The 70,737-nt window shown below is 52.4% G+C and overlaps 1 protein-coding gene across 1 annotated transcript; it reads left to right on the forward strand.

Moving 5' to 3' along the window:
* The first annotated feature begins 7,934 nt into the window (after positions 1-7,934).
* WSCD1 (WSC domain containing 1) lies at positions 7,935-49,404 on the forward strand. Its single transcript, XM_060081017.1, has 9 exons — positions 7,935-8,017; positions 17,141-17,844; positions 24,404-24,518; positions 24,852-25,036; positions 29,234-29,355; positions 42,818-42,977; positions 43,674-43,838; positions 46,660-46,860; positions 48,275-49,404. Exons 2-9 carry the CDS (start codon positions 17,418-17,420, stop codon positions 48,625-48,627), a joined length of 1,728 nt encoding a protein of 575 aa, XP_059937000.1. The 5' UTR covers positions 7,935-8,017; positions 17,141-17,417; the 3' UTR covers positions 48,628-49,404.
* The last annotated feature ends 21,333 nt before the right edge of the window (positions 49,405-70,737 follow it).

Consider the following 70,737-nt stretch of genomic DNA (forward strand, 5'->3'; position numbering starts at 1 on the left):
AGTCTTCTCAATCTCTACTCCTGTTCCTCCAAAGCATATTCCTTGCTCTCCTGAGCTGCCCAAACTGGTGAAAGCAGGGTTGGCAGGGCCCATCTGAATTAGACAGACAGTCTCCGAATCCCCAGGTCCCCACCAGCACCCAGCCCTCACTCACCATCTTCCAGCACTCTACCCCACCCCCAGGCACCAGTGCATGCCCCAGCCTCAGGCACAATCCCTGCAGGGGTGGACAAAGCAAGAATGGAGAGGGAGATCGCAGCATCATTCACTGTTCTCATCTTTCCCAAGCCCCGCCCCATGACAGCCGCTGTCCTACTCCTGGGGAAGCAGCCTTCATGAACTTGAGAATGACCTCTGCCTTCGGGTTTCAAAGTCTAGTCTCAGAAGCAGACATTAACCCAATAGGTACCCAAAAGAAAATATAACTGCAAATTGTGAGAACACATCGGGAGGAAAAGAAGTAATTAAGTTTGTGCATGTAAGGTGGGAAGCACAGTCCTGAGGCCCCTCCAACACCTTATCTCCTCTCATTCTCATTCTCTCCATTTTTCAGATGAGAAAACTGAGGCTCCGAGAGGTGAAAGGTGCTGCTCAAGGACACACAGTCACGTGATTAGTGAATGGCAGAGTCTGTCTGCTCTGATGAACTTCCAGAGAATAGTGAGTTTCTTGATCCAGTGCATTTCCGGTCCTTCTTAGCACCTCTATCCCTCGGCTCCCCTCAGGGAACACACATAAAAGGAAGCAGAGGGAACTCGATGAAACATGGGGGAACACTTTACTCATCCAAGTGACTTTGCTTCTCTCCCTTGTGTGTCCTGTAATAGAATAGATTTCTCTTGAGGATGAGCCCACATGCTTGGGGCACCTGGCACTGGGGTACATGCAGGGTTGGGCTGAGAATTCCTTTCCTCTGCAGCTCTTTTCTCTCCTTCTCCCGAGAGGATCCCTTGATACAGCTCAAGAACCTCTAAGAGAATAACATTTCTCCCTCCCTCCCTCCCTCCCATGATCCCCTGGGCTCTGGCAATGACATTGGCCATGTCCTCTGTCAGTAACAACTCAGCAAGCATCCTTTCCATAGAATTCCTTCAGAATCTGAGATGGAGGACAAGCATGTGTGTGTTGGCCTTGGGATGACTGTGCAAGGGAAGGAGGCCAGAGGCTCTCCCTGTGTGCCTCATGGGTGGCATGGGGGGGATGGACAGGTGGGTGGACATGAGTGACCAAGTTAGAGCCCACTGGAACGGGTCCCTTTGAGGCCAACCAGATCTGAGCTCCAGCTCAGGTTTTCCACTTTCTGGGTGTGTGATTTTGGCTCAGTCACTTCACTCTTCTGAGCCTCAGTTTTCTTGTCTGTAAAATGGAACTAAAACAGTACAGACTTCATAGGGTTGTGAGGAGGATTCTTTAAATTAACAAACGTAAAATGCTTAGCGTAGGACCCAGCAAACCACGGATTCTTCCTAAGTGACAGCACCTTCTCCTGCCATGCTCCCCTGGGGCAGACAGGTGGTGACATAAGTACTTTCTCGGGCAGTAAAGCCCTGAACAGTTCTACACCCCCCCCCCAACACACATATATACACACACGCTCTTTCCTCCTACCTGGCTCCTGTGTTTCCCCATCCTGGCTTTTATCCCAAGCACAAAACTGTGGGAACCCTGATGGGGGTAGGAGATTAAATTTGGACATGAAATCTGGGAAGACTTCAGGGAGGAGGGAGAGTTTGTCCCAGGTCCTGAAAGAGTGACAGATTGTGAGGCGAGGGGCATTCCAGGCAAAGGAAACAGAATGGGCCAACTCCAGAGATGGAGTGACACAGGCTGATGGGAGTAGATGACAGAGAGCACGGGAACACCCAGAGGGAGACCTATAGGGGGAGGGGCCAGGCAGTGGGAGAGGAGGATGTGAAGAGGGGTGGATGGGAACCTGGGCAAGGTAGGGGAGGGGCTGCCGTGCGACTGGGCTTCTAGGAGGTACGGCTGTTCAGGGCAGGGGAGAGGAGAGTGCTGGTGACAGCCGTGACCTTGAAGACAAACAAGCTCCCTGCTCTCGTGGAGCTAACCATCTATCCATTCAAACCTTCCTACTGAGCATCTGCCCTCTGTCTGCCCGCAACTCCTTCTGTCCAGCTGCACACCCACAGCCCTTCCATTCACTTTCCACTCATCCGCTTGCTTGTACACCCAACCTTCCAGAAGGCAGAAACTCAAACTATGCAGGACTTGTAGAGTTCCACTCACTTGGTTAGCAGACTTGTTATTAGGACTTTGCTGATCCTATGCTGGATACTGAGGGATCACAACTGGGAGGAAAGAAACCACATAAAAGGGCATAAGTGAGCAGGATTTGTTTCTGTACAAGTAGATCTTAGTTTTCTAACATGAGTCCAGAGGAAAGGGGGTTCAGACCCAGGCCTCTTCTGTCTTTGTTCTCTGTCCCACATAGAGGGCTGGCTTGTCATCTCATGGTTCGAAAGTGGTCACTCCACTTTCCAGCACAGCAGCACAGCTGTGTTTAAGGCGCTATAGTAGAAATCCCTACAAAGGGGAGGGAGAGGAAAGGGATCAGAAAGAACCAAACATGTTTCTCTTTCTTAAAAATACTTCCAAACAAAGGATTAATGTCCCCTGATGAAGATGATACTTATGGGGACTTTATTGTGCCCACCGCCATCGGTGTGCTGTTTTCTATCAGGCTGAGGTGAGGGGAGAGGGCCAACTGTGTGAGTGGATGAATCTGGGACTCCACACAGGGTGGGGGACGGAAGGGGTAGGGCTGGAGGTGGGAGTGCCGGGGGAGCAGCACTCCTTCCCCAGTGACCCTTCCTGTGTGGCCAGGACACCTGGGATGAGGAGGAACGCAGGTAATGGGCAGACCCTGCATATCAGGTGCGCCTCCGGGAGTCGGCCATTATTACATTTGGAGCTTGGAACTTGACATTATGTTTCCTCCAGAATTTCATTTCAGCCACTAGCCATCTGACAACCCCTGTGCTGTTGGAATTTCTTCCATGGTGGCCTATCTTTCTTGTTTCCTTTCCTTAGGATGCTGACCAGGTCTCTCTCTTTTTTTTTTTTTTTTTGGCGGTACGCGGGCCTCTCACTGTTGTGGCCTCTCCCGTTGCCGAGCACAGGCTCCGGACGTGCAGATCCAGCGGCCATGGCTCACGGGCCCAGCCGCTCCGCGTCATGTGGGATCTTCCCAGACCGGGGCACAAACCCGCGTCCCCTGCATCGGTAGGCGGACTCTCAACCACTGCGCCAGGGAAGCCCCCAGGTCTCTCTTAATGGATCTTGGTCAGTAGGCTCACACACAGAGACAGCATCATTAGTCACGTGATGTCACCGGGTTTAAAAACTCTAGACTGAGACGTCTAGTTGTTTGAAATGAGCCGCCTGGACGTTCCACAGGATACCTGGCCAGTACTTCTCAGGAAAGGCAAGGAAAGAATGAGTAACTGTCACAGAGCGGAAGAGACTGGGGAGGTGGGATAACTAAACGCAATGTGGTAACCTGGACCCTGGAGTGGATCCTGGAACAGAAGGAGGACATGCATGGGAAAACTGGTGAAATACAAATGAAGTCTGGAATCTGGTCAAGAGCAGTGTGCCTATGTGAGTTTCTCAGCTTTGACAAAGGTACCCTGGTCATATAAGATGTTAACACCGGGGAACACTGGGTCCACACAAATGCTCTGCTATCTTTGCAACTTTTCTGGAAATCTAAAGTTATTCCAAAATAAGGAGTTTATTAAAGGGAACCCATCTCCTCTTTAATCACTGCCATCTGCTTGAGGTGCTCCAGCAGCTTCACTGAAATGACAACTTGCAAGTTCAAGTCTTTGATGAATGACTTCCAGGGAAGTTCGTAAAAATGGAACAAAGATGAGGTGTTTCTTCTGCTAAGCACACACGTGCACACGGGGCAGACAGGAGGAGCAGGGCAGGGGTCCACTCTGCCACCCTCTCCTCCAGAGCCTACTTGCAGCCCCTGCACCCCTCCACCTTCCAGCTGATGACTGAGCCCAGAAGCTCTGTGTCTAACCCAACATACTTCTGCACTCGGCTGGCAGGGCCTCAGTGCTTTCTGTTCCTCAGCCCCAGCTCGTTGCTGCCTCTGTGCAGATAGGAGGGGTGGCGGGGTCAGGTAGTTCTCAACTGAATCCCACAAACTTTGCCAGCACCTGCCACATCAGACCCCCACACCAGAGCCAGTTAGAGTTGTCATCATAACTACCACCAGCTGGAAGAATCATCCTTGCGGTCACTTCCTGAATATATACCGTGTGCCAGGAACGCTGCACTGGAAGGAAGACCCTTTCCCCATTTTTCAGATTAAAAAAACTACATCTGGGGAAAATGATTTAATTTGCCCAACTAGAGAAGCAGAATTGACCTCAAAGCACCCTCATTTCGTTCCCCTGCCTCTCTTAAAGAAAGGCCCTTGAATATCAATTAGACAACCTGCCCATTTTACAGAAAGGCAAACACAGAAAGGCAGGTTTTGCATGAGGCCACACAGCCTATTCTGGTCTAGTCAGAAAAGAAACTCAGCCTTCCTCCACATTCTAATCCCAGTCTCTCTCCGCTACCTCTGAATTCCTGAAACTTTCAGGGCACCTCTGGTCCATGCCTAGGAAGTCCAGATGCTCCCAGACCAGACCAGTCCTCCCTCCCAGGAAGGTACAGATTTCTGCCTTCCCCCCGCCTGGTCTGGTATCTGCAGGCACAGCTCAGCAGGGGGTACAATTACCATCTGTGTGGCTGGAGTCTTCACAAAGGCATATTTAAGTCTCTGCAGTACTCATGGGAGAGAGCAACTAAATAGGCAGCACAGCAAAGTGTCGAAGCCAGCTGCAGGTCTGAGTGCACGGAGGGGCACCAGTAAGTCGCAGCACTACTACAGGGGAAGAAAGCAAAGGAAGAAAGAAGAAACTGCACACCCTTCTTTTCAGATGTTGCCAGAGGTTCTCTCGGTCTCTGAACGATGCTTGCTCCAATGATGCAGGGTTCCACCAGGAGTGAAAGGCAACCTTCACAGGCTCCTCTGGGACAGTCAAGTCCGTGTCACCCTGCCAGGGTATTGATAGAGCAGCAGCCAAGAGCTAGGTAGTCAAAGGAGGAGGATGCTCGGATGCAGGCGCTCGTGGGTATCGGAGGGGCACCTGCTTCCGTATCCCACCACAGGCCCCTGGCAGGGGGACGTGGTTCCATGAGCCCTCCACACTCTCCCTCCTGGTCTCCCTGATGGTCAGTAGAACCCGCTGGGCCATTGTAAGATGGCCAGACACAAACATGGATCTGTCTGTGGACCCAAGCAGGAGGAAGCAGTCTCTGAGTCCTTGGGAAGACACATGGTGACCATTGGGAAACTGCTTGAGTTCATTAAAAATATGTCATGCTAGACACATTGCATTTTTTTAAAAAAACCATTTAATTATTTATTTAATACATATTTAGTGGGCATGCCGATGTGCCCAGAATAAGCTAGGCACGAAGGAAACAGTTCTGAATGAGATAGAAATTCGCGTGGCTTTGTGGGGGCTGAGAGGGGGCTGGGAAGAGAAGACAGACAATAAATAAATAAATCCACAAGGTGAGGATGGGGCAGTATGCTTTATGCAGCCTGGGGCCTGGACAGAGAGGTGGGTGCTTCAGCTGGGACGTCTGGGCAGGCCTCTGGGGGGGTGACATTTGGAGGACAAGAAATCACCACAAGCCTGTGGATCAAGAGAGCCTTGCACAGGTGGTATTTCTGGACTGTAGCAAAGCCTTGGGAGAAAGCTCTTCGTATCATGTTTACTAAAAGGCATTACTTGTGTACCCTGCGGCAGACAGTGTGCTATGAACTCACCAGGCATTTTATTTGATTGTCACAAAAGCCCAAGAATGGGTGTATTTTCTCTAATTTGCAGATAAAGATGGTGAAGGCACACACCTCTCACTTATTGTGAGTTTTAAGTGAGACCACGGGCATGAAAGAGTTTAGGGCCAGCTTCACCAGCACAAGAACTGTGCAGGGCATGGGGCCCGTGCTCAGAAGGGTTCCGCACTGGGTTTAATGTTCTGTTCTTGTTTCTTGAAGCTCTTACTCATTCTTGATCAAAGGGCCCACATTTTCGTTTTGCATTGGGTCCCACAAATTATGTAGCTGGTCCTGGAGAGGACTTCAAAAATCAAAAATGTACAGTGGGTTATTGTTGTTGGTAATAATAGCAACACAGCCATTCACACTCTGAAAGGGACGTGCATGGGGGCTTTTCTGCAAGCCAGTAACACTGTGCCCTCTCCCAGTTCCCCCAAGGACTCCAGAGCTCCCCACCGTCGTCCCAGGGAGGGGGGCTGATTCTCCTAATTCCAGCGCTTGGCCTGACAAACTTAAGCACGTCCCTTTCCCTTCTGGGTGCCACTTGACTGACCTACATAAAGCGGGGCTCCAACTGGTCTCCAGGCTAATCCTCTCCCGGCCCGCCTTCCACCTGTTGAAAATGGGCTCCTCTGAGCCTTGCCAAGCTGCGCTGCCCCTAGCGGGAGTCGGAGGCATGAAACTCCCTTTCAGGAAGACCGGTTTCGAGCCATGCCATCGCATCCTGCTCCGCAGCCTCTGCTGGTGCTCAGCCTCCGGAGCATCTCAGCAGCCAGCCCTGGGTGAGGACAGGGGCCACTGATGCACCTGGCAGGGCAGGGGTAGCACTGTGGCTTGGGAGCTTCCGAGGAGCAGGGGTGGGGCGTGGAGGGGAAATCCTCAAGGTTGGATCCAGCCCTTATTTTAAGAAGGGGATTGTGTACAGCAGTGTGGTTGTACACCTGTGTGTCTGTATCAGCGCCTGTCCGCCTCATTGTGTGTGTGTGTCTGTGTGTATGCCCGCAGGCCAATGCCCAGTATGACTCTCTGTACAACAGTGTGTCTGTCAGTGGACTCCGGTGCGTGGGCAGCTATACCTAGGTGTGGATTTGTCACCGTAGGTCTGCGTGGGGCAGTGTAGTAGCTGGCGGTAGAGTCCTGAGTGTGTAGGCATAGGAGATAGTGTCAGTGTATTTGTCTGTGGGGTAGTGATTCTGTGGGTGACTGTCTCAGACAGCGGTGTGTGTGTGCGTTTGTGTGTGCATGCATAAGGCTGTGGGTGTCAGTGTCTAGCTCTGCATGGGACAGTGATCCAATGTGTGTCTGCTTCTGTGAGTTGGTATCAGAGCGCTACAAACTGGGTGGCTGGAGGTACAGGTGTGCCTGTCACAGTGCCCCAGCAAGACAGAGCCCAGTGTGTGTGTGTGTGTGTGTGTGTGTGTGTGTGAGTGTAGGTGTCAGGGTGTCTGTGAAGCAGTGATTCAGTGTGTTTGAATTAGTGTGCGTGTGTCCCGGAGGGTTTGAGCGAGTGTGGCGGCGTGCTCCCCTGTGTGACAGTGCCCTGTGTGTTTGTGTAGACGCGTGTTGGTGTGAGCGCCAATGCATTCGCCCGGTGGGTGTGTGTATTTTACGGAGAGCGAGGCTCTGTGTGTGTGTGTGTGTGTGTGTGTGTGTGAGTGAGTGTCAGCGTCTCTGCTCCCCCGCAGCGCGAGTGGCAGTGCCAGGTGGGCTGGTCCCCAGGACCTGGGCTGGGGGTGGGCGCCGCCCCGCCCCGCCAACAGCGACCCCTCCCACGGGCGGCAGTAGGACGGCCGCCTCTAGGACCCGGCGGCGGCCGGCCGCTGTCCCCGGGCCGCGCGAGTGAGCATGTGCAGAGCCGGGCGCCCGCTCGCCCGCCGCCCGCCGCCCGCCGCCCGCCGCCCGCCGCCCGCCGCCCGCTCGGCGCCCGCTTGCTCCTCAGCCGCGGCTCAGCCCGGACGTCCGCAGCCCAGGGAGCCAGGTGGCGGCGCCCTGTGCCCGGGGCGCGTCGGGCCGCTCCTCGCCGCGGGCCGCCCGGGGGCGTGCGGGCGCCTAGGCTCCGGGCACTGCGGGGTTGCGGGCTCGGCGCCCCAGGGAGGCGGGCGCGTGGCCGCCGGAGCGGCCGCCCCAGCTGGCCGCGATCGCGGGGTGAGTGCGATCTCCGGGTGCCCCAGCCGGGACCCCCGCGCGGGCTGCGGGCAGGGTTCCCCCAGCGGCGGGCCAACAAGTTTGTGTAGACGCGGCCGGGAGCGCGGCGGGGCTGCACCTGCTCCGGCTCCGGGGCGCGCTAGCGGGGGGCGCCTCTCGCGGGGCCACGGCGGCTTCGCCCGGGAGTGTGTGCGCGTCGAGCCGGGCTTGGGGGGCCGCTTCGGCACGAGCGGGATGGGGCGGGGGTGCGCAAAGCAGTTTCCCAAGCCGCGTCCGCCTCCTGGAATCCTCAGAGACCCTCCGTTTCCCCGGAGGGAGCCGTGGATCCGGGGAGGGGGCGAGGACAGGCTTTGGGGTGCGCACTGCCTCTTCTAAGAGGAGACGTTTACCAGTGGCAGCTCCCTCTCGTTCCGCCACCACGCCAGGCTTCCGGTCAGCGGAGGGTTTTCTCTGTCTCTTGGTGAACTTGAGGCACACGGGCAAAGGCGAAACGCACGTATTTCGTCCAGAAAATTACTCCAAGTAGAGCTCTGCATTTTCCTAAGAGTAGACGGAAACTCACGACTGGAGGCTACTAATTGCGTTTTTCGTTTCTCATGGGAAGCCTTCAGGGGGGTCTTCTGCCTCAGGGTAACCAACCTCCCGGGTGTCTGTTTTCCCGAGCATCTGTGCCCACGGATGATGCCTGCTCGGTGCTGGCTCGCCCGTGGGGAGGCGGGGGCGGAGAGGGAGACCTCTGACCCTTCTCTGAGCAGTGGGAGGGCTGGTTGTAAGGGTTCCAGCCCCCCACCCCCCGTCCTGCCCTGGGATCCCGCTGCTGCCCACGCTCGCCTGCTCCCCACCTGCTCCCAGGATGGACAGACTCGGAACTCCTCTCTACTTTTCTAACAGCGTTAGACGCTACCCTCCCTCTTGCCGCTGGAAGGGCATGCTTCAGTTTATGGAGCACTCGGGTTATCCCATGTTGGGACGCCGTGGTTGGGATCAGGAGCTGGGGGGGCCTTTTCTTTTTCTCCTCTGAATAGCCTAGGTTATCGGGCACAGAGAGTGAGGGCTCGTGGCGAGTGGCATACAGGAGGCAGAAAGCTGGCCGGCTCCGCTCTGCCTGCAGCCGCCCCTGCCTGCTGGTTGCAAGGTCTGGAGAGAGGGCAGCGGGGGGGTTTCCCTCGAGTATTCCCCTCACCGCCCCCAGCCCCACGCCATACCCTTAGCTCTGGCCTCACCAGTCCCTTGGAGAAGATGCCCCGGTGGGCCATCAGAGCCCAGCAGTTCCATGGGGAGGAGCGGCCGTGTTCATCTCTGATGCACACTCGCTGAAGGAAGTGTGGCAGGCAGCTGGGCTGGTGCGCTGAGCCCGGCAGCCTCATCTTCCCCCAGGAGAAGCCCCCTGGCCCTCACCTACAGCTGCATCCCCCTGTCTTCAGCAGGACCATTGCCACAGCTCCTCTGGAAGAATGCCTTATTTTGGGGGGAGGGGATCCCTTATTCAGTGGGCGTTGAAGCCCTGTGGGGCACTGTCCTGTGGCCTACAGCATGTCTGGCTAGGAGTGAAGAGACGCTAGGATTAGGCAGAAGGCCAGACCCCTGCCCCTTGCCTCCTGTCTGCCTAACCAGGCAGAAGTGGATATTGTGGGCCACCAGTTGGTCGCCTGCTAAAGCCTGAGCCTCTGAGCACTGGGCAGTGAGTTGCAGAGCTGCTTCCCTGTAGAGTCTGCCTGAACAGGCAACCCAGAGCCTCTAGACCAGAACTGAACCATGTCTGAGCAGCGCCTCTCAGGAGGGCGTGTTTCTCTTTGTAGACACGCCCAGCTTGCGATCCTTTTCGGCCTTAGTGAGACCAGTGCCCCTGGACTCTCCCTCCGGAGCTACACTGAGGCCCGGGCAAAGCTCGGTGTTTAGACCTTCGGGGTCTTTATCCATAGTATGTGAGTGATGATCAGACCCACCAGCAGGGGCAGAACTGAGTTGGAGGCAAGCCCTGCTCATCTGAGGAGTGAGTGCTTGAACGTGGCTTTGGACTACCTTCTCCCTGGGCCTCTTTTCACACTGCGGCTTTTAATCTCTCTTCCTCGTGGTTTTAATAAACAGCATGTTGACGTATCACCTGGAAAGTTGTTGGAAGGGTGGCACTTTTGGAGAACGTATTTAGGGAGGAACCCTATCTCCCAATGCGGACGTGAGAGTAGTTGGAAGAATGGAGTGAATTCATTGTGTACATCATAAAACACTGTGTGCCTCTGGTAGCTGTTAAGGCTTTCCTCCTCCACTTTGATTCTCTTTTTCTTGCTCCTGGAAACTCATGAGGGGGCCAGGAGGGTGCTGAGGACAGGAAGGCCCAAGGTGTCTTGGCCTCCCCCACCGCCGGCATAAGTCCCCCATCCCAGTGACCTGAGGCACGGCAGGCACAGAGCCAGAGAAGGGCGAGGTTCACTTTGGCTGGGTACTCCACCCACTTGCCCAGATTTATCCAAATCACTCAGTGGGGTTTGGACAAACCTCGAGAGGTTGCCACTCAGTGGGAGAAACATACGAACACATGAACAAAATCGGGTTCTACTAAAGAGGTGGCCCAGAGATAGCCTAAAAGTGTCTGTGATTGGCTCTTGCAAGAGCGGGTTGGGCTCCAGATCAACCAACTAAAAAGGCGAAATGCCTTTTAGTGCATTTGGTGGTATTCTGTCTTTCTTTGCAGCCCTGGCCCCTAGAGGGGTGCCTGGAGGCATCTCCATCCCTGGAGTTGTACAGATGAAGACCATGTGATATGGTAGATGATGCCACAGACCTGGAATCCGAAAACTTGAGTTCAGTCTAGCAATAGCTATTTGTCTTTGGTCAAGTTAATTTGCCCTCTGTCTTCCTCAAATTCTGCATCTCCACGATGGAGATGATAATGATTTGACTTCATGAGTTTATGGGAAAATCAGTCATCCATTTGATGGTCTGTTGATTCATTCAGCACACTTGAGAGTGTGTGAAAGTACCTTGCAATCTCTAATATGGTACATAAAGATTTATTCTTATTTATATGAACCCCAGCACTTTGGTTTGCTGGAGGATTCCCCCCTCCCCCCACCTCCTTTGCATTGAATGGAGTTTCAGCCTTACTCTTATGTTTTTTACCTTTTTAGCAATATTTCTTATTTTGGACTTTTTAAGTTCTGAAGTTCAGAAGATCAAAAGATTTGCCTCCTCAAAGGCAGGGACCCCACCCCATTCCCATTTCCCAGACCTTGTCCCACCCCAGGGCCCAGCAGATCTATATTTAGTGGGCCCTTTGCTCTCTTTCTGAATCTCCAAGACCCAGAGGCGTGGGACCCTGGGATGAGGGCAGCATGGCCCTCAAGCCTTGGAGGGTGTCCAGTGGGCACAGATGATTGGGGTCTGCCCTGTGCCCCACGCAGAGGTGGACAGAGGCACTGCCTGTGTCTATGAGGGGCTCATAGGCTGGGAGGAGAAGTGGGCAGCATAGCCGGGACTCAAGGCAGGACACGTCGCCCAGAGCATCCAGCCCCGCCATCGAGCGCTGGGGAGTGGCTCTGCTCTGGGGATCAGGAAAGCTTCTTGGAGGGGGTGGCATTAGAGCTGAGCCTTGGTAACCACAAAGCCTTTCAGAGCCACAAGATGGGGCCCACGTTGGAATCCCTGGCCGATGGAAGAGTATGTGTAAGGGGGCATGAAGCATTGCACGCTGGCCAGTGGGGCGTCGAGTTCTGGAAGGAATACTGAAGGGAAGTTGCTGGGAGACTGAACCAGGAAGGGCCACTGAATGCCAGGCTGAGGCGCTTGAACTTGGTCGTCTGAGCCCTGGGGAGCCATTGCAGGCTATAGCATTGCTAGTTCTTGGAGTTAGAAAGATCTCTTTGTTAGGATGCTGGGAGGGGACAGCGTCTCGGAGAGGGGACGGGGTCCAGATGACAGGCACTGAGCCTGAGCAGGGCAGAGGCAGGGGTTGAGGGTGGGAAGATACAGGGGAGGGCTAATTCAGAGCACTGAGCCCAGCTGGAGGCTCCCCGGTGTGGCTTTGCTGAGGTCCTGAGGCTGAGACACCCGCCTGCCCCGACCCCAGCTGCCGGCCATGCAGGCTGGGGCTCCGAACTGCTAGACCACGAATGCCCATCTCCTCGTCTGGGGAGCAACATGTCGGTCCCTGTTCCTTGAGCTTAGGGCTCTCACCCTGCTAAGAGCGCACCGCTCTGGATCCCCAGAGGCTTGCAGCCCTCACTGCAGTGGCTGCAGTGGCCGACATGCTTCTGGGGCAGCTGGAGTTGTTCTCCCCTCACCTGCCCGTCCTCTCTGGCAGGGGGGGTGAGGGGTGATAGAGTCACATGACTGAACCCCAGTGGCCACTGGTCAGGCCCAGGCCGTCTCTGACCTCTTTCTTCAGCCCCCAGGCCCGAGGTCTGCCTTCTCTCCTCTCCCGGCTGTCGCCACCCCTCTCCTGTTCAGTCCCTTAGAAACCCCAGCCTGATGCCATCTGCCCAACCCTCGCCTGGGGCCCAGATAACAACCAAGTGACAGCCAAGGGCTCAAGTTGTCTAAGTCCCCACCTGAGACCCCAGAAGCCCCTCTGTCCCAATATTCTCCTCTCATTCCTGGGAAGAAACTGAGGGGCTCCCTCCCCTGGGCCCTGGTCTCCTCTGGGGTGGCACTTGGGCCTCTGACAGGCCACCAGGCAGGACAGCTGGCATCCACCTTTGTCCAGCCTGAGGCTCAGTGCCTCCCTGGTGCCTCCCGCCTCCCGACAAGGCCAGAACCTCAGGTAGGGGTGGGCCCCCTGCCCCCCCATCGTCCCCCTGAAGCACTTTGCATGATTCCCAAACAGGCGGTGTCACATGGGAAGCATGCCTTGGGGAAAAATGGTCCAGACCTGCAGAGGAGGGGAGGGGCCCAGGAGGCTGTGATGCTGACCACATGGCAGCATCTGGGAGGTCTGAGAGGGGTGGGGCGGGGGGCGCGACACCGCGTGAGACACCATGTCCAGGGGCTTCATCCTGGCATGTCTTCAAAAAGGTGGTGATGGAGGCACACTAAACCCCTTTCGGGAATCAATCTTGCCTCGTGTGAAGCTGGTGTGGGGAGAGAGGCGGGAAGCTTAGTGGGCATGGGGTGGGCTCTGGGAGCAGGGAGCCAGGTCTGAATTCCGGTCCTGGTTTGTCTGGCCTTGGCCAAGGTGCTTCACCCAGCTGAGCTTTAGAGACCTGGGCGCTCAGATGGGGGTGATCAGGGCATCTGCCTCAGCGGGAGATGGGAGTAAATGACATGGTGCAGGTGAAATACACAACCCAGTCTAGCCAGATTCTTCAACGCTGCAAGTGTTTCATAAATGGTGGCACTGAAAAGCAAGCAATTGCTAACAGCTGCCTTAGCATGGGGGCAGCTTCAAGTAAGCCTGGGATAGTGCGCCCTCCCCAGGGAGTTGGAGGCTGAGAGGCAGTGTGGGTGGCTGATCCCCCCACAGCTCAGCTGCTGCAGGCCTCTCCTCCAGCGTCTCCATGTTTGCCTCTTTTGCACTTGTAAGCTGGAGGCTGTAGGTAACAGAAGGTTTACTCCCTGATTCGATCCCAGGACAATGCCTATTTACCCCCATTTAACAGATGAGGAGCCTGAGGCTCTGCCCTGTGCGGTGACTTGCTCAAGGTGGATTTGCTGTAATGGAGGGCCTCCTGGCTTTGGAGTACAGCAGGCACAGCTGATGAGCAGCAGCTACATACGCGCCCCAGGCGCTGGCTGCTTCTGCTGTGCAGCTGCCTTGTGGCTTGGCTGTGAGCCCTCGTGCAGATGCTGCACGTAGCCCAGCCCCCCACCCCCACCCCCACCCCAGGCCTCTTTCAGGTTCAGTCACTCAACAAACATTTTTACGGGCGCTGCCCTGCTGGATGTGTGCTAGGACCTGGGGATGTGGCCAGAATGTGAGATCGGGTGTCATCTGTGCCCTGGGGGAGACGTGAGCGTGGCAGAGAGTGGGGGACGACTGACAAATGTAATATCAGTGGGAAGTGGGGTGGAAGTCTGGGCAGGGGGACAGGTTCCTGATGTGGCAGGTGTTCTGGGCTGGGAATCGGCTTCGCGATGTTAGAAGTTCAGAGTGGCAGCCTGCCTTATAGGAGGCCAGGGTCGTTGAGCGCTGGCATGAAAGTAGCTGCCCCCTGCCCCCACGTCCAGTGCCCACCTCCCCAGACCAGGGGAGGCCCCTCTGGGAAGGGGTGGCTCTAGAGAGGACTTGGTGGCGGGGGCAGTGCTTGGGGAACCCGGGTGTGATCAGCCCTGACAGTGCCGCATCGCACTGTGTCCTTTGTAGTGTGCTCCCAGAGCCTGTATACAAATGCGTATGAAATTCTGGCCGGGTCTTGGCTTCAAAATTCTGAACTGCTGATCCATTGCCCACCTTTTGGCTCCATCTCGTCAGAACCTTTCTTCCCACAGCAGGCGTCCTCTCTCCCCTTATATTTTAGTTTTATAGGATTTTTCACTGGTAGAATCCCAATCTTGTAACCAGAAGCCTTTTGCAAGCAGATCTGGAAACCTCTCTTCCTAGAATGACACAGGAAGGATAACATATAAAGCTCAGGCACCCTTATTAATTTCCATGTATCTGTGAGACCTGAACTGGTGAAGCTGTGTCCTTTGTGCTCACGTATTACTCCATCTCCCGTGTTTCCAGCGAGGTTCCCACAGCTCTGAATAACCGGAATTTGAGATTTCATTGCCCTGACCCCCACAGGAGGAGGTTTCTGATATCATGATTCGCCTATTAATGTATCTTCTCATTCATTTTTTAAAAAATGTATTCAGAAACAGAGATGGCTGAGCATCTATGCTGCTGGGGCTCATGCTGGGGGCCAGGGTTACTAAAATGCATAGGGCATGACCTCTAGCCTTGAGTCAGTCACAGCCCTGCAAGGATGATTGACAAGTACAGGGACAATTAAAATCATCTCGGGGTGGTGAATGCTGGGATGGGGGTCAGCAAGGGCTGTGGGAAGACAGAGAAATCTACACCAGTGGGTGAGTGGTGGTCAGGGAGAGCTTCTCGGAGGAAGTGGCACCTGGGCTGATTCTCGGAAGATACACAAGAATTCACCAGGCAAAGAGGGAGAAAAGGACATCAAATGCATTGTGTACAAAGGCACCAGGGCAGATGTGCTGTGTGGTCACTCTGCTGGACTCTGTGTGTGTGTGTGTATGTGTGTGTGTGTGTGCACACACACGTCGTGGGGAAGCAGAAGGAAAGGGCCTGGCGAGAGGTGAGCTGGTTGGGCTGGATCAGGAAGGGGGCCTCGTATGTCATGCTAAGGAGCTTGGAGTTTATCCCAAAGCCATGGGGAGCTACTGAAAAGGGTTTTAAGCAGGGGAGTGCCATGATCAGATTTGTGTGTTAGTAGGATCACCCTGGCAGCCTTGCAGAGGATGCATTGGAGGGGCCAAAGCTAGAGGCAGGGAGATCAGTCAGGATTTCTTGGCATTTTCTCTGCGGGTCTACAAATCTGACGAGGCTGGCTGGGGTGGGCCTGGCACACACCAGCTTAGAGAGAAAATAAAAGCTCTGGAGACCCGTCTGGAAGGGCTCCCAGACTCAGGGTTTAATTCCACCTTCATTTGCTGATTCCCTAGCCTGCCACCCCTGCCCCAGCCTAAAGGACCCACCAGACCCCCATATTCCCAGATCCTGCCCTCCCCAGAAGCCTCAGAACCTGGCAGCTCTCAGCATTGAATCAGAAAGGGTCATGCTGGTCTGGGCCCCTCCCGGGACCCTGGAGTGCCAGGCCACTAGAGCCCAAACATTATCTTTCCTCTCACACCCAGCCGCCGTCCGTAGGGCACAGAGCAGCCATTGAGGGGCCGTGGGGCCCTGGCCGGGGTACCGGGCCCTGTTACAGGCAGCGGCTTAGTCACGCCCCTAGGAGTCTTCCTCCCCAGGACAAGCCTGTCCTTGTGTTAAGGGCTGTCCTCACCCAGCAGCCCGGCTCACAGCAGCTGCGGGACCCTCTGCGAACTCGTGACAGTGAACTTCAGAGGCGCCGCCAAAGGAAACCAAAGCCCAGCGTGAGAGCTGAGTCCTGGGGAACAGAGGGGCACCCGGGAAGGCTGCTCTGAGAGCCCTCCCCCCTTCACCTCACCAGGCGCCCAGCCCCGTTGGCAGGTGCATGGCCTGGGGCACTCTCCTGCTCTGGCCTCCTGCCTTCAGGAAGCCTGGAAAGACTACGCAAGCCCGCTCTCTCCCCGTATGCCCTCTCCTGTGTTAAAACCGACCCACGTCTGCAGAAGCATTTCCAAAAGACAGTTTGCAGCCCCAAGGCACCCGGGGAGTCAGCACGCCTGTGTTGAGCACCTGCTGTATACTCACGCCTTGGGCTGGGTGCACATGTAGGTGGTGGGGTCTCATAATAGGCTGGGCCACGTGTCAGTTCAGAGTCCAGGCTCTGAATACAGACTGTTCCAAACCTTGGCCCCTCTGCTCACCAGCTGTGTGACTTTGGGAAAGTTACGTTGCCTTCTTTTGCCCCAGTTTCCTCATCTGTAAAATGTGGATAGTACTGTACAGTATCTACCTCGCTGGGTTGGTGTGAGGATTAAATGAGATGATACATAAAGCGTTTAGCTCAGTGCCTGGCATGAAGTAAGGATTCAGTGCAAAGACACTGCTGTGGGTCTTTCTGGTTTTTTTTTTTTTTTCTTTTTTTTGATGGGAGTGGAAGGTCTTTCTTTCTTTCTTTTTTTCTCCCCCAGACTCCCCTCCCAGCCAGGCTGCCACATAACATTGAGCAGAGTTCCCTGTGCTGTACAGTAGACCTTTGTTGGTTATCCTTTTAAACACACCTCGGCTGCTGTTTTTCCTCCTTACCGCTATCGTTATTGGATCTTCCTGCCGCTCCGGGATAGAGTGTTAGCCCCCTTTTACAGATGAGGAAGCTGAGGCCCAGTGAGGTGAAGTAACCCACCTGATGTCACACAATAATGCAGTGGCAGAGCTGGGACTGGAACCCAGCTCTCTGTCATGTAATCTTGCAACACGGCTGTTGCCTTTGGTAAACAGAGCCCAGGAGTGCAGGGTGCCTGACCCTGGGGCAGTGGGAGAAGTGGACCCTCCTATTGCATCTAAGTGCCCTTTCTCTTCTTTTCCAGATTTATAAGCTGGAGATGAGGGTCGCTAGAGCCCAGGGATGGCAAAGTTTGTGACACTTGGGCAGAAGCTGCAGCTGCAGGGTCCAGGCCGGAGTTAAGTGATGGGGCCATTTGAGCACCTGCGGAAAACCAGGCAGGAGGAACAGTAACCCCAGGAGAGCACAGGCTGCTGCTGCCGGGATGCAGGGATGACGCCTCCGCAGGCCCCAGCCTCCCTCCCGCCTGGGTGCTAGGAGCCATCCCTGGGCTCCAGCCGGGAGCCCTGCCGCCCAGGGGCATGGCCAAACCTTTCTTCCGACTCCAGAAGTTTCTCCGCCGGACGCAGTTCCTGCTCTTCTTCCTCACAGCCGCCTACCTGATGACCGGCAGCCTGCTGCTGCTGCAGCGGGCCCGAGTGGGCCTCCCGCCGGGCCCCCGGGCCCCCGGCCCCCTGCAGGCCCTGCCCGTGTCTGCCGTGGCGCTGGGCGTGGGCCTGCTGGACAGCAGAGCCCTGCATGACACCCGGGTCAGCCCAGAGCTGCTGCTCGGCGTGGACGTGCTGCGGGGCCCCCTGGCCCGGCCCCGGCCCGGCCCCCGCTGGCTCCGCAGCCGCAACTCAGAGCTGCGCCAGCTGCGGCGCCGCTGGTTCCACCACTTCAAGGGGGACCCCCAGGGGCCGCCCGCCCTGGGCCCCGAGGCCCCCAGGCCAGCCGCCAGCAGCCAAGGTAGGTGCTCAGCCCTGGGTCTCCTTGCCTATATGGGAGCTACTCCCAGGGGCCCAATTCGGGGGCACAGGACTGGTGTCCCCTCTCCCTGGCCCTGGCGGCAGCCCAAGAAGTAGGCGCCGAGAGCCCATGGCCTTCCCACACCGCCCCTTCCCCCGGCTCCGAGGCAGACAGGAGGGGCCTGGGAGGGGAAGCCCTTTGGAGTCTTGCTCGCTCCCCAGCTGGGCTCGCACGTGGCTGGAGGTTGAGACGTGCGAGTGTCTTGGAGCTGAGACAGACCTTGGCTTGAATCCTGGCTCAGCCCCAAGTTGATTGGGTGACCACGTCTCTTAATTTCTCTGGGTTCCTTGGAAATGGAGGTTGGGATACCTGCCCCAGGGTTATGGTGAGGATAAAATGTGACACTATAGAGCAGCGGTTTGCGAAGCAGAGTCCCAGACCAGCAGCCTCAGCATCACCTGGGAGCTTGTTGCAAGTGCAGATTCTCAGACTTACCAAGTCCCAAACTCTGGGGCGGGGTCCGGCACGGTCTCCAGGTGGTCCTCATGCACGCAAAAGCTGAGGACCACTGGGCTAGGCGTCCTGATGTATTCACTGGCACTCAGGAACTGACAGCTATTATTATTTAAACTCCCCCAAGGTCATTCTCTTAGTTTGGGTTCCCCGGAAGCAAACCCTGAAACCAGGATTCAAATGGACTTGGTTAATTTGGGACGTGATCCCAGGAACACTGGTAGGGGAGTGGGCAGTGAGGCAGGGAAGAGAAGGCAGGGAAGTCAAGGGTACGTTATGGAGCAAGTGGGGGCTTGGAGCGAGGGTAGAACATGCATCTTAGGGTGCAGCCTGGAGGCAGCAAGGCCGCGGGGACACAGGCGGGGCACTCATCAGACTGCCAGAGTCATGCAGCTGGGACTCCATCATGGGGTCAGCCTGGTTCCAGGTCGGGACTCTTTACACCAAGTTATCCAGACTATGCAGGGCCCAGTGAACTGTGCCTGTGTGAAGTGAGCACCCACGGAGTGTCACAGCTGTTGTTGGGTGGTGACTGACCTCAGTCAGTGTCCCAGCATCCCTGTCACCACCCCATTTGGTCCTGTACCACAAATCACAGGAGAACTGCTATCCTGAGTATAAGAAGTGTAGCTGGAGCTTAGAGTCCTCAGTGGCAGGATATAGAAGATGAGGCAAGAGCCTGAGGAGGATGAGTCTGGTGGCCCAGTACAGTGAAGACTGGAGGACTCTGCCTTCTACAAGAAAGAAACTTCCATGGAATGAAGTTTCATCTGAAATCCTCTAGGTCATAGCCCTTGTGTGGGCTTCCTCAGCAAGGCTTCATGTAAGAATGAGGGAGAATTGAGGAACTGGTTCTGTAGCTCATTTCATATAGATACAATTTCTGTAAACTCTCCCCAACACATCTAGAAGCTGGGTCTCTCTGCAGGCTACACCAGTGTAACTCATTTAGACTAAAGTGTAAGTGACTAAACAAAGTTGCCATGGATTTCTTGGAAAGAAGGCATGGAAAGAGCACAAGTTTTGAAAACAGACCTGTTTTCAAATACCTCTTGGTATTGCCAGTTATTGGCTCTATGACCTTGGGCAAGTTAGCCATGATTCCTCTTTTTATTTCTCTCAATCCACACTTACTGAGGACCCACGTATGAGTCTCCATGTGTGCTATTCACTGTGCACTTGAGGAGTTCAGTCTGGTGGTGGAATCAGCTATGCACCCAAATGATTACCCCACAGTGTGACTGAGGCATCATAGAGGCACATGCAAAGGGCTTGGGGCTCATTAGACAGAAGTGACAAGTTCTTTGTAACCTGGCTTCAGGGTGACTGGGCAGCAGAGGGGAGGACTCAGGGTGACCTGGTTATAGCCCTGTGTATAGAATACGTATATCCAGGAGAACCAGTGGGTACCCCTTAAGTTATCATTTAGAGAGGCGATGGAAGAGGCTGCAGTGAACGCTGAGGAGATCATGGTGAGATGTAAACAGGACCGATTGTCACCCATTATACACCACCCGTTTCTGCCCTGAGCCCCTGAGTGCCCTCCACACTCTGATGCTCTGGCTGACCCTCCCTGGTGACCCCCAAACCTAGCAAGTGAAGGGTTAATGCCTGGTACAGCGGGAACAGTGAGGTTCCGGGTGTTGAATGGTGATAATTCTGACAGGTTGGTGCCCCGCCCCAATAGGTTATTCAGTATTTTGAATATCCCCCAGGATTGGAGGAAGAATTCGCCCTCTGGGAGAGGCCGTGGTATCCTGGCTGGAGATCTTCAGAGAAAGTGGGGAGAGGTGGGCACTGGCCTGAGGACCCTCTGGGAGCCCCCTTCCCTTCCTGGGGCTCTGTGGGCCCCGCACAGCCAGGCGGGCCTCCCTGGTGGAGAGTAGCTCGCAGGCCAGCCCTCGGGACAGCTGCTGGGGTTGCAGACAAAGAGAGCGTCTCTTTGCGGCCCGGGCAGCCTGCCATCCCCCTGTAAGGGGATCCGGCAGGCAAGCCTTGGAAGCTGCAGGAGGCCCCATCAATCACTGAGCATTTCATTATACCTTGGACAACATCCATAATGGAATAAAATGTCAGTAAGTTTACTAGGGGAAAAATAGTAACTTCTTCATAGCCAGTTTGTTTTTTATTGATAGTAATTTGCAAAGACATTGCAATATCTCCAAAGCCATCGTTAATAGCCTCATGGCATGTCCATTTTGATGTGCAAATGAGCAGATGCCGAGTCACAGACAATAATATATCGCCTCCGTTTCAGCCGAAAGTAATAAATCCGTCTCAGAATGTGTCCCAGTGCATCCCTGGGAAGTCCTTTCTTTTTGCACATTCTCTCTTTCTAACTCTGTCAGGGAGTTAGAAAAGCCATTCATTATTTTTCCAGGAGAAAGGGCTCCCCTCCTCCTCACAAGCAGAGGGGGAGGCGCCTGCGTCTCAGGCCTTTGCTACAAACTGAGATGGGACCAGCGGGGCGTGGGCGTCCCCTCCAGACCGGTCAGTTCCACCCGACAGCCAGCTGGTAGCTTGTTAGCCTCTTCTTGTTTTTGAAGAACCCAAGCCTGACTGCTCAAAACCATTTCTTTCTCTCTTATTAATGTCTTCCGCTAATATTTACGGAGCCGGGACTTCCCTGGTGGCACAGTGGTTAAGAATTCGCCTGCGAATACAGGGGACACAGGTTCGAGCCCTGGTCCGGGAAGATCCCACATGCCACAGAGCAACTATGCCCGTGCGCCACAACTACTGAAGCCCACATGCTTAGAGCCTGTGCTCTGCAGCAAGAGAAGCCACCACAATAAGAAGCCCGTGCACCGCAATGAAGAGTAGCCCCCGCTCACCTCAACTAGAGAAAGCCCGCGCACAGCAACAAAGACCCAACACAGCCAAAAATAAATATATTAAAAAAAAATTTTACGGGGGCTTCCCTGGTGGCGCAATGGTTGAGAGTCCGCCTGCCGATGCAGGGGACACAGGTTCGTGCCCCGGTCTGGGAGGAGCCCACATGCCGCGGAGCGGCTGGGCCCGTGAGCCATGGCCACTGAGCCTGTGCATCCGGAGCCTGTGCTCCGCAACGGGAGAGGCCACAACAGTGAGAGGCCCGCGTACCGCAAAAAAAAAAAAAAAAAAAATTTACGGAGCCATTGTCACACTCGGCCCCCAGGTTAGAGTGTAGGATCGGAATAATTATAGCTGTTACTTATCTGAGCATCTGTGATGTGCCTAGGTGTACATCTGTTATTTAATCTTTGAACAGCCTGATGATGTCAGTGGTGCTATCACCATTTTAATGACGAAGGATTTTGCATTTCAGGGAAGTAAAGTCATGTAAAAATATTTATTGTTAACAATGACATATAAACAATAAAAACAGTCACCACTGAGCCCGTACTACATGCCACGCCTGCATTAGATACTTTCTGTGTTATCTCGTGGAATTCTCACAACCACCCCATGAATTCCATGAGACCATATCCCCGTTTTACAGATGGGGAAGTGGAGGCTCAGGAAGGGGAAGCTGCACATGCCAGGTCACGCAGTCAGATAGTAGTGGAACCTGGATTTGAATCTAAGGCAGCCCATTCGCTAAGGCTGTTTCCCCACTCTCCCCGCAAAATGTGTATGTGCCGGTCTCAGCCTTCAGGGGTCTTGAGCCCAGGCACCTTTAGAACCTTCTGGTTAATTTCCCATCAACGGTGATAAATGTTTAGCAACCCCTGAGCTTGTTTTGGATGTTTACTTGAAAGCTATAATAGAATTTCTTCTTTGCTGAGCAACACACATCAGAAATTTCTTAAATACTAGGTTTTTTTTTGTTTTTACTAAGTAGGCAGGCTAAGGAGAGCGATTGATTCTCACTGACCTGGGTGAAGGCTTTCTGGTCTTTGTAGTCCTGAGATTTATATAAAGAGAGAGAAGCTTGTGGGGACTGGGTGTCTGGGGTCCCGAGTAGAGGAGTGGAGCCTGTGTCCATGGACAGACACTGGGTGTGGCCACGTGTGTGCTGCTGGGCATCCGTGATGAAGGTGACCTCAAGAGGCTCATAGCCTGCAAGGGGGAGAGACCCTTTGGCAGACATTGAGAAGGTGACTGTTGCTCTCTTCTCAGCCCCAGATCCTCTAACCTGAGGTCTCTGGGTCTTCAACCATTCCTGGCATGGCGGAGAGTCCCATCTTCCACCATCTTGGTCATCTTCCTCTTGCCTTGCCTTTCTTAACCTGGGGCCCTGGGAATCGCACATTGGTGCAGCCAATGGGACCAGCCATTCTTTGCATCTGGGCTCTCTGCTCCCCCTCTCGCACCCTCACAGGATGTCATTGTGGGTTTTAAGAGCTCTAACCCACTGTTGGCATCGTGCCTGACCCTGCTTGGTGAGTCACCAGCTAAGGGGAAGGTGTGGTCCCTGCCCTCAATGAGCCTTAAGGCATGATACAGAGACAGGATACACAGGTGTACACGATTTTTAACAACAACAGTTAATGATAAGGATTTGGGTGACAGCAAGTTTTTCAGACACTCATTGTGACAATTCAGAGAAAGGAGAGGCCATAGTGGGCTGGAGTGGTCAGGGCTGTAAGTTGTCAAGGACAGGTAGGAAGTAAAGTGTGGACATGCAGGAGGGAGCAGGGACATGTCCAAATGTGGCAAGAGAAATGAGCTTGGGTGGGGTGGTGGGTTGCATTTATGCATTTGAAAGTTGAGGAAACTGAGGCACAGAGTGTTGAAGTGATTTAGTCAAGGTCAGAGATGGATTTAAGTGTGGTGTTCACACCCAGGAAAATCACTCCCTGATTTGGGCCCCAGGAATGAAGGCTGGCAGACCCACTCCTCCAAACCACTCAGCAGGCGGCCCTGAGCTTCTGCTTTGGGCCAGGTTCTTGGCAGCAGTAAAAGCCAGTCTTGCCTGAACAGGGAGCTCCTGGACTGGTGGATGAGATCGTTACGCCTCCCCGCAAAGCCGTTTGGGAGCTGGCAGGCTGTTGGGAGGCCTTGGGCGTGCTGCTTCCCAGAGACAGCCTAGTTTCCGGAGGCTGCAGCGTACCGCTCAGGCGCCACTTGAGACATCCTGGAACTGAGTGTAGACGTTCCCCTGGAGACAAGCAGCATCTTTATCACGGGTGCCTGATCCAGATCTCGGCACAGCTATTGTGGGTGTGCATTCACAGCTCGGACTATGTGATGGTGTGTTTGCAAACTCCCAATGCACAGTTCCTTCAACGCGCTGTGATGCACATGACATTTACACACCTGACACGCCTGCTTAGTGCTGGAGTTCTCCAGGCTTTGCTGTGCATTTCTGGGAGGCAGCTCCCTCTCTTGAGGTGACAGGTCAGGGCTGTTTCTCATTGACATGTGCACGGTTGGGTCAACACTGTCACTGCTTTGTGGAGTCTTGTCCCCTAGTGTCCTTTGCAGGGATGTGCCAGAGATGCCCTCACTGGGGAGGCCTCAGCTGTCCCTTGGTCCTAATGATTCCCACACAGGACAGCTCTCTTACATGTTAACAGATGCTGCTTACACACCTGCAGTGATGGGGGCTTACTGCCTCCTGGGGTGGCAGATTTTCTTCTTGAAATAACTCTCCCTGTTTGTAAGATCTTTATGTTAGCTAAGATCAGACTTTCCATAACTCATTTCTTCCCTCTGGATCACGAGGAGGTGACAGAACCTGCCTATTGAGACATTTTTGGAGGCAGAGAGGCCTTTTCCAGCCTAGGAAGGGTAGGGATGGAGAGGAGAGGGGTCCAGGGGAAGAAATTAAACCAGCCAGACTCAGTGGGTGAGGGTCAGTGGAAGAAAGTTGTATTCTGGCTGATGCCAGGCTCCTGGCAGGGTGTCTGGAGGGACAGTGGGCCATTAACTACGAAAAGGGGGAGGAAGAGGACAATGTGGAAGTGTCCAGAGGCCCTTCAGGGAGGGTTGGACCACCGCCTCATCCCCTGAGCTTCTCTGAGAAGAGCCTTAGCCAGGAAGGGCAATGCCAAGGGTGGAGCCAGGTAATCTTCCCTCTCTCCGGGGCCTCTGAGTCTCTGCTGTTCTTCCCCGCCTGCAGGCACATACATGGGATGCTTCAGTGACGACGGCCAGGAGAGAACTCTGAAGGGGGCTGTGTTTTTTGACTTGAGAAAGATGACCGTCTCCCACTGCCAGAATGCGTGTGCTGAGCGGTAAGTGTGGGACCCTGACCATCAACTCCACTGGAAATAAAGTCCAGAAAGTGGAAGTGGTGTCCCTGAGGTGATGCATCGGCTTCCAGTTGGCTGTCATAGTATAAGCAGAGCTCGACCGATCAGATCCCAGTTGTCCGCAACAAAGAGTTTACTGACGGGACGGCAGGGGGTTATGGAAAGAGCTCCGGGCTCAGTGTCAGGAGACCCGGGGTTCACTTCCTGCAATGCCAGGACTCAGCCTGGCCCCAGACCCAGCTTTCATTCCTGGAACCAGACCTCAGTGCCCTGGGCCAAGGTCGGGACTCACCCCAGGCCCCGCTCTGCCTGCAGGTCCTACGTCTATGCTGGCTTGGAGGCCGGGGCCGAATGCTACTGTGGAAACCGGCTCCCAGCAATGAGCATGGGGCCAGAGGAGTGTAACCATGAGTGCAAAGGGGAGAAGAGCTCCGTGTGCGGGGGTGTGGGCCGTCTCTCCGTGTACCGCGTGGAGCAGCTGCAGCCCGGCTCCAGGAAGCGTGAGTGTGCCAGTCTGTCCCTGAGCTCCGTCTGTCCCCTGCTCTGCCACCACCCCCGCATCTGCAGCCCCTCATCCAAACCACGTGGGACCGAACCCGTGCTCTGCCTTCCTCACCACCTTCCCCAGACAGGCTCGCGGCAGGGGTGTGGGGTGAGCCTAAGTTGGCTCGAGTTCATGACCGAGGCACATCTTTCCTCATCCTCTATGGGAGAGAGAAACTGATCAGGAGGCCCAGGGCCTAGGTCTAGGTGTGTCTCAGACATGCTGTGTGGCCTCAGGCAGTTTGCTTCCCCTCTCTGGGTTCCAGTCTAGTTTGTAAAGTGCAGAGGCAGACTTTGATTTCTAGCAATGGGGCAGACCAGGTAGTCTGAATGTTTCCTAGCTATGAAACACCTAGAAATGCTGGGTAAAATTGTTTTAAATGCACAGCTGAACTAACAAGAAAGTAAGGAAATCCCTGGCTCCAGGAAAGAAGTGGGAACCAGGAATCACAGTGGTGAGATGAAGGTAATCGAGGATGCTGTGCAGCTCTGGGTCTCTGCCAGGGGACGTTGCTGATCTTGGTGATCACACGGCTTAGGTTTTCATGTCCACAGAGAACAGAAAAGGAGGCTTTGAGCCTCTCAGGGTAGGGAGTTGGATTGAAACTTCTGTATATAGTTGGATCCAATTTCACTGAAGTATAAATCATTGAAATTTTAGATTAAAAAAAAACACCAGAAATAGAAAAACTTGTCTGTTTTGACCTGAGCTTTGGGTGAAAAAAACAAATTTCCTAAGAATTTATAACCTAAGAGTTTATAATTGCAGGCCTGCATTTGTATGAGTTTTGAGGTTCAGATTTCTGCTGTCTGCCTGGTCCTGAAAGCTCCAACATGAAATTTGGCTCTGGGCCATCTGGAGGTACCAACAGAGGCAAATGCAAAATTCTCTCTTGGGAGCTGTGCCACCAACCCAGGTGTAAAGAGTTCCTGTAGATAAATTCTCACTGAAGATGAGTTTACAATTCAAAATTATAGAACTCAGGAGGAAATTATCAACCACGAGGGAGAGTAAGCTGATGCATCAAACAGCAAGACTGAACCTCCCAGAATTTCACCTGAAAGTGCTATCAAACAGCGAGGACAACTGAGGGGGCCCAGCTAGATGTTTGTGAAACTCAGATTTGTCCTCATTGCAAGATGAGCTGCAGATCCACTTGATGTCATTATAAAAGGCCCTTTGATAAAATAATATGGCTGTGTACATTTGCACATTTGGGGAGCCATCCTCTTCCTGACTGGGAGGGGCCAGGCTGGGAAGAAGTCAGAGCGTGGGAGACCTCCCCCCACCACTGGCAAGTGTGAGACTGCAGATGATGGAGGCACAGCCCAGCATCCAGGAACATCAGCTCATGAACTCAGCCACCTCTGGCCATGGACCAGGGCTCCAGCAGAGCTGATGGATTAGTTCAAGAACTGGACAGAGCTCAGAGAAAGGTGTCAGGTCAGAAGCGAAGACTGCAGAGGGGTTTCTGGGAGAGCTTTCCTAGTGATGAAGGAGTTTGCTAAGCAGTCCAGAAGCCCAGCTCAGAGACGCATGGGTGAGCTTCAAAGCCAACACTGGCTACCATCTATGGGGTCAGAGTGATGGGGCGAGTGGCTCAGTGCTCAGACCCGTCCAGCTAGGCTATTCTGGTGCTTCCTATATTCAGACAGGATTGTCTGGGAGCCAGGGCTCCAGATGGGGGGATGGGGACAGGGGTGGAGACCCTGACAATACACTCTACAGATTCACTAATGAGCCATTAATTCAACAGATACTCATTGACACCTACTCTGTGCCAGGCCCTGTCGTGGTTCAGCAGTTTGCCATGGTACATGGATGTATCAAGTCCTGCCCTGTCATCTGGGCATCCACATGGGCTTCCCGAGGACCAAACTGCTCCAGGAGGGCTTCTTGGACCTTTGATTTTCCTGGGTCCAAACAACATTAGCCCCCCCTGACTCCTCAGCCCTGCCCACCAGGAGGATCAGGTCTGTATGTGGGCTCTGGGCTGCCCTGGCAGCTCGTCCTGCCTGCTCAGCCACTGACTCTTAGAGATCAGTATTTGGCTCTAGGTTGCCCACTGGTTAAGGGTCAGATGTTCCAGTCATTCAAGCCAGCCTCAGATCTCAAGTTGGCTAGACTTGTTGTCATAGTTAATGTTGAAATGGTTGAACAGCCACCCCTTCTGGCAGGCTGTGGAGCCTGCATGGCTGACCTTTGCCTGCCTGCTCCCTTTTCAAGGGCATGAACCGACAGGACCTCTGTCAAGAGGTGACCAGGTGACCGGCCATCTGAAATTTCAGCTTCTCACTGGCAAGGAGCTCTCACAGGAGTAAGACCCATGAAGGTGCCCCCCGGGTTGGGATCAGAGGGAGGTGCAGAGCAAGTCATCAGTGGCTCCATCCTGGAGGTACCCTCTGCCCGAAGTGCCCCTGGAGCTGTCACCTGAGGAGCAGGGGAGAAGGGTGTGGAATGGACTGCCCTGGGTGACAGCCTCTTCCCCGACAGTCCCAGCGGTGAAGTCTAGAGGCAGCTGATGCTTCTAGCCGCATCTTGTAGCACTGACCTGTTACAGCTTATGCCGCGCCCTCACCTGCCCTGTCGTGTCCAATTCCTTATGCTGTCAGCACATTTTGGGCACCTGCTGTGTGTCAGGGTCAGGGCTGGGTGTGGGGAGCATTGGGGTGACCCAGATGCAGCCTCCTCCCAGGCCACAGGGAGGTACTCACCGGGACACTGATCACCCCACTCGCCCTGCCTGTCTTGCTCACCCTCCCTTGCCATGTGGCCCGAAGCCTGTCTCCCTGGAGACTGTCCCACCCCAGTGCAGCTGACCGAGGACCACAGCCCAGTCCGTCTAGATATTTTGTCCTTTGGGGGCCCAGTCATGCTACCGGACAGGACGGAGTTCTGTGGGTCCTGCACAAGTCATCACCCCAGGCCCTTGCACCAAAATCCAGGGCAGGAAAGTGGCTCTGGGAGATGGGTGGGTGCATGTCATTCCTCAGAACAACTCTAGCTGCCAGGTGTTACTTAGGTGAGAAAATGGAGAGTCTCTGAGTCCATGACACGCCCAGATGGCGGACTGAGTCCCTGGCGGTGCCGGGGCTCGATCCCAGGCCGTTAGGATGCTCCGCCTGGACTGTTTTCCCAGCACCAGGCTGCTTTCCTTCATCTGTGCCCTGAAAGGTCCGTGCCCTGACGCCCAGACCACTGGTGCCATGGTCGATAGGATGGGCCTCCAGACCCAGAGTTTGGTCCTGCTTTGTCGTTTTGCATGGAGAGGGCCTCCCGCCATGGTGCCGGCTGGCTAGAGGGTTTCTACTCTCTCCAAGAGGTGTGGCAGGTGGAGAGAACCGGGAGAGATGCTGAGCCCCAGGAGATGTTGTGTTCAAAGGAGCATGGGATGAGAATCAGGACGCCATCCAGAGAAACTCTGAGGAGTCTGGAGGAAATAGGAACAGTTGGTGCCGGAACATTCCAGAAGGTTTGTCCCCACACCAAGGAAGCCAGCTAGGGAGCTGAACTTCTCCACCAGAAGGTCTGTAGAACAACTTGGCAGCCTGTGTACCACGGGCTTGAGGAGTATTCCTAGAATTTGGCAGGAGTTCAAGATCAGAGAGAAAGCAAAGTAGTGGTGTGACTCGACGGCCCAGCAAGGGGGAGTGTGGCAGGATTTCAGGTTTCCAAATTGACTTTTCTTTTCGTGCGTGTGTGGGTAGGACAGAGTCTTCCTGAGTATCAATCTCTTGGGTCACCTGGTGCAGAATCTAGCACACAATGGATGCACAGTCCCGATTTGTGGAAGGAAGGAAGGAAGGAAGGAAGGGAGGGAGGAAGGGAGAGAGGGAAGGAGGAGGAGAGGATGCACACTGTCCCCCGAGGGCTGGCAGGAGAAGCAAGACGTGAGTTCAGAAGCTTCAGCCAAATGGTCCCTTGTCGGTGACCCCGGCGACCAAGGCTAACGAAGGTTCTGGTGCCTGGTTTCTCTCAGGAGCTTGGCTTGACCACAGCCTCTATGGGCAGTTTGCCCTCTCTGATTGGAAATCTGCCTTTCCCGAGTGTACTTCCACCTGTTTTGGCATCTGAAGCCACCATTTTCCTCTGTGACAGGCACCAAGACCGCTGGGCACCATTTCTCACCGGAACCCCATTTCCTTCCCTGCAGGAAGGACCGTCACGTACCGGGGCTGCTTCCGACTGCTGGAGAACATCACACACGCCTTCCCCGACTCCCTGGTACAGGCCAACGTGACCGTGGAGACGTGTTCAGGATTTTGTTCCCAGAAAGTAAGAACAGTTATGATCTCACAGCCCTGTCCTTTAACCATCCAGCCTGAGTGGTGGTCTCAGGGAGGGGCAGGCGCCCGTGCGGGGCTGCGGCTGTCCGTCCTCGGAGCCTGGGTGGGAGCCGAGGAGGGAGGTCCGGGAGGGCGGCGGGCGATGATGCAGCAGAGTCGCCGAGGATGCCAGCAGGAAGCCCGCTAACGAGGTGATCGGGGCTGGGTGGGGAATTGTCAGAGAAGGTTGTAAAGCTGAAAGAATCATGCCTTTCCCGACGTGAGCTCTTGGCACACGTGTCAGATGTTAAATTGACTTGGTTTGGAAGCAGGAAGATGCTGGCTTGGGACTTGGGGAGTGCAGATTTTCTGTTATTTGCGCTGACAGCGTTGGGCCATGAATCTGACTTCGGGGGCTGTAGACACTCATGTACCTTTGGTTCAGCCTGGGCTGAGGACTGGAGTGTGGCTCTGTGCAGGGGCCAGGCTGGGCACCAAAGGCCACTGTCCTTGCATTGCGTGCCAGCTCCAGGGTGGGAAATGTTGATCAAGGCCACATGGGGCTTGCACAAAGCAGGACCGGGGACGGGGTGTGAAGCGAGGCTGGCGGGACCGGCGGGCCGCCCAAAGAGCTCTGAGAGCTGGGGCTGGAGACCTGTGGTCTCCAGATTGGGCTGGATGCTGTGGCCCTAGAAATAGCCCTGGGGGGCAGTAGGCTGGGATTTGGGGCTGCTCCGATGTGCTGGGGTTCAGTAGCCTCGATGGGACTGTGATACGTGGCAGTGTAACAGAGTAGGACTAGCAGAGAGGAGGGCCTTGGCAACAATGATGCTATTTATCAACAGAAGCTAACAGGTATTGATCATTTATTCCAGGTTCTGTTCCAACTTTACATGTGTTAACCCATGTAATCCTCTTGACAACCATAGGTGCTCCTATTTTTTTTTTTTTTTTTTTTTGTTTTTTGTTTTTGCGGTACGCGGGCCTCTCACTGCTGTGGCCTCTCCCGTTGTGGAGCACAGGCTCCGGACGCTCAGGCTCAGCGGCCACGGCTCACGGGCCCAGCCGCTCCGCGGCATGTGGGATCTTCCCGGACCGGGGCACGAACCCGTGTCCTCTGCATCGACAGGCGGACTCTCAACCACTGCGCCACCAGGGAAGCCCCCATAGGTGCTCCTATTAACTGCATTTTGCAGGTGAGGAAACAAAGAGCTCGGGCATTCTGCCCACGGTCACACAGCCAGGAAGGGAGAGATCCAGGATTTGAACTCCGCCTAGCTCCATAGCCTGCTGGTTGTTAGAAGGGTATAGGGCATGGGCCTCAGCGAAAGCACATGTAGTTGGACACGAAGAAGCACTCCCTCCATGGGGCCCCGACCCACAGGGAGCTGCTGTGCTCTCAGCCCTGTTGAGATGCTTCCCTTGGAGGTGGGGGGAGACAAAGCCTTTTTCCTACTCGCTTCCCTCTTGCACAGTCGCGGCCTTTGAAGTGGCTCTCTGACATCTCCGGCATTTCCAAAGCCACTGCCAAGGATGTCTTAGGCATCGGGGCTCACGAGACACAATTCTGGGAGCTGAAAAGACTGTTGATTCACAGACATCTGGCCTGGGGACCCCTTCCTCCCCTCTCCCCCTGGTGGGAGCAGAACCAGTAGAGATGGCAGGGACACCTGCTCGCCCGGCGGGGAAGCACGCCGCCCTCTCTGGGCTTCCTTCACACCTGCCGTTCAGAGCGGCTCCCCGGAGGGCTGCCCACTGGAATCAGAGGAACTCAGCTGGTCTGGGCCTGCTGAAGGCCAGCCTCCCGGTCAGCAGACATAGAGGCATCTTCCTGTGTGCCGGGCGCTGGGTTGCAGCCTTCCCACTCGTGGTCGGCCCTGATCGTCTCAGCGCTCCGTGAGCGGGGATGGTCTGACCCCTGCTTGCTGCGGAGCCAGTGCAGGTTTGCAGGAGTGAGAGCTCTCATACGCAGGCACAGAGCGACAGGCTTTACATCCCACTCTCGACACCACGCCCCGTGCCTTTCACGCTGCTGCCCCTCGGTGTGACATCGGCGGGGGAAGGGGACAGGCGAGTTAGCCAGAGGAGACAGGAGACAGGAAACGGAACAAGAGGAAAGGGAGCGGCAGCGTCATGGCTGTGCCTCTCTGATGTTTTAAATGATTTTCAATAGAGAACGTGCTCACGTGGAACACAGTAAAAAGACACCAAAGGGAGTCGAGGGGAAAGTCTCACCCCTGTGTGTCGTCCACTCAGCATCCTTCCTTGGACGCAGCTGATGGGCCTGACCTCGGCCAGCCACTCTCAGAGAGATTCTATGAATATTCAAGTGGTTGTTCCTTTACAGAGTCATGATGCCTTTACAAACCCCACAGATGGTAACGAGCCACACACACACAATCCCCCACTCTCTCTTAGAGACTGGTCCACATTGGCACAGAAAGCGCTTTCCCACTCTTTTATTCAATTACATGGACGTCCTATAACTTATCTAACCAACACCCCGCTGTTAAGCATTTAGGTTGTTTCCAGTCTTTTGCTTTTACAAACAAGGCTGTGATGACTATCCTTGTAGGTAGGTCGTTTTGTGTCGGTGGTGGACCTGCCAGATAAAATTCTTAGGAGGTACCAGGTCAGAGGCTGGCTGGCCTTGTCCTGTGGGTAAACTTTGCCGTGCTGCCCTCGGCAAAGGTTGTGTTAATTTTACGCCCCACCGGCTCTGCATGAGAGGGAAGCAAGGCATCCTTGTGCCTTTTCTTTTGGAGAGGATGACTTCAAAGCAGCATCCCAGGTAGACGGCCCGGCATTCTGGGGATGCCTCCCCTGGGGCAGCCCACAAGGGCCCAGAGAATTCTGCCTTGTGGTTACAGACACAGAACTTGAAGATTTTAAACTCTTCAACTCCTGTTTCCAGCCATTCTTCATATTTACTGACAGAAATCCAGGTCGCTGCAATCTCACATTGCAACGTGTGCCAAAAGATACCTGAGGGTTGTTGATAGCTTACGCCGTTTTGCACCTTTGCATTTTGTACGTCTCCCCTCGAGATGCATTTCAAGGACAAGTTACTTGCTTGGCTCTGGGCAGTGTGATGCTGTGAATTGTTGAGGTCAGAACAAGGATGAAAGGGTGTCCAGGGTTCTCAGAAATGGCCTTTGCCCTACAGGCGTCAGAATCTGTGCTGACAGCTTGGCTCATATCCTGGCCTCCCCTGTATTGTCAGATGGGGCAGGGACAGTGGCTGTTTCCTTGAGTCCCATTGTTTCGATCCACAGAATGTTGCAGCTGTGAGGATCAGAGTCACTATTTCCAGCTTTCAAGTTGAAAGCAGGTCTTGGCAGGACATACTTGTGGGACGGGGGCCAAACACATACACTGACACTTATGGGGGGGATGCCAGCTGCCCCATGAGATAGAGCTCACCCCTGAAGCAGGGCTAAGACAGGAACTGGGTGATTCTGACATACAGCAGAGGAAGGTCAGTGCCTGATGAGGATGAAGGAGGCGTGGAGGGAGGCTTCAGTAGGAGGCTGCAACTTTTTGGAAGGGTTAGAGCTGGAGGATGTGGGGTGGCATCAGCGGGCAGGGGAGGGGCGTGAGAAGTGCGTCATAAAACTAGGCAATGGCTGGGCAGGGGTGAGGTAGTGGGAAGGCAGCCAGCCCGCCCAGAGTGCAGGGCTCCACGGTGCCATGTGAAAGGTAGGACGGGGACAAACTACAACAGGCCTTGGATGCCCGCCTCCAAGTCCAGATGTTTTTCGGTGGCTAAGAGGGAGCTACTGATGGTGTGGCAGGGAGGGGGCGGTGTGACTGGTGTGGGGCTTCATAGCTGTGGGTAGGATGCTCTGGGGTGAGGGGTGTTCTCGGTGGATCCCTCTGGGAGACAGAAGTCCTCAGGGCCACCCCCGGAGATGCCTTGGCAAAACTGTGACTGGAGTCCACCTGTGACCTGGCTCTGGAATTAGGAATTCCACGTAGGGCAGGGATGATGCCCCAGATGTCATACTTGTAAGTAAAACCACCATCTGCCTGACAGAGTGACCTTTGCTTCCCAGAATGTCTGTTCCTCCCTTCTCCCTCATCCTGCTCTGCGGTTGTTGGTATGACTTGGACTCAAGCCTTCTGGATGGTCCCCATCAGCTCTCAGGTTCCCAGTGGGAGCTAGGCTGGGACCCTGATCTCACTCTAGGGCAGGGTTGCTCATCCTTGCAACTGTTGACGTTTCGAGTTGGATAATTGTTTGAGGATCTGTCTGTACGTTGTAGGATATTTAGCAGCATCCCTGGCCTCTACCCACTACATACCAATAGTACTCCCCACTTAGCTGTGACAACCCAGACTGTCTCCAGACATAACCAGGGGTCCCCTGCAGGGGAACCACTGTCCCAGACAGCCACCTGGAATGTGTTGGCTCAGCCATACGCAGGCCCGGTTCACGTTCCCCACGCATCTGAATCCTGGTGATGGATTGTCTTTTACAGCTATTTAGGGAGGATGAAGAAGCAAATTCCGCCTCCAGCGCTGAGGTCTGGTGGATACAGGATCAGCTGGCAGTTCAGCTGACCCGGGCCTGCAGAGGCCAGGGATCTCTTTGCAGGAAGCGTCTTCTCTCTCCTCTCCTGGACGTTGAGGGTGAAAGAGAGAGGTGAATTTGGAGATTTCTGGCTGTACTTTCCTGACCGACGTGCCAAGCACTTCCTCTCCAGAAAGGCTGGTGGCACCGAGGCTGCAGAGACGTCCCAGTGGCAGCTTCATCTCGTCCTAATTTGGCTGCAAGACAAGCTCAGGTGTCCCACGACGTGGGAATGGTTACATTATGCCACGGCCATACAGTGGACTATAATACAGCCATTGAAAATGTTTCCAATGACTTTTATGATGGAAAATGCTCACAGCAGACTGTTAAATGGAGCAGAGCGAAACCTGAGGGTGGGGACTACAGGCTTAATTAGGGCTGGCTGGGCAGGGGGGCTGGGAGCGGCAGATGCCAGAGGTGGGGCATGCAAGCAGGAAAAGAGGGGGGGCCTTCTTTGTGCCATGCCCCAATTTCGAGCACCATCTGAGATTTATTTGCGGCTCCCAATCAAAATCTCTACTGTTTTTTTGCTAGTTAGTTACAACGGATTTGGGGAGCTCCCAGAGTGTAGTTTGACAGGGAAAGAGCATTTGGGGCCACATCAGCATCTTAATGATCTGACTCTCTGCCAGCAAGGGCGACTTGACCTATGTAATGTGTTTTTAAACACAGTAAAATGATCTTGTCTAATTTTCTGCGATCGTGTTGGTGATGGAAGAATACCTGTTCATTCTCAGGCCTCTAGATGTTATCACCTCCTTCATTTGAACAGAAGGTGAAAATGATCTTAGATGTTTGCATCGCTACCCATTCGGATGTGGGGTCGTGAATTTTGAAGCCCCGTATTGGTGTTCGAGTAGATAGGCTGTGCCATTCCTGCGGTGAGACTGACGGGTGAAATCTGGCACCATCTGCCAATAGGTTACTAACGTGTGAAGCTCCGGCTGTTACACCTCGTGATCTGAGGTTTGTTCTCCCAGCAACTGCTCGTGGTCCTACTGAGAAAGGCATCGCAGGGAGAGAGGTGTTATCCTTCCTGCCTGCCCTCTTTTAGCCTCTTTGGGGTGTATAAGTTCTTCATACAGAATTGTTAGCACCTGGATGTTTTCCCATCGACATTTCTTCTGAGGTTTTTCCTTTGTCCGTTTAAAGGAGGCGCTAACCCTGCTGCCTGTGGAATGGAAAGGCACGCATTAACGCGGAGCCGGCTTGTTCTCTGCTGGGCAGTGGCTCTGGCCACGTCCCCTTGGATCCTGATAGATGCAGTCCATCCTGCGTGGGTCTGGGTTTTGTGAATTACTACCTCTGTCTGCTGTCTGGGGCTCCAGTCTGCCGAGAGCCATCGCCCAAGGGGACATCCCCTAGGGGCCTCTGGAGACACTCTGACATTGAGCTCCAAGTAGTCCTGAGGCAGCACCTTTGAGGCTGGACACGTGGAAGAGGGCTGATGAGTTAGCTCTTCCGGTGGAGAAGAGCAAATACAGAGAGATGGCCTAATGCCGCCCCCCATGCCTTTGGCCTCCTCCGGACTCGGACCAGCCAACTTGCTGAGGGTCTGCTCTCTGAAAGGCCCCTTAAGAGTATAGTTGTTCCTTGAAGAACACAGGTTTGAACTGCACTTGTCCACTTATGTGTGGATCTTTTTCAATAAATTCGTACCACAGTATACATCATCAGCCATTGGTTGAATCCACGAACACGGAACCACAGACTTGAGGATCCACGGATTTGGGTATCTGTGCCAGGTCCTGGAACCCATCCCCTGCAGATACCAAGAGATGAGCGTATTTCATGGCATCCTAAAATCCCCCTGACAGCTGGAGACATCAAGACTCAAGCCGTCTAAATTTAAACTCACACCAGAGCCCTTAATCATTAAGCTATGCCCCTTTTACAGATGATAAAACCAAGGCTCACAGCTGCCCGGGAGCTTGTCGACAGTCACACAAATGAGATTCAAAGCCTGGGATTCCTGACGACAGGCTTCAAACTGGGTCCACCTCCTGTAGCTGCCCCTCCAAACCACACAGCTCCACACCTGCAGTCAGATCAGAGGGAAACATGCTCTCAGTTACAGGATCAGCGGACGGGTTTGCATTCAAACTGACATTTGCCGGAAAGCAAGAGTCGGTCCTTTCATCCCCAGCCCCACATCCCCCTTCGTGGGCCTCTCCTCTCCTTTCTGTGTCTTGAATGTTCCCCAGTTCTGCCTCTGGGGGCAAGAGACTTGTCAGAGGCAACCTCCATGCCGGTTCCTGAATTTCGTCGCAAACCCACCGCATTCACGTTTTTGCCTCCCAGGGGCTGAGTGTGGTGTGTGGCAAAGCCCTGGACTGGGAGTCCAGAAGGCTGGCTTCTGCTCCCATACCCCCTGATGGTCTGAGGTTGTGGGCTGCTTGCCGCCGGCCTCCAAGCCTCAGCTTCGCCTTCTGAAACCAGAAGTTCTCATCTCTGAAGTTTTGGTAACTCTGTGTAATCCTGGAGATCCTGAGAACGGTGCCCAAGGACGAGTGAGGATGGAGAAGAGGAGACCCCAGTGGGGGTCCTTCTTGAGGTCTCACTCCTTGCCTGTCGGAATGTCTGCTCCTTGACCCCTTGGCCATGGCCAAGCCTTGGCGCGTGGATCCCCACCGCCCGGAGAGCCCAGCCCTGGCTGTAGCATGACCCGGCTCCAGGCTGAATGCCCAGACATACTGCAGACCCAGTCCCCGCCTGAGCCCCCATCCTGGACACCCAGGCTCAGGCTGTAGAGAAAGTACTGGGATCAGCGTGTGCACCCACCCTGCCCTCGGAGCTCCTCATCTATTCGAAGCAGTATCACATCTGTGTTCCTGTTTCTCTGCCTTGTCTTGGTTCATTTTCTCCTCTTCTCTCTCTCTGTGCTTTCACTCTTGCTCTTGTTCTCTCTCTCTCTCTCTCCCTGCAGCTTGACGTGGAGGTACCGGGGAGCAGCAAGGTTGGCAGAGAGATAAGATTCATCAATATTTAATTTTTATGGAAATCACGTCTTAGAAATCCCCAAGGGGCTGAAAATTGGTCTGTGTTTTCAGAATCCAATGATGTTGCTGAAGAGGTTATGTTGTAAATAAAACCACATTACTGTCTGCAGCTCTCCCGTTGCTCTGCAAACACCCGGGAACTTGACAGTTTAATCCACTCAAGGAAGCAAAAAGGTTCGGGTCACTGGTGGGGGCAGCCTGGCCCCAGCCCTGGGATACAGGATCGTGAGGCATCAACATCAGCCATTACCGCCGGGGAGGGAGACAGACCCAGCCTGCCCTGAGCAGATTTTTTTTTTTTTCCACTCTGTTGGTGAAATGTTCTTGTCTGAACAGGAATCTCAAGATGGCAGAGTCCCCTGGGGTTCCTGTTGACAGGGAGGGTTTGCTTAGATGGAGCAGGCTTTCTTCTCTTTACTCATGGCCGGGCACAAGTGACCAACAGAAGGCTCATGTCCAAGTCTATTGCCAACAACTCTGGGGAGAGTTGGGATCTGGAAAGGACATTCATTCATTCATTCGTTGGTTCATCCATCCAACATTCATTAAGCATCCAGAATGTTCTAGACTTTGTTCTAGGTACTGAGAATGCAACAAAGCACACCAGACGCACAAAAATCACAGCTTATATTCTTGTGGGTAAAGGCAGACAGTAAACCAGGTAAAATATATAGTATGTTGAATGGTGACAAGCACCGTGGAGAAAAATGAAGCAGGAACCTTACATATTTACCCATTGGAAACGAAGATGTGTACCCACTGAAAGTCTTGCCCAAGAATGCTCATAGCAGCATTATTCGTAATAGGTAGAAACTGAAAACAGCCCAGGGATCCATCAAGTGAAGGAGTCCACAAATTGTTATGTCCACACACGGAATGATACTCAGCGATAAAAAGCAACAATCCACTGCCAGATAAAACAACATGGGTGGCCTTAACAAATATTTTTCTGAAAGAAACCAGACTCACAAAAATATGTGCTGAGTGATTCTATTTATAGGCCATTCTAGAATAGACAAAACTCATCTGTGATGATGGAAGTCAGACTAGGGGTTGCTTTGGGGGAGGGGGGTATGACTGGGAAAGGGCTGAGGAAACTGGTGTGTATCCTGATAGGCATTCATCAAAACAGACTGGGTGGTACATTCAGGGTCAGAGTGTTCCATCGAGGTAAGTTATACCGCTGAAACAAAAGTAGAAAACACAGCAAGGGATTGGGTGTATCGGTGATAGCAGGAGGGTTGTTGCAACTCGAAATGGGGTGTCCAGGGAAGCCCTCACAGAAGAGGTCTTGCAGAAGGTGAGGGAGAAAACCATGAGGGTATCTGGGGGGCTTCCCTGGTGGCGCAGTGGTTAAGAATCCGCCTGCCAATGCAGGGGACACGGGTTCGAGCCCTGGTCCGGGAAGATCCCACATGCTGTGGAGCAACTAAGCCCGTGCACCACAACTACTGAGCCTGTGCTCTAGAGCCCACGAGCCACAACTACGGAGCCCGTGCGCCTAGAGCCCGTGCTCCGCAACAAGAGAAGACACTGCAATGAGAAGCCCACACTCCTCAACGAAGAGTAGCCCCCACTCGCCGCAACTAGAGAAAGCCCACGTGCAGCAACGAAGACCCAATGCAGCCAAAAATAAATAAATAAAATAAATTAATTTAAAAAGAGAAAGCCGCGAGGGTATCTGGGAAAGGACATTCCAGGCAGAGGGCACAGCAAGTGCAAAGGCCCTGAGGTGGGAGCGAGACTGCAGTGGCCAAGGACTGGTAAGAAAGCTAGTGTTAGTTTGCTCGGCCTGTCATAACAAATTCCCACAGACTGCTGGGTGGCTTAAACAGTAGAAATTTATTTTCTCTCAGTTATGGAGGCTAGAAATCTAAGATCAAAGTGTTGGCATGGTTGGTTTCTTCTGAGGCCTGTCTCTCTGGCTTGCCAATGGCCTCCTCCTCCACCTCTGTGTGTCTGGGTCCTAATCTCTTCTCAGAACGACACCAGTCAGATTCGATGGGGGCCCATCCTAATGGCCCCAGTTTAACTTAATTGCCTCTTTAAAGGCCCTGTCTCCAAATACATATTCTGAAGTGCTGGGGATTAAGGCATCAACATACGAATTTTAGGGGACACAATTCAGCCCATAACAGCCATCGTGGGTAGAAGTGTGGGAGACACAGATGCAGACAGCTGCGTGCTCTCTGCTGCCGCCGCCGTGGTACCCAGGCTGCTTGTTCCTGCTGCTCACTGCAATGAAGGTATTGATCTGGGACGAGACGGGATGAGGGCTTTTCGGGAGAGGATGGATAGCAGTGGGAGAGGCCAGAGGTTGCAGTTCTTCTGATGGCTTTTCACTAACTCACATCAGCAGGAGAACTTGCTTCCAGAAAGCCAACGACATTCTGATTGAGGGTCAGGACACAGATTTGCTTTCTGTTGAGAAATGACATGGGGGCCCCAGGGTGGGTGGAGTCTAGCCAGAGGTACTGATGGGGTTTGTCCAGCCTTTTGTCCACTCACTCCAGGCCCAGCGGCCCCAGCAGCCTGTGCTGGACATCACCACAGCTCCGACATTGACGGCAGCTGTGGCTGAGTGGGTCCTGGTTCCAGGGTTAAGGCCCCATTGTGGCCACTGAGCCCGCAAAGCAATTCTTTTCTTTTTTTTAATATATGTTTAAAATTTATTTTGTGGCTGCATTGGGTCTTCGTTGCTGCACGCGGGCTTTCTCTAGTTGCGGCGAGTGGGGGCTACTCTTCGCTGTGGTGCAAGGGCTCCTCATTGCAGTGGCTTCTCTTGTTGTGGAGCACAGGCTCTAGGCGCGTGGACTTCAGTAGTTGTGGCGCATGGGCTTAGTTGCTCCGCGGCATGTGGGATCTTCCCGTACCAGGGATCATACCCGTGTCCCCTGCATTGGCAGGCAGATTCTTAACCACTGCGCCACCAGGGAAGTCCCAGCGATTCTTTTCTTTATGTGTCTGATCGAGATTAAGGACCACAGGTACTGCTTGGGGGAGGGACTTCCAACCTTTGCTTGATCCTGAGCTTTTGGGGCCTTGGAGGGGGAGCCAAAAAGAGGAATTTTAGGAACCAAACTCTCAGGTACTCTGCGTGTCAAGATGGTGGTCTGGGGCCTGCATCTAGTACAATTAAAGGTCTTAAGAGTTTTTTTTTTTTTTTTTTTTTTTTTTCTTTTTTTTTTTTTTGCGGTATGCGGGCCTCTCACTGTTGTGGCCTCTCCCGTTGCGGAGCGCAGGCTCAGCGGCCATGGCTCACGGGCCCAGCCGCTCCGCGGCATATGGGATCCTCCCAGACCGGGGCACGAACCCGTATCCCCTGCATCGGCAGGCGGACTCTCAACCACTGCGCCACCAGGGAGGCCCAAAGGTCTTAAGAGTTAAGAGTAAGGGAGCCCTTACTATGTTCTGGGTCCTTCTCATGCATCATCCTCCCTTCATTCTCCCAGCACTCTATGGTGTGAATATTATTGCCCCCAGATGACAGATGAGACAACCAAGACTTGGGGGGCAGGTGGTGATTGGTCCAAGGTCATACAGATATTCAACTGTGGCCCTGGGATTCGAGTCCAGGTCTGTTGGATTGTAAACCTGGTGCTTTTTCTCCTACCGGGTGCTTCCTCCCTGGTGCCTCTGGAAATGAGCCCATGGACACCCAGAATGACTGCCTACCACTAGCCCCCTGTCCTGGGAGAAATTTGCAACTCAAGCCTCTTCCAGGAAAGGCATGGGGGTAAATGTCCTAGTCTCACTGGCCCTCACGGTGGATCAGAGGGAGAGAAATGAGATCCTTCGACTCTTCCAGGCAGGACAACTCAAGGAATGTGTCCATTTTACAGATGGAGAAACTAAGGTTCCAAAAGGGGAGGTGATTTGCTTATGGTCCCATAAAATGTTTAAGGGCATTTCTAATGCCAAGGTGAGCACTGAGCTCTGGAAGCAGATTGTGTGTGTGTGTGTGTGTGTGTGTAGGGGTGTGTAGTGTAAGAATAGTGAAAGCATCCTCTCCTGTCCCCACATGGCAGCTCAGCCCTGAGAGAGGGACGCAGGGCTGGCAGAGGCAAAGCTGCCCCTGAGCCTTGATGAAGGAGGGGGGTGGGGAGAGGCCTTCGTGGGGGCTGTGAAGCCTCTGGGAGAGTATCCCACCTACGCTTAGGAGAACAGCCCTCCACTGGGGGCAGCCTCCCCTCCTACCTCCTAAGGGACCACCCAGCCCCAGGCTCTGCATCACCCTCCCCTGGCTGGGACACCATCCACTGTCTTTTCTGAGTGCCGAGATCCTGGGCTCTGCCAAGCCACGCTCAGAAGACGCTATTGATTTTCCTTTATTTATTTATTTATGAGAATTTTTTTTTTTTTTTTTTTTTTTTTTTGCTGTGGGCAAAAAATAAAAAGGTTTGTTTCAGCGTTTCCCTTAGCGGCGAGAAGTTTTCTCTGCCCACTGCTTCCCTCGCCCCCAAGCACACACCCCACTGACTCCTCTCCTCTCTCTGTGCTCCAGGGGGCCTCGCATCTCCTGTTTGCAAGATGCACGGAGAGGCAGAGTGGGAATGGGGCTGAGTGTCCTACCTGGTGCCTGGTACATAGCAGGTGCTCAAGTAAAATATGTGGGAGAGGTGAGTGGAGGAATTGCCCACCAGGGAAAGGAGGCTGAGGATGGCCCGCTCCTCTGTGAAGAAAGCACCTACTGTGTTCTGGGCCTAGCGCTGGGCACTTTGGACCTTTCTCATCTAGTTTTCACAGCCGATGTGCAAGGTGGGTTTTATTCCCTTTGTTCAATGGTGAAATGCAGAAAGGTTCAAGGTTACCCAGGCTGTGAACCTGAATTCACATTCAGGCCTTCCCAATGCCAGTGCCCCAGCTCTCGCTGCTGTGCGGTGGGTGCAGCCTTCTCCCCAGAGGGAACCAAGAAAACATATGTAAAAAACTGCCAGGAATTGGCTTGGCCTTCTAACCCTGGCAGGGCCCCTCCGATTTAAGGAAGCCCCCATCAGCCCGAGCACCTCGGAGCGGTCAAGGCCTGACCTTGCCCACCCCTCCTGTCCTGGAGAGATGCTGTGTGGGAATCTGTCACCAGCCCAGCACCCCACCCTGCAGCAGGACTGCAGAAGCAGGGGTTAGGTCTATCTCTTTCCAGGGAGGGCTGGCGGGAATTCCAGACCTCACTGGGGGCTCACAGTCTGTTGGTTAAAGATGTTGAATGCTGAGCTGCCCTGGGTGGGCCTTTCTGTCCCATTCTAACCCAGACACATGTGGTTTCCCCACCTGGAATGCTGTTCCCTCCCTGGCACTCCTGACGACCCCCTAGATGTCTCCAAAATCCAGGTCCAGTCCCCCCAGTGGAGTCACCCCTCTGTAATAGCACTGGTGCTATTAACAGTGGACTTTTCTGGACTTCCTGGTGGTCCAGTGATTAAGACTCCACTGCAGGGGGCACGGGTTCGATCCCTGGTCGGGGAAGTTCTGCATGCCGTGTGGTGTGGCAAAAAAAAAAAAAAAATTTATACACACACACACACACACACACACACACACACACATATAAAGAATGGGTAACAGAAGAAGGTAGTTATAAATACCAGCTATGACTATGTGACCAGTTACATAAATAAAGACTGTAATTATCATAAAAAACAAAACCAACCAAACAAACAAAAAACAGTGGACTCGTCACCGGCCAGCGGTGAGCTGCTAGAGGGCAGAGGTCCCGTCTCATTGAGCTTTGTCTCCCCTGGGCTTGGGCCCAGAGCCCAGCGCTGGAAGGATGGACAGACACCCCTGTAGATCCCATGCAGCTGGCAGGACATCCCCCGTGCTCACCCTGGTCCCTGAGCAGCGGGGGCATGGCCCCTACATTCACCCAAGATGCTTCTCTTTCTCTCCTTCCCTGGCAGGAGTTCCCCTTGGCCATCCTCAGGGGCTGGGAGTGCTACTGTGCTTACCCCACCCCTCAGTTCAACCTGCGGGATGCTGTGGACAGCTCGCTGTGTGGCCAGGAGTCTGAGGCCCAAAGACTAGCGGAGTACTGTGAGGTCTACCAGACGCCCGTGCAGGGTGAGTTCTGCCCCGGAGGTGGACAGGCATGCAGGGCCCTCCTCCTGTGTCTACCACTGGTTGTGGCACTTGGTCTGGGGGTTTGGACTGAGTATGCGGTCCTGGAGCGGGGAAGGTGTCTTGGTGGGTGGTCCTATCTTGGGATAACAGGAACAGGAGGCCTCCACCATCCCTGGAGGCAGGACACAGGATGCGGGGCTCGGTTTGAAGAGCACCTGACCTTTATCTGAGTCTCTCTGGGGATGAAGGTGGTTTAAGGACGAGCAGAGAGGCAGGGTCTGGAGGGATAGCAGTGGCAGGGTGGTGGGGCTGGGTGACATGGCAGCCCAGTGGCCACGGGGGCCTCCCTGAGCCAGTCCAGGACCTGGGGACCAGTAAGTCACCCAGGCTGTGTGCCCAGGCTCCAGCATCTTCCTTGTGTGAGAAGCAGGTCTGCCCCAGCTGACCTTGGGAGTCTGCAGGACGCTGATTCCCACCAGGCTCTTACACTCTTACACTGGGGCTTTCTCTGGCCAACCGCGGACCCATGCAGCCAAGGTCCAGGTGGCAAATCCCTTCCCCTTTTTGGACCTCAGTTTTCCCATTCATCTCCCAGTGGGAGTCTTGGGTTGGCATTTCCTATCTAGGGAAGTCTGAGAGAGAGTCTGGGAGTCGCAGTGGAGGTGGGTAACCCTGAGACGACTTCTGGACTTTCAGATACCCGGTGCACGGACCGGAGGTTCCTGCCCACCAAATCCAAAGTGTTCGTGGCTCTGTCGAGCTTCCCGGGAGCCGGGAACACATGGGCGCGGCACCTCATCGAGCACGCCACCGGCTTCTACACAGGGAGCTACTACTTTGATGGAACTCTCTACAACAAAGGTTAGTGAAGGCTGCAGGGCAGGGAAGAAGGCAGTTCCCAGCACCCAGACTGCAGCTTCTCCAGCCCAGCTCCTCCTCGGAGCACTAGAGCTGTGCTTCTCAAACTTGAACGCACAGAAGCGTCACCTTGAGGGCTTATGAATTCAACATAGCTTCCTGGTTTGCACGCCCCCCCTCCACCAAGAGAGTGTGATTTAGTCGATCTGAGATGGGGCCTAGGAATTGGCATTTCTAACGAGCTCCTAGGTGGTGCTCACACAGCCAGCCCTAGGACCACACTTTGAGAGAAAATTCACAAGATCTGTTCTGGATTCAAAGGGAAAGCCCAGTAGCTTAGATTCCCTCTCTGTAAACATTTCTTGAATTTTCCTTAATTTTTAGAACCCTCAATAATTAGGGGAAACTGACTTCATGTGTTCATTTCTTTTTTCTTTTTTTTTGAGGCAAGTGTAGCTTATCAAAATACGATTTTTAAAAACGAGGTCCAAAAGTCTTCAAGAGTTTAATGATTTCTAATATTTCTCTTGTAGAATAAGAGGCCTCATTATATCAAGTAAATGAACTTTAAAATGGCTCAAATTTGTGCACTGTTTAAGACTAAGAACCTCAGATAAGCCAAGTGGGATCTATATTTGGTGAAATATATTTCTCTGTTGTCAAGTGTTACAACAGTTTCTCTGGGATTCTTAGAGTTTGGTTGAGGAAAAGAGGATACTATGAGTAACATCCTAGAGAAAACACAAACTTCCTGAGGTGGGCAGCGGGTTCTAGAATCACCCACAGCAATCTTGGTCTGGTTGGGAAAAAGCCAAGGGTGTCCATATAACCCAGTTTCATCACCCCTGGGAGGCTTGAGTGTTATGGCAGCTACAGGTGAAGTGGCCAGATGAAGCACATGGTCCTGCCCACTCTGGCCTAGTCCCCTGGGAACCACCTAATGTGTACAGGCTGCAGCTACCCCCCGTATTCACCTAGAAAGAAGGCCTTTACCTTATTCAAACAGCTGGCTGTCTCAGTCTACAAATGGCTAAGTGGCCCAATGGCTTGATAGCTGGGCATAATAAGGATTGGGTCGACACTGCCTCAGAATGGCTTTAGAGATCCCCGATGCATCTTTTTTTTTTTTTTTTTTTTTTTGCGGTATGCGGGCCTCTCACTGCTGTGGCTTCTCCCTGCTGTGGCCTCTCCCGTTGCGGAGCACAGGCTCCGGACGCGCAGGCTCAGCGGCCATGGCTCACAGGCCCAGCCACTCCGTGGCATGTGGGATCCTCCCGGACCGGGGCACGAACCCGTGTCCCCTGCATCGGCAGGCGGACTCCCAACCACTGCGCCACCAGGGAAGCCCGCCCCGATGCATCTTTGAGCCTTACGAGACTGCTTAGATGTAGCCACTGGCCTCAGAGCACTGTCAGAGCAGACACACACACACACACACACACACACACGTGCACACACGTGAAATTCGCAAGGAAGCTCCAATGCCAAAATGCCAAACCGTCATGGGTGAGCATGGTCTGAGTTATAAGGAAAAGTGGTGCCTGTTGAAACAGGCCAAGGCAGTACAAAAGGCACCCTGGGCCTCAGGGTGTCAGAGACCAGATCTCATGTTTACTTAGCTCATGGTTTGACTCCTTCTTTCCTGGAACTTCCCAGCTGTTTGACAGAATGAATCAAAGACTTTTGGTGTTTGGCCCACGGCAGAGATGAATTTGAAACATGTGTTGAGTTTTAGCTGGTGACCCCAGACTTACAGACTCAAAGGACACTTGCATTTTCCACGCATCAAAGACTTGCTGTAGATACAAATACTTCCCAACCGTTCATGAAGGGGAGTGGGGGGATGGGACTCATTTATGTTTCCAAGAGCCCGAGGCAAGCTCGTGGGCAATTTTGGAGCTTGTCGCCAGAGCTGGATGGCATGGGCTATGTTGAGATGTGGCCAGGAGACCAGGTTCAGGGGACATCTTTCCAGGAAACCTTCTGTGACATCCCACTACACTCCCAAACTAGTCCCCCTTACTCTTTGTTCCCATAAGCCCCTATGCTCTGTATTACACTTGGGCTATCCCCCCACTAGACTGTAAGCTTAAAGACAGGGTCTGAGTTTTACCCCTTTATCCCCAGTGTAAAGTCCAACGCAGAACAGGCACACAATGACATTTGTTGATAAATGCGTGACTCTGTGTAGGGATGGGTAGAGTCTCCACAGATACGAGACTGGAGCCCAGTTACAGGACTGTGGCATAAGGTCAGAGGGTGGGGCTACAGCTGCTGACTGCCCTTGAGCATGATGATGGGGATCCTGCCCCTTCTGTGGGGAGGTGAGTAGAAGACAGAAGCCTCGCAGGGACACACAAAGCCACGTGGAGAGAGCCCTGGCTCTGATGCTGTGGTGCTGTGTGATCTTGAGCAGGTCACGTACCCACTCTGAGCCTCAGTGTCTTCATCTGACTATGCCTGCCGCTGTGGTCAACTCACAGGGTTATTTGCAATGCTCACGTGACACAGCCATGCAGATGCCCAAATGGATGCATCTACAGTGTCTAGAGAGAGGGCATGGTCGGGCTCTGCCTCCTGACTTCTGGGATCTACAGGAGGTGCCTTATCTTCTTTCTCTTACAGACGCCACCTTTCCCCACTTAGATGCCTCCTGCTCTCACTGTCTCTTGGGCAGGGTCAGGCCCTACCATCCATCCACAGGCCATCCCAGTGCCTTCTGCTGTGCCCCTAATGTCGGTTCTCCCTCAGGGGTGCAGGTTAGCGTTCAGACCTGTCTGCTGCCGTGGCAGCAGGGGCTCCACGATGCCTTTCTCCTGGGCAGGGTTCAAGGGCGAGAAGGACCACTGGAGGAGCCGGCGCACCATCTGCGTGAAGACCCACGAGAGTGGCAGGAGGGAGATTGAGATGTTCGACTCGGCCATCCTGCTGATCCGGAACCCGTACAGGTCCCTGGTGGCCGAGTTCAACAGGAAATGCGCCGGGCACCTGGGCTACGCAGCCGACCGCAACTGGAAGAGCAAAGGTGAGCAGAAGGGGCCGGCGGGGTGGGGGAACGGTTGCAACTTTATTCGTGGGGTCAGTCTGCTGATACATGCTTGCTGCAGTCCTACTATGTGCCAGGCACTGGGCAAGGCGCCAGGAGCCCAGGCTACAGGGGTCATAGTCTCTGCCCTCAAGGCACGAACAGTCTCTAGCCTTTGGGCAATGAATTAAAGAGACACGAGTCAGGATAGTGAGTGATATAAAATGAGGCCATCAGAAATACAGCTGTGTCCAGCAGAGTGGGTGGCATGATGAGACACGGGGCCTGAGGCTGGGCAGGCTCGTGCTTCCGTCCCTGTGTGACTCCGGATCAGCTGAGGCTGGTGGGTGTCCCCCCCTCTTCCTATCACCCTCCCTCTAGAGCAGCCCCCGTCAGCCATCCCTGCCCTCCTGCTGACTCCCCTTGAGGACGCAGGCAGGCTGAGCTCTGATCCCTCCTGGGTCTCTTACCAGCCCAGTGATCCCAGGCAAGCTGCAGACCTTGTCTTCTGAGCCTCGGTTTTCTCACCTTAAAAACAAGGGTGGTCCTATCTCCTAGGGTCGTTGTGAAGATTAGAGAAAGCAGATGCTTCCCACAGCATTTGAGGTGTCTTAATAGCCCAATTATGGAAGCTATTTTTGTTGGGGTGATTCTTGACATTTGCACCCTTCTCCCCACTTAAAAAAAAGACCCACCACATTTCTAAATCTGCTGAAAAAAAACCTCATGGAGCAGCTCACCTGCCAGAGATTGCAGCGGCCCCGTCTGTGGCCTCATTGTACGTCACTGGTTAAACCAGCGATCACACCCACAAGACACAAGAAGCTTCGATTAGGCACCCCATTCACGTAGCTGTGTAGGAGGCCCTGGGACAGGAAATCCGGCCTGCACAGCGTCTTCATCTGACTAGGAGGCACAGAAGCTGCCACACACACACTGCTCAGCCCCCATGACCCAGACTGGATGTGCAGAGCTGCCAGGGCAACATCAAGGTGAACCGAGGGTCATCTCGACAGAGAGGCCCTGCCTTGGTCGTCTTTAACTCCACTATGTCCCATAGGCCCGAGACCCTGGGCTCTCACCATGCAGGGCCAGTCCCAGAGGGCAAGGTCCACCAGAGAGAGAACCAGTTCTTGGAACGCACAGTCCCCGTTCATCTTAACTTGGTGTGTTTCCAAGGAAACTGCTGGGGGAAGGTGGACCTGAGGTCACAGCTCCCAGGCGGGCTTGCAGCTCTTCAGATCCCAGCCTGATAGTAAGCCTCCCCTACACGAGGTCACCAAGAGGGCCTTCCTCCGTGGGAGATCGGGTAGGTCGGCCCTGGGTGGCGGACGATGGAGCATCCTGGCCCCCAGGAGGCCAGCAGCCCCACCGGGGCCGGGCCCTGACACAGCGCCCCTTCTCTCCCACCCAGAGTGGCCGGACTTTGTTAACAGCTATGCGTCATGGTGGTCCTCGCACGTGCTGGACTGGCTCAAGTACGGCAAGCGGCTGCTGGTGGTGCACTACGAACAGCTGCGGCGCAGCCTGGTGCCCACGCTGCGGGAGATGGTGGCCTTCCTCAACGTGTCCGTGAGCGAGGAACGCCTGCTCTGCGTGGAGAACAACAAGGAAGGCAGCTTCCGGCGGCGCGGCCGGCGCCCACACGACCTCGAGCCCTTCACCCCCGCGATGAAGGACCTGATCAACGGCTACATCCGGACGGTGGACCGGGCCCTGCGTGACCACAACTGGGCCGGGCTGCCCCGGGAGTACGTGCCCAGATGATAGGCCCCGGCCCGCTCTGCCCACCCTGCTGGGAGCCGGCCGCCCCCGCGGGGCTACGCACGTGCTCAAGCGCTCGGGTGCCCCCCTGGGATGCTCGGGCGCCGATGCCACCTGCAGGGAGGTCCCCCCCCACCCGGGGCTGCCTGCCTCCTGCACGGGGAGACTGGACGTGAGCCCCGGCCAGGCGGACCCGATGTCACAGGATGGACGCAAGGGGACACGCACTCCTAGCCAGACCCGCTTAGACCTGCCACTCGCTGCTCACGGTGCCCTAACGCGCCTAAGCCACCACCCCGGCTGTGCCAGACACTCCCAGACTTGCAGACACGAACGTTGATGCAGGCATGCAGACGCCAGGTTGTGCGTTCCTAGGGGCTGCCTGTCCGTCTCTCCCACACACTAACACACACGTGCACCCGGGGCTCTCGGAGGCCCCGGGCTTCCTGTTTCCAGCCCAGCGCAGGCTTGCTGCTCAGGGGCTTTGACTGGGGGATACTGGGCTGGGCGAGCTTAGTGCTCTGAGGACCTGGGAGCCCAGCCTGGAGATGGGCTCACAGCCTGTGCCCGCCGGGCCGGGCAGCCCTGACCGCGCGCCTGTGTCCCACAGTGTGTGTGGTGCGATGACCGGGCCCCGCCAGCTCTGCGGCCCTGCCTCTCCCTTCGCTGGGGGGGTGCTGGTGGCACCACGGGTGGAGCGGAGCTGCCCACACAAACCCCGCACCTCAGGACCGGCCACAAGTTCTGTGCACCCCCGACCCCCCGTCCAATATCAGCACTCCCTGGAGTGGGCGCCTCCTTGCCTGGCTTCTTTCTCCGACTGTCCCCATAACGCTGGGGACTCGGGCCATGTCCCAGAAGCAGGGTGTGGGGGCGAGGGGACAGCAGGGCAGGGAAGGGGCTGGGCCTCCAGGGGAGCCCGAGACCTGGGGACCCTGCACGCCAGCAATGCCAGCAGAAGGGGGCTTGGAGTGGGCATGGTTAGATCCGGGAGGGATGAGTCTTGGGTGCCACTGGGGCTGGCTGTCCCCCCATCTTGACGGGCCCCTGCTCACCACGGGGTCGCCCCTGGGTTCATGAGGAAGGGGGGTGGCATGGCCTGTCGACAAGGCTGCAGCTTCTCTCTGACCCCCACGGGCCCAGCCCTCTCTGTCTCTCTCTTATTCACCTACCACTTCCTGTCACTGGGCCTCTTTGTCACACCCTCTGTCTCTGTTTTCTGCGAGGCTGACATCTTTCCCACTCGTTCATCCAAGAAGGGGAAGGGAACTCCCGGGCGCTGACGCCTGCTGCTGTGTACAAGCCTACGGGCCTCCTGAGAAGGTGGATTCATAAGGTCCCCTCCCCTCACTGTCTAGTGGGGATTGGGGAGGGGTTGTCACACATGGGAGTGAGAAACCCAGTGACAGAGGAGTGTGTGTGCTGTGCGGGCTCCCAGGGGGTCAGGGAATGCATCACAGTGGCTTTGAACTGGTCTTGAGGAACCTGTAGGAATTATTCCAGCCACGCAGAGGGGAAGGGTAATTGAGGCAGAGGGAACAGCATGTACAAAGGCTCAGAGGCTTGGAAAACCCTTGTATGTTTTGCAGAAGAGGTGAGTGGGTGTGGGCCGTGTGTCTGTCTGAGTCTGTGCAGCAGGAGGATGGGAGTGGGTGGGTGAGGACAGAGGAGGGGACACAGAAAGGGACCCTCCTTGCAGCCACTTAGTGCTCAGCCTGGGAGGGGCAGAGGTGCTGATGCTAATTACCTTCTTTTTTGTTTTTGTTTTTTTTGCGGTACGCGGGCCTCTCACTATTGTGGCCTCTCCGGTTGCGGAGCACAGGCTCCGGATGCGCAGGCCCAGCGGCCACGGCTCACGGGCCCAGCCGCTCCGCGGCATGTGGGATCTTCCCAGACCGGGGCTCAAACCCATGTCCCCTGCATCGGCAGGCGGACTCTCAACCACTGCGCCACCAGGGAAGCCCGCTAATTACCTTCTTGGGTCACCCTTTGCTACATGTCTTGGGCTCAGAAATGAGGCTGCGCAGAGCAGGGTGCTCGGGTCTGGAGGGTGGGGTTGAGCCCAGGAGCACAGCCCAGGACCGCTGAGACCCAAGGCAGGCTGCAGAGAGCTCGGCTGCACACTGACCCCTGCGAGGGAGGAATGTGGACGGGCCTGAACTTGGGCAGCCCCTGAGCCCCACTGCAGCTTCTCCAGGCCTGCGCTGGGCCTGCTGGTCTGACCTCTGCATCAGCAGGAGAAAAGGGGGTGAGGGGTTTGGGAAAGCCGGGCATGGGTATGTCAGACCCTCTGCTCGCTGGCTGGCAGTGGGAGCTGAGGGCCACTCCCAGTGGGGAAGGTAGGGCCCGGAGGCCTGGCGGACCTGTCCTTCCTCAGGGGGAAGCCTCCCACGCCTTTGGTTTTGCCAGTGAATGGCCTTGAGTGTCTGTTCCTGGTGGCCTCCAAGTTCTTCCCGAGGCTCCCCCAAACCCACACTGATGCCGACGCTGTTTTAGATCCTCCTAAAGCATCACTCGGCTCAGCTCAAAGCTGGAAACACCAGGGTCTTCATAAACAATTACTGATACAGCATGGCTCTGTGGCCAAGTCTGTGACGGCCCCAATGAGGTCAGTTCTCCTGAGTTGTAGGTGTAATTGAAACCCACCAGGAGCTTCCACACTGCCTTGGAAGGGAGGCCAGGGGATACCTGCATCCCAGAGCAAACCTAAAGTCTCATAGGAGACCGTAGCACTGAGTGATGGAGAATAGGGAAGCTGGCCTCCTCCGGAGACTGGCTTCCTGGCTCTGGCCCTCACTGTCCTGGCCACCCAGACGACCTCCAGGGAGAAGACTCCTATGCCAAGGAGTCTGTGAGGGGCAGTGGAGTAGCTGAAGGACCGACCAGGACTGCAGCCAGGGCCTGGCCTCCTGGGCTTCCCCCATCACCCCAGGGGGTCAGGAGAACAGCGGCACCGGCTCATTCTTCCTGGTAGATGCGTGAGTCAGTTCCCTGCTGCCAGGTACCCAGAAACCTCCTCTCCTTCCAGGTGGAGGGCCACATGCTCAAACAGCCTTGTAGTTTCCTTTGCACCTTAGCCAGGCACACAGATGAGTGGAATGATGGGATCCGGGTGCATCCAGGTCGTGTTGAGTCAGTCCACCCAGCAAGGCACCTGACCCCTGGCACGTGCTCCCAGACGCTGGGTGAGGAGGTGCTAAGGCCCTGTGTGTGGATGGTTCTCAGCAGCCGTCACCCAGCTCCTGAGAAACACAGGAAGGGAATTTGTCCTTTTGGGAAAGTCCACTTGTCTCTCTCCACGTTAGGTCTCATCTATAGCTCTTAGCTTCTCCATAAAGAGGACACTGTCCCAACCAGCCACAGAGTAAAAGAGGCTCTGTATTTAGAAGCGTGACAAATGCATCAGGAACCAATCAGACCAGAACAGGGAAACCCTGACTGTCTACGGATTCCAACTTTAATAGTAAGGCTGTGGAGTTACACAAACCTGTGTTAAAACATGTAATTCTCATGGATTTCACCTCCCGTTGTGGATCAATTTGGAAAAACCAAAATATATAATTTTAAAAAACTAAAACTCATTCTGATAATCCCAGTGATGTGTAAATGAGAGAGAAGAATAGACAGGCTTCCAAACCCTGGGAAGAAAGCTGCTTACTTATGTGAGAATCCTATAACGAAGTCTCTTACAGTTAAAATTAGATTTTGAGTGCATGAATATGCAATAATGTTTGCATACCAGAATGCATTTTTTTCCCCTTAAAAGTAGCAGGAGCTACTTGGTTCTTAGGGGGTCCCAAGAGGGGAGATGGAAGTGCTGGGATTGATCTTTGTGGTTGCAAGAATTCTTGGGGCTGAAGTTTGATTTCTTTGGGCTGGAAATTTGTTGGAGGTGTTTAAAATGTGATGCCTCCGAAGTAGTTCATTAGCGTTTAGGGAGAGATTGATTGGTCTGAACCCACGTTGATGACCACTCAGTATTTGCTGAGTTGGCCTGAACAAGGTTGTTGGTTGCATGTCCAATGTTCATTCCCCCACTTCCTTTCCCAGCAGACCCGGATGTCTGTTGGCAGGGGTGGGTTATGATCTGCTGGAGCTGTCTCTACCATCACTTCTGGGGTGGGACGCATGACCTAGACTAAGCCCACACCACACCCCATCTCTCTGGCTACAGTGATTTGTTCAGTTATGGTCATATGAGCTAAGGCAATGGAACCAGATGGAATTTCAAGACTGTTTCTGGGAATGCTTTTATACACTCTGCTGGATGTGAACGAGGAAGTAGGTAATCCTGGGTCTTGATGGCAGCTGTCTTGCGATCCTGGGGCAGGAACCACTCCCAGCATGAAGCTGATAACTGAAGGGAGAGTCAGGAGGGAAGGAAACCAGGTCCTTGGTGACACTGTTAAGTGCAGGATCTAGCTTTGCCTGTGATTGGCCCTGTCTGTGGATGGTTTTGTTACATGAGCCAATATAGTCCCTTTATTGTTTAAGTTGGGTTGAGTCTGGTTTCTGTGACTTACAACCCAGAGCTGTGTACAAAGGGCTTGGGTTGAGAGGCCCTGGGGCTCTGATATTCTCTGTCTCTATGGCTGAAGTAGATAAAGACTGAGGCTGGGACAAGAATGAGCTGTCAGATTAGGAAGTTGCTTTTTATGGGAATGGGGGGTGGGTGTGAAATCTTCAGTAGGAAGCTGTGCTCTGTCAGCCAGGACAAGTAGCATTTTTTTTTTTTTTTTTTTCTTTTTGCGGTATGTGGGCCTCTCACTGTTGTGGCCTCTCCCGTTGCAGAGCACAGGCTCCGGATGCGCAGGCCCAGCGGCCACGGCTCACGGGCCCAGCCGCTCCGCGGCATATGGGATCCTCCCAGACCGGGGCACGAACCCGTATCCCCTGCATCGGCAGGCGGACTCTCAACCACTGCGCCACCAGGGAGGCCCACAAGTAGCATTTTTAAGTCAGTACATTATGAGGTCACCTGCATATCCTGAGAAAATCATTCCTCTTGATTGCCCAGCCCACACTAGAAGTTGTCTCCTTTAATCCCTAACCAATGCTATGCGATTATCTCCATTTGACAGATGAGAGGGCTGGGATAGTAATCTGTGATGATTATAAAACCGTGGTCCTGTTCTATTTACCATAACTCCTTTCATGGAGAATATTATGTTGTGTTGGAAGGAATGCTTTGACAAGTTACTTGGATCGAGTGTGAGACTCCCTTTGAGGGACATTTTCAGGTAACAGCTGATGGGCAGTAAACTGCCTTCAAAGGTGGGTAGGTATGCTTAGCCCTACCGCTTTGGTTTTGCTGAGCTGGACACGCAAGCTTGGGGCAAAGCAGAATCGCTGCCATCGGCGGAGAGGTGGGATGATGCCACTGAGAGGTCCCCTCCTCTGTTTTAACCTCTTTAACCCTACTGTGTGCTAACAATTGGAGGGACAAAGGGAGTTATATGTGGCCCTTATCTTCAAACTCTCCTTGGAAAATCTGACCATAACACAGTGTGCAGGACAGAGGTCCAGAAAATATGTAGACGGAGTCAAGAGTCCCAGGAAATCGATGTGAGTATATTTGTCCCCAGTGCTCCCTTTTGTGACTGAAGATAGATTTGGGGCCCTCCTGAGAACTTCTACTATGCAAAAGCATTGCAGAAATCTGGGTCCCTGCCATGGGAAATACGAGCATATCTACCCAAATAACAAACATAATTGCTTCTATAAAATGAAGAATCTTGACAACAAAAATGAAAACAATTCCAGTTTGGGGTTTTTTTTAAAAAAACATATGAAAACAATTCCAGTTGATGCTGGATGCATAAGCATGAGCTGAATGAATGAACTTCCCAAGGCGTCTTCGGTACCTGCAATATTCTTTTCAGGTTGAGACGGATCCATGGCTTGATGACGTAGCCAGCGATGATCAAGAACAGTAAATAGTGTTCTTACAGGTCAGAAAATGTCACAGATATCACCCAACATGTGCCTCGGTGAGGTGGACATTATTTCCACTTGTGGGGAAGAAAACTTTAGTTTCTGAGACTGAGTTGCCCGAAGTTCAAATCCTTTATTTTACAGATAAGAAAAATGAGACTAGGAACGGGAACGGGTTTCCTACGAGGTTAGGCTGTGAGAATGGGTGGGGGAACGAGGGCCGGAATGTGGGCTCCTTCCCCCCAAACCACGTGACTGCCCCTATACTGCATCCCTATAACTCTTCCACAAGGTGTTGAAAATGAGGCAAGTGTGCACATTCAGCTCATTTGGAAGCGACTCCTTTTGTTTCACTGCTAATTCTTTGCCAAGGTACTTTTTGGTGAGCACCTGAGTTCAATATTAAGGGCCATTTATCAGGCATCCCCAGTCCTTGAAAATCTGCTCAGAGGGAACAGCACTTTCCAAAGGACTGGGGTTAAAGAGAGGCACCGTAATTGGCACAAGATAGGAACCCAGAGTTTTCATCCTAAGTTACCAGCACCTGAGGCAACAGAAAGGCCCTGCTCCTCCAAGATATTAATAGATAAGCATCTTTGGTGGACCTGAGCCCAGCAGTCTGTGCGTTTATGTATATGTGTTTGTGCAGGTGTGCGCTGCAGTTGCTGACAAACAGCTGCCCCTTTGAATCACATGCCAGCCATCCTGACCACTACAACGAGACAAGAGCCTGGATACCTGAGAAGTCAGTCTTTGTCAGGTCTCCTCCAAAATGGAAAAGAGGAAAAATAAAATCCTCTCACTATCAAATAATTTTTGTTTATTCCTTCCATTCTTCTTTTTTTGAATTTGATAATCAATTCACCAACATTTTTTCATTCACTTGAAAGGCTATATTTATGTATTTTTTCACTGGCTTTTAAACCAGTGAAGACAGGAACAGTATCTATCTTTGGAACCTCAGCCCTTAGCCCAGGACCTGATACCCAAGAGGCACAGGAAACATTAGTGGAAGGAAGGAGGATGCATGGAAATCTTAGATCGCCTGGTTTGTAAAGTTTCCAGGAAAACAACATCTTCCTGGAAAATAATACCCTGTTCTTCCTATTTGTGAGCTGAGGAGATGTTGCTGAGACACTTGTTGAATTTTTCCATCCCCTGTTTGTTGAGACGCCTGGGGACTGGATTGATCTATAAGCATTCAGTGCCACAGGTAAAAAAAAGGGGAAGAAATATGGTAGCCCCCAAATTCCACTGGAGAGTTGTTTTGAACTGTTACATAAGTCCTCAGTCAACCATCTGCACCTGACTCATAGAGAAGAACAGGAGACAAACTGGCAGGATTCTTGTCAAAAGCTCTTCCCTGGATGTTCAGGTAAATGGTCTAATGGCGTCATCCCCACCTTTGCTCCCCATGGGAGCCTCCACTGCCGATGGACGCCATTCTTGTTTGCCTTGGGACAGGTAGCTTCTCTACCTCCTCCAGATCTGCAGCTCATTCCTTAAAGGTAATCATTAAACCTCTAGCAAAACGTCTTTCTTCTAAATAAAAACCTCCTTTCTATTGGAGGCTCCAATGTGTAGCACACAGAACACCCCCTCACCCTGCCTTTTTCTCCTGAGAGCAATAGAAGAGGAAGAGTGTGTCTGGATGGGTGGCAAGAGAGGGAAGGATGGAGGGGATATCCTCCCTGGACCGACTCCCATGCCCTGGCTCAGGCAGGAAATGAAGGTTTCTCTCCCAGCCCCACTTCCCAAGTTAGGTGAGGTAGAGCCTTTCTCTCTCTGAGATGGCGCAAGGGTGAGAAATGCAGAGACACAGCAAGGAGAGTCTGCCTCCTAGGCAGCCTGGAGCTCCTTGACCCAGCAGCCTTATAGAGTCTAAAGCTCACTGTATCCATTATCTATCCGCATGTGACAAATTACCACCAAATTTAGGCATAGCTTAGAGCCACAACTTTAAAGAAACATTCATCAACTAAGAGTTCCTCTGGGTCAGGAATCCAGGCACAGCTTAACGGGGTCCTCCCGCTCAAGGACTCTCATGAGGCTGCAACCAAGAAGTTGGCTGGGCTGCAGTCTCATCTGAGGGTTCAGCTGGGAGAGGACTCAGTTCCAAGCTCCTTCATGTCGTCATTGGCAGAATTCAGTTTCCCACGGGCTGTCGGACCGAGGACCTCAGTTTCTCGCTGGCTGTTGGCCAGAGGCCACACTTGGTTCCTTGCCATGTGAGCTTCTCCGTAAGGCTTGATTCATCAGAGTGAGAATGTGAGAAGACCTAAAGAGAGTGTGAACAAGATAGAAGTCACAGGGCTTCCCTGGTGGCGCAGTGGTTGAGAGTCCGCCTGCCTATGCAGGGGATGCAGGTTCGTGCCCCGGTCCGGGAAGATCCCACATGCCGCGGAGCGGCTGGGCCCGTGAGCCGTAGCCACTGAGGCTGCGCGTCCGGAGCCTGTGCTCCGCAACGGGAGAGGCCACAACAGCGAGAGGCCCACGTACCGCAAAAAAAAAAAAAAAAAGATGAAAGTCACAGTTTTTGTAACCTGATCTTGGAAATCACATCCCATCACTTTTACTGTATTGTATTTGTTAGAAGCAAGTCAGTAGGTTCAGCCTACATCCAGGGGAGGGGAGTATATAGGGGCATGAATACCAAAAGGTGAAACCATGTGGGAGCCGTTTTGTAGCTGCCCGCCAGCTCCAGTGGAGGACCTTCTACCGTTGAGTCAGTCCCTTCACAGTCCGCCCCGCTGCTGCTTCTGCTTGGTGTCTCCCCAGCACAGAGCCACATCACAGCCCTCAGCATCCTCAGCAATGCTTCCCCAGACCCACAGGCTGGCGGGGCTCCTGCCTACATCACTGTTAATGGTGAGGGCTCGTTTCCTGCCGTCTCCTCCCTTAAAACCACAGGCATCACTTCTTGATACCAAGGAAGACTGTCCTGGTCCCCACATTCAGCCTGGCAGGGAACCAACATGTCAGGAAAACTCTGGCCAGACATCCTAATGGGATGGTCCACTCCTTGGGCTCACCCATGAAACCAGCTCTTAGCATAATCCATTACTCCCTGTTCTGCCCAGGCTTCCCCTGTTCCATGGCCACATTAACCTCCATCAGATAATTAAGGGCTTGGCTTTCCATGAAAGGCCTTAAATGTCACCTTTCTGCCACCCAATATGTCTTTGAATGACACAGACACTAATGAGATGTTCAAATATAGAAAACTGAATGACTCCTTGCCTTCATCGTGACTTTTATTCAGCCGGAGTGATCTGACTACACCACTACATTACTTATAATTTCCACCTGACCTTGGGTGGTGGAGTGTAATCTTTAAGGAAACTAACCATTTATTCTCCCTCACCTTATTAGCATTTAATTACTATGACACATTTTCAGATGTACCAAGCATGTTAGGATTATAATTCAATTTTCCCTTCCAACGGCCCAGTAGCCAAGGACAGTGGGACCATCTCGGACACCACTGAGTTCTGACTGAGGAAGCATCCTGGACCTGACTTCGTCTCCTGCCCCTCAGAGCACCAAGCAGGGCTTATCCAACCATGGCTGCCCCGTCCAAGGACCCTCTGCCCAAACCTTCTCTGTCTTTCTCATCACTGGGCTGAGGTTGTTTTGCTGCTCAGGGTCAGGCCAAGTCATGGGGCCAGGAAGAGGATGTTTGATGCAAAGGATGCCAGCAAACCCTCAGATCTGACAGCTGCACTGGACAGTGGGTTCCATAAGTGAAATGTTTTATGCAGATTTTTGATTGCAGAAGAACAACAGATGGAAATAATCCAGAGACACGCTCATCTATTCTCACTCCTTTAAACACCCACATTCTGTTTCTGTGAATTACTCTGCCATTTTCCCACAGAAATACCCTGTTTGATACCTCTTGCATGTCCTAACCCCATAAATCACTGAGCTAGTCCTCGGATGTGGAGAATAAGACAACTCTGAGGAGGGAAAGCTCACCAGACCTGGGATCTGCAGAATTTGGGCTACAGAACTGTCTGGGCCACTTCCATCCATCTGTGGGAGATTCCATCCCCTTCTCGATCACTCAAACATGGCGGTGGAGGTGACATCTGGGTTTAACCTCACGACCTTGTATTCCCAGCCAGAGTTCATTGGGACTCTCTAACCTGAGCTGGGGTGATCCGATTCTCTATTTTGGTCACTTGGACTTGGGCCTGAGAGACACAAGCCTGTCTGCCAGGTGTGTGAAATGAAACCACGGGAGCGTGGGGTCCATGGAGCATGGGCACTGGCATGCACAAGGTCTCTGCAGAGAGGACAATGGGTGATGTCATTGTCCTGGGAGAAGGAGAACCTAGGAGTAAATACCCCAGAGGGAGACGAGACGGTAGCTGTTAATATTGAGGTTAAATGAAAACCAAAACACAAGACAAAAGCTATGCACCTAATCCAATCACTACCCTCACTTGTCCATATAGTTTTCTAGTCCCTTATCATATGCTAATTTAATTTTTTACCTATGGGAACAAATGTAGACTTTTACTTTCCTTTTTATTTAGCATTATATTACGAACATTTCCCCATTTTGCTATAGTCTTTTTTTTTTTTTTTTTTTGCGGTACGCGGGCCTCTCACTGTTGTGGCCTTTCCCATTGTGGAGCACAGGCTCCGGACGCGCAGGCTCAGCGGCCATGGCTCATGGGCCCAGCCGCTCCACGGCATGTGGGATCTTCCCGGACCGGGGCATGAACCCGCGTCCCCTGCATCGGCAGGCGGACTCTCAACCACTGCGCCACCAGGGAAGCCCCTGCTATAGTCTTTTTTATATCTTCCCCCCCACCAATTTCCTTTCTTTTCAAACCTTCCTGTCCTGCCCCCAATATAGTCCCAATAGTGACAGCCTGGTGTAATCCATTCACACTCTTCTCTATATTCCTATGAATATGTAAAAGCATGTGTGTGTGTGTCTCTATGCCTATATCCATATATCTATATCCATGAATATAGTGCATCATTTAGTGGAAGATAAAAAGGAAGAACAATCTGCATTGTATAATCACATTTTTGCAAGATCAAATGATGGCCCCCAAAATTCAGTTTCACTCTTTTAGGAAAGTAGCATAATATTCTCTAGCAAGGATCTCCAAAACAGGGTGCATACACCCCACTGGCACAAGGAAAAACTATTCAAAGTTTTATCTCTCTTTATTTTTATCTCACCTTTTTAAAATCTCTATTTTGTATTTGTTTATCCTACACTTAAGATATTCATACATGCAAATAAATATCCATATTTGGGAGGTGCATGCTGTCATTAAATGAGCAATCAAAAATACTTAGAGACCACCAGTCTACGGAATCAGAGAACACTTTACTCACACATTGCCCTTTTGATGGATATCCAGGCAATTTCTAGTTAGGGCCACTACAAACTATGCTGAAAAAAGCATCACTCTACATATGCATTTCTATACGAGTGCTTTTAGATCTATAGGACAGATTCCCAAAAGTTAAATTGCTAGTTCAAAGGGTGTGTGTACTTATAATTTTAATCAATACTGGTGGCCTGCTCTCAAAAAAGTCTGTAAGAATTCGTATTCCCATCAGCAATGTATAAAATGCTTATTCCCCTGCGTCTTCATGGACTTTGGGGATTATCATTCTTCCTCGTGTTTGCCAGTCCAGTGGATGGGTTGAGAAATGGCATCCAATCTTTAAGGGCCCATTATGTATAGGTGAGGGCATTGGACAAGATGACCTCTAAGCTCCTCCCAGCTCAAGTGTCCATGCTTCTCTAATTATCTGTTTTCAGAGCTTACCTGCTCCAGGTGTGTCTCTAGTCCCCGTTGACTAGCCGTTTGTGAATCCCAGGGACACCTATGGTACAGTTGCTAGAACCCAGCGAATCAAGGACTAGAAAGCAAGCTAGCTGAATGCTGTCCAGAGGGTCAGCTTGTAAAAACCAACTAGGCTAAATCCCTGCAACTTCATCCAGAACAAATAATAAAAAGCAGTGTGTAATATTTCTCGGATGAGCATATTCATAGTAAATATTTTAAGATCAATGGCTGCACAAAATGTGTTTTCCTTGGAGTTTCACTTTTCAAATGGCTTTGTATTAAAAGTGAAATTTCAATAAATATTCATGGGGAAATTCATTGATGTGTTTTACCATTTACAGCTAAAATTTGTAAGGTCCTGGGGGGAAAAAAGATGTACGATGTGTATTTTACCCTCTTAAGAGAAAAGTGGCGAAAAAATGCATGATATGCTTTTGTTTTCTCTGACCATAAACCCTCCAAGGCAGAGAGCTGGGCTTTCCCACTCATGTTCCTCTCCAGCCAGTCCTGGGGCAGTTTGCAGCCTGGGCAGAGGGTAACTGCAAGAAGACGTGACAGAGGAAGGGGTGGTGGGAAGTGGGGAAGGCCTGTGTGCTGAGTCTTTTCAAAGTTCCCAAAGCCCCTTTGAACATCTACCATTTGATGAGCACTTACTGCATACTTGGCGTTGTGCTTAAAACTTCCCGTACATTCTCCCACTGAGTCCTTACCACGACCTTGTGAAACGGTCACCATGATTCCCATTTTACAGATGAGGAAACTGAGCCTTGGCAAAGTTAAGCAATTGGTCCCCACGGTCACACAGCTAGTTAAGTGGCAGAATGAGGGTTCAGACTCAGGTCCATCTGGCTCTAATGTGCTTTGTCCCTCAGTGTCCCATCTATAATTTCCCCAGATTGCCAGGAGCCCACTGGGGCCGCAGGGATTGGAGGAAGCTAGGTGTCGTGCTAAATGCCTTCCTGTTTACCTCCCCTGCCTCACGGTGCCTGGTAGGCGTCATTTGGCTGCCGGCTCTGAACACGAGGCATCCCACAGCCTCCGTGACATCATTCTTCTTGGCCCCCTTGCCTGTGGCAGGAAGCTAACTCACACAGGCAAGGCACTGAAAATCTGGCTGCTTATTCCTGCCAGTTTTCTCAGAGTCTCAGGTGAACGTATTTATTTTTATAATGGCAAGTTGTACCCTTGGCAAAGATCAGATCCCATTGTTTGTTTGCTTAAGATGCTGGAATCACTTCCCATGGCCAATAGAATAAAACCCAAATGCCCCCCACCCCTGCCTTGGCTTGGCATTCAAGGCTTTCTGTAACCTGGCCACATGACCATCCTCTTCCCCATTGTCATCTTCATTTTTTTTTTTTTCTTCTGTACGCGGGCCTCTCACTGTTGTGGCCTCTCCCATTGCGGAGCACAGGCTCCGGACGCGCAGGCTCAGCGGCCATGGCTCACGGGCCCAGCCACTCCACGGCATGTGGGATCCTCCCAGACCGGGGCACGAACCCGTGTCCCCTGCATCGGCAGGTGGACTCTCAACCACTGCACCACCAGGGAAGCCCTGTCATCTTCATTTGATGCTCAGCTACCCTAGATGGTTAGCTGTCCTTTGTCCATGTTCATGGTCTTCCATTTGCCTGGAATGTCATTCGTTCACCTCTTTGACTGTTAGCATCTTAAATACCCTTCGAGGCCCACTTGAATGGACTTGCATCCTCCGAGTGGCCTTCTCTGCATCCCCAGGCAGAGTTCACAGGTCTCTCCTCTGCAGTCCCCACAGTCCCCTTCAATCATTCTGCCACTGACCCTCACGGGCACTTTTCATATCAGCCTTTGCAGCTGGGCTGTGAGCTTTTGAGGGGCAGGGGCCATGCTATTTATCTCTGTTTCCCCAGCATCCCACTCGACATTTGGCTAAAAGTAATAGTGACAATGACAACATCAATGACAGTAATAGTAGCTAACATTTATGGAGGATTTAAAACGTGATCTTACTGAATCCCTCAGAACCACCTCATGATGCCGATACTATATTTACTCGTATTTAGCATAAGGAATTGGGGGTTTGAAAAAACTGTGTGGAAATGAGGGAGCTGGCATTTGAACCTAGGGGGCCCAGTTCCCGAGCTAACTTCTCTGACCCATTGGCTTCATGAGGTGTTTGTGAAATGTTTGTTGAATGAATAATCAAACACATCAATGAGCAAATGAGTAATGAGGGGAAAAATCACACAAATATAGAAAAATTATCCACTCCACTGACTAAAGCAAGGCATTTCCTAGCATCTAAGCAATGATCATAAGCATTTTCCTCCATCATCCAATGGTGGCCCCCCTGCCACTCGGGAAAATTCCATCAACACACTTATTATAGAAGCCACACCAGTGGGTGTCATTCCAGACATATTCCTAAGGGATATAGAGAAGGATGTCTCATCTTTTGGGGTAGAGGACAATGCTGTGATGATCCCCAGGAGGACAGGAACTTAGAGCTGCACCCAGGACAGGAGGGGTGGGTGACTCTGGCTCATTCACAGCCCCTCCCATGATCCTCCGAACAGTGGTTCGAAGACTGCTACATAGTGTCAGAAAGTGGTACAGGCAGAAAGTGTTTGCAGAGCCCAAGAAAGCCAAATGGGATGTAGGAAACAAAAGGAAGGGCAGATGGAGAGCCGCCAGGGCAGAGCAGACACCAGGCTGCAGCTGGAGCTTTGCTTGTGGGGAACCACAGGTGCCAGCAAAATGGCGGTCATGGTGCAGGAATGTGGGAAGGATACCCTGTGCCTTGGTCTCAGAGACACCTTGGGTGCTGGGTGGGCACATGGCAGATAAGCTTAGCTCAGGGAGGAGACACATTCACCTGGGGTTCAGCCAGGAGCAAACACACAGACTGGGGTGTGGCCCACCGGCCTGCTGGCGGCCACCCAGCCCTGCCTGATGCTCAGGAGAGGGGCAAGCCCTAGAGCATTCTCCATCCTCCCTTCTCCCACCTTCCCCCCGACAGGAAGAATTCTGGAGACATGGGAGCACACAGACTTTCACTCACACATACACACACACACACACACACAAACACACATGCTGAGAAGGCTGGTCAGGCTTCCAGTACTTCACAGCATGAGTCAGTTGGTGGATCTTGTTTCTGGAGAGAAACCAGTATGTCCGGAAGGTCTCTGAGCTTCCTCCCTCTGAGAGGCCGCCAATTGGATTTTCAATCTCCATTTTCATCCATGGCGATTTTCTGGCCTTGAACATGATAGGAAAGTGAACCTAGAGGCCAAGGATCTGACAGGGGCCGGAAAACAAAGCTGCACAGCCATAAGGAACAAGAAGGAAAAGAAAACACATTTCATACAGAGGACTGCATTTCTACTAAGGAAGACTGAAACAATTTCCTAAGGTGGTTTTGGAAACACATGAAAGCATTTTCCTTTCTGAACCTGAGATGGATCCAGAGGCTGTAACTAGTTCCCTGGGAGCTCAAGATTCTGGTTCTCTTTCCATAAGAGCTGGGAACCAACGGCAGTGAGATATATATATAGTTTCTGCAAGAATCACAAGGAATGAAATATGGGAAGTCCCATCCAATTCAGTGGATTCCATCCATCCATCCATCCATCTAACATTCATTCATCCAGCCAGCTAGCCAGCCTAGGGTCATTCGCTCATATAGTTAACATTTATTATCACCTGTTTAGGGTCTACCTTTGGCCTGGCCCTGGAGTCCAGTTACCCTGAAAGGACCTGGAGTCCCCTCTTGATTATCTATGGAAAGGAAGGGATACTAGTGACAAGGACTCTTCTAGTTCTAATTCAAAGGCAAAACAGAGGATAAACCCTCTCAGGTGTGAAAAGTCTCTTGGCTTGAGGACAATGCAGTAGTTCATCCGGGGCCTGGCCCAAGCCAGATTCTCAGGAAAGACCTGTTAATTCAGGGTAACTTGTATCACTTGTTTAATGCCCTTGCTGAACTCTACACTTTCCATCTTTGAAAATCTTTCATTCAGGTTTCATGATGGGAGAAGGCTGAACGATTATGTAAGAGTGGTGTGTTTTTTTTGCAACAATTTTATGGATATATTTTGAAGGAAGCAAACATATGCCTATTAAACAGGGGGAGAATTATCAATGAATGTTTTTAAATGACCAATAAAAATGAAATTTTCATTGCTCATTGTTTTTTATGGATCATAATGTGTTTTTTTTTCTTTTTTCTGATGGAAATATCCAACAAACTCCCCTCCTAGGCGTCGGCCGCTAATTACACAGTTAGCACACAGTAATCCAGGCAAGTGGGTTCTCGCCTGTCGTAATTCATCTTCATAAAGATAATTGGCCCAGTGAATGAGACCACAAAATAATTCTGCAAACAGGAGACAGATTCAATAAAAACTGATTTTACTCTTCTCCCTTCCAAAACTACAAGCTTGAGAGAGGAGTTTTCAAGAACATATCAGATTTCTCCCCAGATTGCCACCCCCACCCCCATTTGTTTATTACCGAAAGATTTACTGAGGACCCACTCTTTTCGAATCATTAGCTAAATACTGGGGAAAAGCAAAACTTGGACCAAATTCCCCATGACAAGGAATGGGCAATCAGGTAAGGAAATACATAAGCAGCAGACAGAAGTAACATGACACACGGTGGACAGTCAAAAAATGCTCCAGAAGAGATGCAGAGAGAGGGCTACTGGAGTTCAGAGGCAAAGCGGGTGCTTCCGGCTGGAAAATCAGCAAAGGCTTCATGGAAGAAGCGGCGTTTGAGCTGAATGCTGAAGGGGTGGGAGAGGGTGGGGAGGTGAATGGCCATTCGGACAAACACGGGAGCAATTTCAGTGGAGCACAGACAGGTGACGGGAGGAGAGATGGAGTGGAAAGATAGGTTGAAGGTTGTCGTGAAGTGGGAGAAGCAGATTTTTAACTTTTTAACTCATGGCTGTGCCCTTCCCCTCTGCATATGTGATAGGTATTAACGTGACACAATCAGTAGAACACACCCGCTACGTGCCAGACCCTGCGCTAGGGCTATGCGGGAGACCCAGATGATTTAGCTACAAAACCTCCCCTCAGAAACTCAGAAGGGGTCAGAAATGTTGATGTGGCCAATACTGGCTGAGCTCGTGCCTGAATTATTATTGGAGGCGGTGGGAGGTGTGGGTGGGGGTCACTGTTCAAATGAGACAGGAGGCCCCAGATGAGCCCACCATCCATCCAATTCCACATCACAGCAGGCATTGTTAGCATCAGGCTCTAGTTGTTTCCAAGGCAAAAATTTTGGGACTATTTACTGCCAACTACTTCTTTTCTCTATCTCTGTTGCCCAAATTTCCCTCCTTGAAAATTTGAAAGAGCCAGGAAAAGACAGTGAGAAGAAAATGTTCAGGGAGATAGGAGAGCAATGCAAATGAGAATCACAAAGCAGAATCCCAGGGAATGGGAATTTCAGGAAGGGAATTGTTGACAGTGTCACATGGTGTAGAGAATTAAAAGGAGAGCTGGCAGGTGTCCGTTGGACTTAGCATGGAGAAAATCATTGATGAGCTGGTGAGAGTCACATGAGAAAAGTGGGGCCTGGGGAGCAGAAGCCAGGTGGCAGGGGCGTGAGGAGTGAGCTGGCTGGTGTGGGGAAGGAGTCACACAGCTGATACAGGGTGGGCTATTTACCTGACCACCATCTTACCTCCACTTTGCTTTTTGGTCTCTACTCTCATCAACAGACCTAATAACTCTTAGGAAATTACAATTTTACAGAATAAGTTATGTGCCACTATGACATTTTTACATTGGAAGATCTTTGAGATGCCTTAGGAAGTGTCCCGAGCTAGGGAATGCCCAGCCTACTGTAGTGGTTCTTACCCTTTCATGGTACTAAAATCTTGACTCAGTAACCTAGATGGATCATAGACTTTCCCCCTGCTCTCCCCACTTACATCCCATCTGCTCCCAACTTCTATTTATTCTTTCTGCCTATCACCTCATTTATCCGTTCTCTTCTCTTTACTCCTATAGCTTCCATTGTGGTAGACTGAATTTTTTTTTTTTTTTTTTTTGTGGTATGTGGGCCTCTCACTGTTGTGGCCTCTCCCGTTGCAGAGCACAGGCTCCGGACGCGCAGGCTCAATGGCCATGGCTCACAGGCCCAGCTGCTCCGCAGCATGTGGGATCTTCCCGGACCGGGGCACGAACCCGTGTCCCCTGCATCGGCAGGCGGACTCTCAACCACTGCGCCACCAGGGAAGCCCTAGACTGAATTTTTGGTTCTAACTGTTCACTGCTTTGTAATAAATTTTACTTGCTTGCCCTTTCCATGGCCTCATGTTCTTCCTCACTCCTTGACCTTGGGGTGAACCATATGACTTGTCAATAAGATGTTAGTAATGTGACACAATCAGAGGCCTGAAATGTTCTTGTGTAATTGAACTTGCTTTTTTGTACTCCAGTGATACACCTGAGAAGATTATGTGCCAGATAGATGCTGCCACTTCTGACTGGGCCCCAGAAGAATCACATGTGAAAAAGACCCGAGTCTACCCTGTAGCCTGGAGCTGAGCCCACCCTAGATCAGCCATACTATAATCAATCTGCAGATCCAAGATTGTGAAAATAAATACTTACTGTTTTAAACCACTGAGTTTTGGGGTGGTTTGTTATGCAGCATTACTATGCCATTAGCTGACTGATACAACCTCACTAGTTCAAGTCCTCTGCTCTCACTCCTTAAGTCCAACTTCCATATAGACTGTTAGACAACCTCAAACACTACAAGCAATAAAATCTTCCCCTCAGGGTTTTCAGTTTTTCTTCCAGAAGGTTTATTCCTTTATTCATTTTATTCATACACTCAATAAATGGAGACTTGTGCTAAGCCTTAGAAAGGGCAATGGGGGGCAAGTAAGGGGAGGTTATAAATTGGAATGAGATGCATTCCATTTCTTTAAGTGAGAGAGACAGACATGAAAGCAAATAATTACATCCCAAGGTGTTGGCCATATTTCTTAACCAAAAACAAACCAAGTGGAGATAAAGTAATCATTGTTGCAAATGCCCTTGTTTATACTTAAAAGCAATTATCTGTGGGTATTTAAAAAAATAAAATCTATAGTAATTATGAGTTTGCCTTTTTGTTTTTCACATATCACATGAGCCAGTGAGGAAATGGAATGCAAGATAGTCTGACCATATGTCAATACCAAATACATTTCCTTTAAAGTTTGCTTTGCACATCTGTTCTGGAAGATGGGGAATGAAATGTACTTGTAGACAGACACAAATGATTCACAGGATCATGATTGCTTTCCATCAGCTCCATCAATTATATACAGCAATGGGACTTGGTGAAATACATTTACAACTTGTTAAAAACACTCCTCAAAACAATTCAGACCTTGTTAAGTCCTGGTGTGCTCAGCCAAGCATGGGCTGGCAGTCGGCAGACGTTAGTCCTTGTACCAAATCTGAGCTGACCTTGGCCAAGAGGAAAGCATGTCAGGATGGAGTTTCTTTCTGATCTCTCTTTCCATTGTCATGAGATGGAAGACAGGGAAGCCAGCTATGAAATGAGTACAGACTTTTATTAGGTTGTCAATAAAGCACCCAATCAGTCATCAAACCAATTAATACTCTGTCAGGTGATGGGGATAAAGTAACACAAGTAAAAGAATAAATACATGGTCCTGTCCTCGGGTCACTTACAGTCTCATAGGAGTTTACCATTTCCAGCTCCTCCTACTAACTATGTAATCTTAAAAAAAATTCACCTAACTTCCAAGTCCCTCAACTTCTTCATCCATAAAATTACAAAAATAATAAATAAAAATAATAAAATTACAAAAAGTACATCATGGGATTATTGTGAGAATTAAAAAAATTAGTACATGGTATGGCAGACACAGCCAGTTGCCTTCCCAATATTCATGATCCCCTTCTTGTTTTTACTAAGAGAACCCTGATTTTGTTGGAATGACAAGGCATCCTGCCAAAATACTCAACTTGCCAGCCTCCCTTGCAGCTATGGTAGCATGTGCCTCAGTTCTAGCCAGTGAGAAGTAGACAGAAGTCTTGGCAAGGGCATTCCTTCCTGAATAAAAGGACAAAGTTTCCTGAGAGACACACTTTTCATTCATCTTCTTGTCAGAAACACATATATGGAATATCCAACCACTTTGAGACTCTGAGGATGAAACTACGTGCTTGGGATGGTGGAGCAGAAAACGGGAAGGAACTTGATTTCCAAATGATATCCTTGGACACCTGCATAAACTCTATTCCACTTACTTCCAGACTCGTCATAGGAGGAATAGTTCTTGCTTAGGCCACTTGCTTGCTGAAGTCACTCTTTGTGTGTGTGTGTGTGTGTGTGTGTGTGTGTGTGTGTGTGTGTGTGTGTGTGAAGGGGTTCTGTTCTACACAGGTGAACAAATTCCTAACTGCAAACAAGTAAAACGCCTGGCATGTGGGAAGCACTCAATAAATGCCATTAGTTTTGTTAATGTTATGACCACACCGTGTGATGGTGGCGTGGTGAGAACACAGGGAGCTGTCAGACCACTTAGGGGGGCTTCTAATCCAGACCCGATGGAAAATTCTTGGAGAAAGAGACATCCAAGCCAGACCTGAAAGGCTGGGTAGGAGTGCTGTCAACTCTAAGTCTGAAAGATCTTTTCAAGTGGACCCCTCTTCTCATTCCCACTGTCCTCCTACTCCACAAAGCCTCTACTTTGGACATTCCAGCAGGCTCTCAGTAGGACCCCTGCTTTCGATCTTGCCCAGACCATCTTCCCCAGTTGTTTCCAGAGAAATCTTTCTAAATGGGTCTGGCTATATCACACCCCCAGATGAAAACCTCTTGAGAGCAACCCCTCTCCTACACGGAGCTTCTCAAAATTTCCATCAAAGGGCCCCTAAGCAGCCTGTAACCTCCCTGGAGGCTTCAGCGAGACCTGAAAAGGTACGAAATTTATTTGAACTTTTCTAATTCAATCCTTAAAAAAATCATGTAGCTTTTGCATTTTTAGTTTGTAATATATTCTTGTTGGTTTTAATATGAAAATGTTTTAACTTACTTCCTAATGGGCTTAATTCATATTCTAGGAAGATGCACTATATTTAACCAGTGGTTCCGAGTAGCCCCTTGTACACTGCTCTACACCTCAGAGGGCGTGCTGCAGCTACCCGTCCTGGCATCAAGACAGCGCCTGTTTGGCCTCCTGTGATGCCTCCTTGCCTTTCCACATGCCATCCCTTCCTCACTGAATGGCCTTCCTCCCTGACTGTCTGGCAAACTCCAATGTGTGCTCCTGTGTTAAAGCACCCATCATGTCATAGTTTGGGCAGTGATTACAGAGTCCTCAATCTCTAATGAAGTTGTGAAGCTGTCAAGCACAAGCGCTGAGTTTTATCCATCCTTGAAAGTTTTCCACTGACCATTGCATAATGAATTATTCCCAAACCTAGAGGCTCACAACAATCGTTTTATTTTGCCCACAGTTTTGTGGGTCAAAAATTCCAGAAGGGCTCAACTGGGCAGTTCTTGCTTGGAGTCTCTCAGGCAGTTTGCAGTCACATAGCAGCTGGGTCACAGTCATGTATCTGAAGGCTTGACTGGGCTGGAAAGTCCAACATGGCCCCCTCCTGTGGCTGGCAGTTCATGCTGGCTGTTCGCTGGGTGCTCAGATGGTGCTGTTGACTGGAGGGTCTGTGTGTAGCCTCTCTAGTCTGACGTCCTAAGGTGGCTGGCCTCCCCCAGAGCAAGTGCCCCAAGAGACCAGGAGTAAGCTGTATATGACCTCACAAATCATTCAATGTTCATGTCCAACCACATCATACTGGTTACAAGTGAGTCACAGGCCAGCAGAGATTCAAAGAGGGGACTTAGACTACACCTCTTGATGAGGTTTCATTATAGAAGAATGAGTGGGATGGAAGCTATAGGAGCAGCTGTCTTTGGAAAACACTATCTAGCATAATAAGCATCTCAGCTCTGAGCCCAATTTATGGCGAATGAATGAATGAATGGATTTTAAGTATTCGGTGAACTGCCACCATTCCCAGGATAAGATTTTGACATAGAGGGGAAGTGAAATCTCTCTCTACATTCCTGTTCAAACCTTCTTTTCTCGAGGACCCCCTGTGCCTCTCCCTACCTGAGGATAAGCGTTGAGGCCAGGAGATGTAGAAAGAGGAACAGAGGGAGGGAGAAAGAGAGAGAGAGAGAGAGAGAAGGGAGGGGAGAGAGAGGGAGAAAAGAAGGGAGGGAAGGAAGGGGGTGAGAGATTTCCAACTCTTGGGAAGGTGAGAAATAAATTCCCCTCCCTTGGTATTTCCTGCTCCCATAGCTTCCGTTTTTCTTGCCCTCCCCAAAT

This window comes from Mesoplodon densirostris, chromosome 18, assembly GCF_025265405.1.
Source record: "Mesoplodon densirostris isolate mMesDen1 chromosome 18, mMesDen1 primary haplotype, whole genome shotgun sequence".
NCBI classification, from domain to species: domain Eukaryota; kingdom Metazoa; phylum Chordata; class Mammalia; order Artiodactyla; family Ziphiidae; genus Mesoplodon; species Mesoplodon densirostris.

Coding starts and splice junctions, on each gene's coding strand:
- WSCD1 (XM_060081017.1), top strand. CDS start 17,418: ATGGCCAAACCTTTCTTCCGACTCCAGAAGTTTCTCCGCCGGACGCAG. Junction 42,978..43,673: donor CTACCAGACGCCCGTGCAGG/GTGAGTTCTGCC, acceptor CTGGACTTTCAG/ATACCCGGTGCACGGACCGG. Junction 46,861..48,274: donor CCGCAACTGGAAGAGCAAAG/GTGAGCAGAAGG, acceptor TCTCCCACCCAG/AGTGGCCGGACTTTGTTAAC.